This window comes from Aythya ferina (assembly GCF_964211825.1).
Source record: "Aythya ferina genome assembly, chromosome: 15".
In the NCBI taxonomy this organism is placed as follows: Eukaryota; Metazoa; Chordata; class Aves; order Anseriformes; family Anatidae; genus Aythya; species Aythya ferina.
In genome coordinates, this window is record NC_140314.1 from 17,127,418 (window position 1) to 17,194,230 (window position 66,813).

A 66,813-nucleotide genomic window follows, 5' to 3' on the forward strand; every position below is an offset into this window, starting at 1 on the left:
ATAAATTTTAAGAACTGGCATAGAGATTCCATTTTCGCTCAGAAATCTCTTTCAGGCCATTTCTGAGTGACTGAGCTAGAGCTGAGGTTCATTATGAGCGACTGAGGGAGGGAAGCTCAGCTGCTTTTCTCTGTAAAACAAAAGCATTCTGGAATGGTGGAACTGAAACTTGCTTTAGAATTCAAACATGCAATAGTGAGAAATTTTTTACCACTATTTGCTTTGCTTTGTGGTATGCTCCATGCAGCGAGTAGCTTCAAGGGCTGCTTCATACAAGGCACTGTTCAGATGCAGTAGGACCACGCCTTGCCCTTGACTGCATTTAACCTATTTAAATAAAACAAAGTTTTATTTACCTCCCCTCCACTGAGAAGAGATTTGAAGTGCTTTGACTGTAAGGCAAATCAGAGCCAAAAAATGCAGCTCAGATCCTCTAACTCCCAGCCTGGCTCGAAGCACTGCTTTCTTCTGCCATCACTGTGGCTCTCAGGAGTGGAGCAGGGCATGGCCATACAGCAGCACAGTGCTGCAGGTGTTTCTCAGGTGAGATGGAGGTTGGCTGCTGGTTGCCACAGACATGCCAGGAAAGCTGTTACACTCTCACCTCATTTTTAATTTGTAGAATCACAAGGGAAAGCAGCTCCTCTGGGTGCACATGCTGTCTGGCTGCCATGGACTGAGTAGCTGATTTAATGTTTGCTGTCATCTGTACATGAATCACAGTGAGAGTGGTCTGGGATGCTCCATAAAATTGTCCTAGAAAGGCTTGCCCAGGAGAAGCAGGGCTTAGTTGTGACATGTGAAGGACTTTTACAGGGGGTGAAGATTTTGTGGTAGGAAGAGTTTGGGCCTTAGACTTGAGGGTCTCACACGTTGAGTTTTATTGGGATATCTTGATTTTCCCTCACACATTTCCTTTTGCAAGGCCCTGGCCTCAGCCTTCTATTTACTTCCTTACCCCCTCTCCCTCTACCTAAAATCCCCATTATCTGGGCCTGCCAAAGACAACCATTCCAGCAGGTTTGGATAAAAAGATGTTACTTTTAGACAAAAAGAGTTTACTCTACCCAGTAGGGGGCAGTGCATAAATTTGGAGCTGAGGGAGAGCTGCTGAGCAGAGCCCACATGGAAAGAAGGTCTCCTGAAATGACTGAAGTTTGAAGCACTGCTGCCAACTCAGGTGTTTCTGATCTCTGCTCAATGAGCTCAGCTTAATGAGGGTTCGTTGCATATTGCAAGGTGAGTTAGGCACTCTTTAGAGTGTCTCTGGTAAGTAGAGCCTTCCCTGGAAACTCTTTCAGACCTTCTGTTGGTTTCTTGTTTGTTTGGATTTTTTATTTTTTTCCACAAAGCGCTATTTCACATGGAGAAAAAAAATCCTGCTCCCATTCTTCCCTGCTGATGGTCTCAGAAAATAAAGGCAAAGTCTGGGGTGAAAGAAAAAGGATTCCCTTGTTTCTTCGGGCAGGAATGTAAACACTTTGGATGTGAAGGATTGTATTGGTAAAGCTCCTAAGGTTTGGATAAAGAACAAACTCAATTTTTTTTTAGTATAAGAGTCCTGACTCCTAGTTCACAAACATTGGCTTGGAAAATGAGAGGAAAAAAAAAATCAGAGGAAACTCCAGTTGTTTCTACAGCAGGAGCATGGTTTACTCACGGGCCAGAAATGCACTGGATATAGGGGGAGGTCTGCCAGGAGGCAGCAAGGGAAAAAGCACAGATCTGAGGATGGTGTTGAAGGTGGGAGAGCACTGTGTCTCTTGGGGTTAATACGTGATGTTTTCTGAAAAAAGAATCTAGAAAAACAGGGAAACGTACCATGAGCCATGCTAGCAGCAGTGTAAGGTAGGCAGAGCTTCCTTTATGACTCCTCCAAGCCTTTCTTCACCCTGTGAAACCACCAAGGGGTAGGAGGCTCTGATACCATGTATGGTATTCCCCAGAATAAAATCCCTCTTGGGGCACTCCACACCCTACTGAATTCATCCACCCTTCAGGGACAGTCCTTGGGAAGAAAAAAAAATGCAAATAACTTAAAACAATTAGAAAATCAGCAGGCACTCCCCATTTCAGCTGCATTCTTTATTCTTGAGACGAGATGCAGATGCTGATTTTCATAGGAAGCCGAATTAATTGGTAGGCCAACGTGTCTGTGGAATGGTGTTTTGGTTAGAGTTTGGTATAGGAAGTGGATGATCAGTGTAGGAATTAATATATTAATGTTAAATCAGCTATTTTTTTTTGTTTTGTTTTTATTAAGACAGTTGGCAATGAATAATTAAAATATTTTTCCCAGGCTTAATAAATTGTTGTTTTCTTGTACGAATGATTCAAGTAAGTAGGGTCACATATGTTATTACTAGTGTTTTGAGGTTACAGCCTCCCCTGTCCTGCTGTTGGAGATGGTATCCCTTGGATGAAAGAACTCATTGTATAAACTGCCCAAACCAGCAGCATGATTTGTAGAGCAGAGGAACTGAAGCACTAAGAAGTTCAGTGATTTGCTTTAAGTCAGAGAGTGAGACAGCCTGCAGAAGGGCTAGGACTGGAACATAATTCAGGTCTTCAGAGCACCATACTAGAAACTTAACCACAATACCATCCTTCCTGTTTTAGTGGGTTTTGTTTTCTTCTCCAGAATCTGAATTTTCATTTAAATGAAACCCCTGAAATCGGAATTCTTTGATTTTGCAAGTAAAATAGACACCACATTGTTTCTGAGCTTGCTTTCAGATGCACTGAAACCAGCAGCACTGAGAGAAGTGTGAACCTCTGTCACCCACTTTAACTTGGTGTTAAGGGCAGAGCTTGATGTATTTAAATGGGACATGCCCAAAAGATCTAACTACCCTGATTAGACATTTCCTTATATATCTCCATTTCCATACTATCCATACTGTTGTATTGTAGGTTAAGAGGTAATAAAGTGAGCCTGCTCAGTACAGCTTATTCTCTTAACCTTTTAGGCATTTGCCTTTAGGCAAAATGGCTATAAAGATGACTCATTTTATAATGATAGTAATGCCTGTGTTATGTGTCACTCAAGGATGCTGGGTGTATTAGTTTCTCCATGGCAGCATAGATAAGTCATTATGCCAAGAACAAAATAGAGTTTGAGATGTCTTCAGATTGTTTTCATCTCTATACCTAGGTTAGGGGTGGCCAGTCAGTACACAAGCAGTATTCTGAGCTGAATTTCAAGCTGTTCTGCAGATAATGTACAATTTAGATTCCATCCAGCTAGGATGGATGATAGAAAATTTTAATTTTTGTCTTCTAACACGGATTGCTGTCAGTATTAGCCATGAGGATGTGCATATGTCTACTGGCTAGGATGAAAAGCTGTGTTTTTGGGAAGTTAAAGTAATTAAGCTTAAGAGCATACTAAAATTGAGTAAGAGTGGAGCCTCTCCCTCTCATGAGTTGCTCTGAATATTCCAGACAAATTCTTTGAAATATATCTCTGTAAGAGAAATAAACTTTTATACTTTAAAGAAGTCCTAATTTCTCTAAAGCAATTTTTTTTTTTCCTTTCCTCCCTAAGCTGGCTACTTTGGAATTGTTTATTTAAAATGTTGTTAGTTTCTTCTTCTGGAGCAGTTAATGTTGGTTTACTTGGACTCTGCCTGCTCTTCAGTGGAAGCTCCTTTGTTGATATTAATCAAGTCAAATAAAGATCTGCGTTAGTTTTATGAATTCAAATGCTAAGCAGTTAACTATACAAAAATGTGGTTTGGATTGACTACATTTCAGTATAGACATCCTTCTTGGTAATTAGCTGAGTAAAAAGAGAAAAAAGGAAGGACTGAAGTTGTTGGTAGAAGCATTGTGAAAGGGCAGCATGCTTTCTGGTGGTGTTTGTTTTTTTTTAATTTCTTTATACAAATGAGAGATTTGCATAGCGTGGGTGTGGGCCTGTTTGTATGCGCAAACTCCACAATTGGCAGAGGAATCTTAGGTCCCCAACAATAATGCTGGTGATAATTGCAGAGGTAGTAGGCTGCCTTTCAGATAGGAGAACTACCACAGTAAAAACTGAACTGGATATTTTAAAGGAGAACCATATGATGGTAGCTTGGCTTCCACTTACTGGATTGCAGAGGTTTCAGTGGTGGCTGGAGGAACATGTACCTTGAATTTCACAGCCAGTTGCTAATTTTACTTTCATCTGGTTCCCGTGATACCTGACAGATCCTTTCAGAAGTAAGCCAGAACAGACTGCATTCCTCTACCCCCTCTCCATTGCCTCCATTACCACCCCAGCAGCTCTCTCCTTTGCTCTTGAAGCTACGTTCTCCGTTTCTCCATTTCCCCATTCTTGTTATTTTCAGATCCCAGGCTGACAAATGGAGAGTGGTAAAATGGCACAGGAAAATCAGCTGTAGCACTGAACTCTGCTGTAGTTTTTGGAGCTGAAGTTAGTGCTCACACACGCAGTTGGAGTCCTTCATGTAATGTCAGAAGGGGATGCTGGAGAGGTCATAAGTTTTGGGGGATATTTATTTGTGAAATGGGGGTGTTGAGGGTAGCAAACAAAACATCCATTCATAATCCAAAAAGGCCTGCAGTGTCTTTGTCACTATTTTAATGCTATTACTATCCTCTGCTCTTACAGTTTTCAGTTCTTAACAGTCATTTTCTGTCACTTCCATGTGCTTTCAATGACTAGTTAGTCTGTGTCCTGCATGGTTTACAAGATTACAGATTTGCATTTACTGCTGCAGATTAACAGAGTTGATGCCCTTTCTGGTGCTCTCATGATTCCATCTATTAAAACCACACACAAATAACTTCTGCTAAAGTAATTCAAAGGCTGCGGCATCACTGTCTGATATATTTCATTCACAGGCACAACCAACATGAGGAGATTTTTATGGTTGGGGTGAGGTGGAGCAAATGACTCAAATGTTCCCCCACGTTTGGTTTTCAGTCCACAGAAACAGATGAAAATTCATTCTTAATATTGTCAGATGGACCCAAATCTCATTTTTATTTCTTTGGACTGTTGAGTCTATCTACGTTCAAATTAAATTGAAAAAAAAAAAAAGTGGGCTGGCTTTTTAAATGAGTGAAGGCAGATACAGTGCTGTTAGAGAATCCAGAAGTAGCACACAGGAAGCTGAAAAATCAAAAGGTGATTGCATTGTAAATCAGCTTCTCATCCAGATCTACGTGGACAATCCTATTTATTTCACAATGCACTGAGACGTTTTCAGATAACTTGGTTGGATTGTTAATCCTTGAAATCATCAAGCCTCAATCTGAATAAATCAGCATTAAAACTCAGCTACAAAAAGTTATTTTTGTGGGTTTTCCTACTGCTATGATATGTAGGCCTCTATATTCCTACTGTGATTGCTATTTTAATAACTGATCTTTTTACAGTCACAATCTAACCTCAAGATCATAAACTACCCAACCTCTTATGGTGAAAAAATATTAAGGACCCTGGGTTCTGCAGTAGCAAATAATTCATATATACAACAAATAGGAACTAGTGAATGCACATCTCATTCTGCTACACAGATAGATCCTGTATGGATTTTAATGCTGTCTTTTGGCCTTGGATAATTATAGAACTTATGTCTGCAAAAATGTAGGCAACAATTAGGTAATATTAATTTTATTTTCTCAATTTTCAATGTATTTACTGAGAAATTGGCTAGATTTCTGTTCTTCTCTCTTCACTTCCTGAAAAATAATAGGTCTTGATAAGTGGCTCAACAGTCTACTTCAGAACAGAAATATTAATTCCACATTTGCCAAGAAACAGAAAAAAATAAAAGCCAAAACCACTGCCATAATTAACAGTGTTTTGTTTTATTTTATTTCAGACATCATCCTTCTCCAGAATTATTGCAAACCCTGGCCAATTTTACTTGTGAAGTCGACAAGCTGTGCACAGAATAAATTAGCTTCATCATATTCCAAACACTGCAGAATTTCTAGGAATCTGGAAAATAAGTTGGCTATTTCTGACACAAGATAAAAGTACTTTACATGTAGAACTCTTGGCATCTGTAACTAAAGTGATAAATCAGAAACTTAATCCAAAGATATTAATGATGCCTTCTCTAAGTTTAGAAATATTTATATTAGGTAGATACAGACCTCACCACAAATGCTTGTGGATTAATTAAGAAGAAATATTATGTTAGGTAAAATTAGCGTATCATAGCATGCAGTCCTTGATGTCCCCTCTCAGTAAATTAGGCAATTGAGAATACGAAAGTGGGAAGAGTGCTCATCTTAGAGGATTTCCTCCAGGAGCACTATAGACATCTCGCTGAATTGCTGTTGGGAGGTTTGACGTCTGTGGTGACTCACTTTGTAAGGGCAACTTAATCCTCCAATTCTGTGAGGACTCCTGTTATCAGCTGTCTTAAACAGGAAAGAAATTCTGTGCTGTATTTCAATTGCAAATCCATTTCAGTTCATAATAACATCAAAATACTGGCAAATTTTCGGATAATGAGTCTAGATGAAGCATTAGGATTAGTCACATAAATTGAATTGAGCTTGCCAAGACAACCTTCAAAAACTTGACCATATTAGTAGTGACATGTGATGATCTCAAACTCCAAGTCATTCTAATACAACTGTACTCACAGAAAACCCTTCTGGTAAGGTAGCTGGAGCTATTCTTATCCACAAACAGTTTAGATTTGTTCCTCTGTTTAGTTTTTTACTCTAGCTGTCCTGTTCTGACTGTCTCATACCTCGACTCTGAGCATGGCCTGAGTAACCTCTCAGTTTCTGCAATGGTACCAAAATTATGGTCCATGATGTTCTGGTTTTACTTCTAAACAGAATTATCTGTATGCTCCTGATATTACAGCCCCACTCAACGTAAATTACTGCAGCCTTCAAGTGACTGCTCTTTCAGGAAATACCTATGCTGAAGTTCTGTAATTGGATTTCTCTAATCACCACTTTCAAAATGCAGATTAGCTGTTGGGTGATAATTTCTAATTTAAAAAAAATGAAAAGGCAAATATAATTCTTCAAACATCAAGTAATGGGGCTTTTTCCCTTGAGATTTTTTATGGGCAAACAGATGCAATTAAGCACCTAGTGACAATAATACAAAGAAATCCCAATAAACTGATGAATGTGAATTTAAATCCCATGCTCTTTCAAATGATTTCCCATATAAGTTGGTGAACATCCTCTCTCCCTGAGTCTATGGGGAAAGGTTAGAATACTAACAGGGAATATGGATTTTCCATTCAGTCAGTGAAAGCTTTGTCCCTTTCTGGTGCTCATACCATGCCACGACTTCAACACAACAGAGGTGGAGGACTTACAGGTAAGATCCTACACACCCTAACAGCTTTTCCTGTCTTTGGAGGCCTGCCAGAGACCCAGAATGTCTGGCTACATTAAAAATGCTTATGTATCCTCCCAGTGGGTACTTGCTTTGCTCAGGAGGAAATATTGAATTAGGTTAGATTTCTTTGCTATAGGCTTGTCAGGAGCTTCATCAGAGCCCTTCAGAGGATTACGAGTTATAGTAGTATGTGACAATGTAGTATGTATGTAGCCCAGTAACAATAGTACAAAGTCTGTGATCTTAGATTGTTTCTCTTTTTTTTTTTTTTTTTTCCTTCATCCAAAAAGATTAAGACCTTGTTCTGTAGTGTGTGCTGGTTCTTTAATAGGAATGGGATGCAAGTGCCATGGCTTCACATTAGCCTTTACTTTAGCATCCAAAGTGCTGCTGGTGGCACTGTGGCAATCACTGTTGCTAGCAAAATGGAAAGTAGACTTGCACCTAGAACAGACCACTGGGGTCCAAACCACCTTCCTGCTAAAAATAGATTATTTTTTTAAGAGACAGAAACATAGACATGTGATGCTCACGTCTGGATACATTTGTGTTACACGTTTTGAATTAGCTGAAAGGGTACCACTTAGCTCCCTTCATTTTCCTGTCTTCACCCTGACTTTTTATTCCTCTCACATTTTCTCCTTACTTTCTTACTGTCCCATTTTCCCATGCACAACCATTGAACTGTTGCGCTGCATTGCTGAGAAGCCCAAGATCAAGGTTGTGCATGTGCCAGGGATGTGATGCTATGGGATAATGGCATGGAAGGATCCCAGGTGACACCACTGGATAAAGCATCTCACCTGGTTTAAGCTTCTTGCTTGCTCATGGATCATACTAAAAATAGCTCACCCCTGATCAGTCTGCAATAAATAGCTTGTATCCCAGCAGTGTGTTACATAGTGTTCTGCACTTTTCCTTCTCTGTTTCTGTATGAAACTCAAAAAAAAAAAAAAAAAAAAAAAAAAAGTTAATTTAGTACACACACACAAAATAATGCATTTACTATTTACTTTCAGTGGCTGTGTTTACCATCAAAGTTGATAGTGTTTCCTGAAATTGGTTTCTGATCCCCCTGAAAGGCTGTGGGTTTTGTTTTGTTTTGTTTTTCTCCTCTCTTTCTCTTTTCTTAAAGGTTAATTTCAGGGAAACTGAACAATACACATGAAACTCTAAAATATCAACTTTGCAGATAAACTGTGGTACCAAGAGTGTAACTTGTGACCTGTCTCCAGTTCCCTGAATTCCAGTGAATTCCCAGTTTCCACTAATGGGTGGCAGGCAGATCAAAGTGTGGTTATTTTCTGCTAATCTTGTGCCAACATGTGGTTGTGGTGGTGGTAGACAGGTAGGAAGACAGTGATTTGGAGGGGACAGAAATAATAACACTGCCTTAAGACCAGGGAGATAACCCCATTGATTTCTACAGCACTACACTCGTTCAGCTGGGTCAGATCACAATGAATCCTCTTCATGTGACAGACCTGCTGCCTAAAATACCAAGAATTGTAAATCCTGCACATTTTTGGCCAGTAGATAGTCTCCTGTGATTCATTGAGCATCTTTCCTCTGCTCTGCATGAGCTCTCAAGTGTGTACTTGAAAGGGAGGGCTAGAGCTGACTGTTTTTAAAAAATGAGCCACAAGAAGAACGTTGTGCAGCACATACACACAAAAAAAATGCTGGGGTGTAAAAAAATAAAAACACGAGCATAAAAAAGCTACCAGCATGGATGGCTAATGTAGTTACTTCTTTGTAGCAACAACCCCCACGCTGCTGTACTGAACTGGATGCTTCTGCTGGCTGTTGGGAACCAGCCTGATGAGACTTCCCTCTCTGAACTTCACTCCCTCCCTAACCAAGAGTGTAGCTGGCAGCTTCCCAGCAGTCCTGTGGCTGGTTTTAATTTGCATAAACTTTTCTGTAGACTAGTATAAACAGAGAGAAGCAGATCCAACTGACATGTTTTCTTGTCTTTGTATCACCTCCCAGCCCCCTTTTTCAGGGCTTAGACTTGTGCAGGAAGCAGCAGGTTTGGGAGATGCAGGTCATAGGGTTTGGGCTCTGGTGTTGTCCTTGTCTGGGCGTGCTCTGCCAAGAAGCCCTCCATGAACACAGATGAGTCCTTCACACTGGGATTCAGCAGCCATTCACTTCTGAAACTGGGATTTTGGTGCAGTCATGAGGCTCAGGAATATCACTGTTCCTGAGAGTAATTAATTAGCAGTTTGTACTTGCACACCACAGCCAGCCTCCTGTTCTATACCAGGCACACATGCTGCACTGATGCTATGTGGTTTACAAAGCCTAGAACCGAAAAATTGGGCAATATCAGATTTACATGCACACGCAACCTGAAAACTGCCCACTCATGCATCTGTATGCCGAGTGACGCAGGGGTGCTGGTGGAATGTGTGATCTTAACTCTTTCACAAAACTAGGACAGAATTTGCAGGAAAAGACAGGGAAGGCCCTTTCTAACTTTCGAGGGCTAAAATTTGCAAATAATTACCATTTTAAAAAATACATATATATATATTTTCTATAGAGGTCTATACTTTACAAAGAAGACATTAATAAAAAGAAGCTTTGCTAGAGTTCCAGCATAGCTTTTTTTGATATGAACTTGTTGTTTTAATTACTTTAACTGTCAGAAAAAGACAGTGTGTTGTGTGGTAGAGCAGCATACTCTGTCTCCAGGTGCTGGACGTGCCACTGTAGGTACCAATGCTGGTAAGGCATACTATGGTAGCATGCTGGTTTCTAGGAGTCCAGCAATGCAAAATACTCATACGGGCTAGGTATGAGAAAGAAATCAGAGTGGTTGGAAAAAAGTACTACCTTGTACTGGGGTGTAGAAGGACAGAAGGGGCAGTATTTCCCATCCAAAGTGAAAACATAGAAGGCTCACATAAATTCAATGCTGCACATGTGTGACCTTCTGGAAAGTGTCTCTGCAAATGCATCCCCAACATCTACTGTGATAAAAATCATCTACTGAGCTGAGTCGAATGGCATAGTTGAAGTGGAGCTGTAAATAAAGTGGTAGGCGGTTTCCTGCTAAAACTCCCCTACATGTCCAAGAACCCACTGTGACTCAGCCGCTGTAGTCACTGGGAACTTGGTGCAGACACCCTTTCTAGTTGCGTATTTTTACTTCTCCTTTTGCACCATATCAAGAGGGGCTCCATTCATCCCTGGAGGAACTGAATTGACAATATGACCCAATATTTGTTAATGTCTTAAGGTAATGATCTTACAGGAGAACAACTAGACTGCTTGGACTTCTTATGAAACTGTTTCACTGTCAGTGACCCATGCCTGTAAAACAGTCTAAGTGCTCGGATCTTTGTTAGATTTTTCACATGAAAGTTTTCAGGACTTACATTAATGTACGTTAACTGGACTCTTACCTGCATCTGTCGTTGGCCTGAAGATGGAATTTTCTTTGTTTTCATTTCATGTGCAAGGAGACTGAAGAATGGTTGGTTTTTATTTTAAAATGTGTGTGTGTGAATATGCTGGATGGATAGGAGATGATTAAGGGCTTGGTTATGATATGTTTTCTAATGTACCTACTGTTCCTTCAAGGAATTAGCCTCTTTGGAAATATTAGCTGAGCTGGAAGAAGCTATGCCCTTGGCAAAATAACAGTAGTAGCAATGTCTGGTAGTTTTTAGGTCAGCAGCATCTAGAGTCTCACTTGCCCTAGAACATTTGTTTGAAGCTGTGCCAGATATCATCTCCTTACTCCTCCGGGTTCATAGTTTCGGTACCTGCTCTGTTATTTAAGCTAACACTTTCCCATATCCATTTTGAACCTGCACAGATAGTTGCCTCTCTATGCAAAAAGTTCTGTACCCATAAGGCTTTAAACTTGGCATTGGCAATTAATAAAGCAGATTTGGGAGATTTTCAGTTCCTATGAACTGAGCTAGAATGGGCTGTTCTGCTCTTTGCCCCTCCTCATCCCATGCAGTATTTGTTCCGTCTCTTCTTTCATCTCTCATTTCTAGCCTGTCTCCTTGTCCTCCAGTTCACATTTTTTCTCATAATTCTTTTATTTATTTATTTATTTATTATTATTATTACTTCCTATATGTTAGTGTCAGCTAATTCTTTGTTGGCTTGTTCCATGATACTCCTGGAACTTTGTCGCCATCTGACCTTTCCCTGTGTGAACAAATCCTAGTGTCCCGGGTTTCAAATTTACTCTGCTCTGCTTTTCTCTGCCTGCTGCTTTTTAGTTGCTTCCTGTAATTCTGTTTAATACCTCTTTTACTTTCAAGCTGCTCTCTGTCTTTTGCTTTCTCTGTCTTCAATAAAGTATACTTCAGACAGTTGTTTTTTTTTGTTTGTTTGTTTTTGTTTGTTTTTGTTTTTTTTTTCTTCTGAGAATTAAGTCTACCTTCTCCTCCAGTTTTCAGTTTAGCTTCTGAAGCTTATCTGTGGTTCCCTCTTAGTGAACTTCCTTTCTGGGAAGTTCAGCCTCCTTATATTTTGACTCAGGTCATTAACATCAAAGTGGATTCTTTCTTTCTTGCAAATTCCCATAAATACCCACCTTTCTCCTCTTTTCTCTTCCTCAGTCCTCTCCACCAGTGCACACAGCAGTGCTATGCAGTTCATTCTGTTTTATGAAAGCTACCACAGAGTTGCTGTTCCCCTTACAAATCCTCTTTCTGCTGCTCTTGCAGCTGTGACCAGTGGAGGGTTTGCTCTGTTCTGAAATGCTCCTGTGTGAAAAGCAGGAGTCAGGGGTCTCACACAGTGCGCATGAGGAGGGGATACCCAAGGAGCTGGTGCCAGGAAAGGGCAGAGGCCAAAGGGAACAGGGCAGTGTGGGGAGGGATGAAGCAGGGGGACCTGGTGGTGGGGTGCTAGCCACAAGGCAGGGATGGTGCTGGGAGCACCTGAAGGTTTGGAGAAGGCAACTTTGTGAAGTGAGGGTGAGGCTCTCCTGACAGGCAGAAAGGGCAGGTCAGGGAGGGGATGCCCTGGTGTGGAAGGCACTTTGTTGCTGTGAGGAGAAAGGCAGCTCTACAGAGAAGGTAAAGTCTTTGAGATGGGTTTGGAGAAGTGGGGTGAAGGATACAGAAGACACTGGGTCCAAGGAATGGTGGAACTGAGAGCAGTGGGTGGAAGTGCTGCAGATGTGGTATGGGTGAGGGAGCTTAAAGGCAGGGGGCCCAGGATCACCATCTCACAGAGCTGGTGCTCTTAGCCAGGGCTTAGTTTTTGGGCCTGAGGACGCACAATGTCCTGCTGCATCCCCTTCCTCCCAGTGAACTTGCAGAACTCTCATAGCCCAACATTTTCTTCTGTCAGAAATACGGTGGTATATACTGCCAGTCCTCTTTAATATCTTCATCGATGATCTGGACGAGGGCATTGAGTGCACCCTCAGTAAGTTCGCAGATGACACCAAGTTAGGTGCGTGTGTCGATCTGCTTGAGGGTAGGAAAGCTCTGCAGGAGGATCTGGATAGGCTGGACCGATGGGCTGAGGTCAACTGCATGAAGTTTAACAAGGCCAAGTGCCGGGTCCTGCACCTGGGGCGCAATAACCCCAAGCAGAGCTACAGGCTGGGAGAGGAATGGTTGGAAAGCTGCCAGGCAGAGAAGGACCTGGGAGTGATGGTGGACAGTCGGCTGAATATGAGCCAGCAGTGTGCTCAGGTGGCCAAGAAGGCCAACGGCATCCTGGCTTGTATTAGGAACAGCGTGACCAGCAGGGCTAGGGAGGTGATCGTCCCCCTGTACTCAGCTCTGGTGAGGCCGCACCTCGAGTACTGTGTTCAGTTTTGGGCCCCTCGCTACAAGAAGGACATCGAGGTGCTTGAGCGGGTGCAGAGAAGGGCGACGAAGCTGGTGAGGGGCCTGGAGAACAAGTCCTACGAGGAGCGGCTGAGGGAGCTGGGCTTGTTCAGCCTGGAGAAGAGGAGGCTCAGGGGTGACCTTATTGCTCTTTACAGATACCTTAAAGGAGGCTGTAGAGAGGTGGGGGTTGGCCTGTTCTCCCACGTGCCTGGTGACAGGACGAGGGGGAATGGGCTTAAGTTGAGCCAGGGGAGTTTTAGGTTAGATGTTAGGAAGAACTTCTTTACAGAAAGGGTTGTGAGGCATTGGAACAGGCTGCCCAGGGAAGTGGTGGAGTCACCATCCCTGGAAGTCTTCAAAAGACGCTTAGATGTACAGCTTAGGGATATGGTTTAGTGGAGGGCTGTTAGCGTTAGGTTGGAGGTTGGACTCGATGACCTTGAGGTCTCTTCCAACCTAGAAAATTCTGTGATTCTGTGATTCTGTGATACATATCGTACATTCACTTCCGAACAGAAATTTTAGCAGACAACCCGATATCCACACTACACTAAAAGAAAACTTCATTTCACCAAGTGACTAGAATTCTCCTCCTCTTCTTCCCCCACACACTACTTTTTTAAGTATACTAATACTTGAGGAAAATTTCTGGGCCACGTGGGTGGCAGCCCACGTGGGTGCTGGCCCACGTGGGTGCCAGCCCCGGTACCCTGCCAATGCTGCTGAGATCCTGCCTTCTGAGAAGAGCTCACCAGAGCAAGTGGCGGGGTGAGTAGGCAGAGCCTGGGCTGCTCAGAGCACCGCACCCATCAGCGTCCCTGCAAGGTGCCTGCTGCCGCACCAGTACAGGACAGCCCGTGTTCACATCAGGCAGGGACATCACTGCACCCTTGTTGGCCATGGTGAGTCATCTGAGCCTCCTGCTAAATCTGGCGTGAATTTCACTTTAAGTTACTAGTGCATCATTATTGTCAATATTTCCTTCACCAGAAGCTGGAGCCACAAAGTTGACAATAATTACGTTTGCCAGAGTCTGTCATTAAAATTGGAGATGGTTCTCAGTGGAGAAAATCAGATTTTGAGCACTACTGAGCACTGTTATCCAAGTGCTCATGCACAGTTATCGCTCTATTCATCGGAAATAATAAAGTGAATAAGATTCCCAGGTATTCAAGCATGCACCTCCCTGCACTTTTCTTCTGGGTATATGGAAATCAAACTAGCAAACAGGTTTGAGGGCAATTAATCATGAAAAAGAGGAATTACATCAGAAGACTAGCCAGCCCATTTTAATTTTTTTGTTTGTTTGTTTGTCTTGTTTGGTATATGTATTGAAGTAGTTTGCAGGGACAGGTTTAACTTGGACTCATATTTTCAAAGGAATTAGGAGAAAACCCTTTTTCTCTTGTGCACTATGCGTGTCAGGTATAACTGAAAGGGCTTTCTGGTGAAATAGAAAAGCCACACTGAGAAGAAAGGGAAACAAAGATAGCAAGAAAGACACTCAATTTGAATTGTGTCTGTTTATATTTGTGTCTCTTGTTCATAGGAAGTTCTGTTTTTATCTTTAATACTATGCAAGTTCCTATAACAGCCAGTTTAATTATAGTATTGCTCAATTTCCAAAGAAATCACTTGTGTTTGTATTTAAAAAACTTGCTGCCAAGCCCCCTCTGCTGGATGGAAAAATCATATCTCCATCCCTGCATGCAGAAGACATCTAGTAAAAGCATTACAGATTATGACTGAAAAAGATTACAGACGCTAAGTTCATAAGATCATTAATATCTTTCTGTAATCTATCATTATATGATGAGTTAATCTGATTCAGAGAACAATTGGGATGACCACTGCAAATGTGTTCAAATCCCTCCATCTGTATGAGCATTCGGTCAGTCTGTTGAAAATTCATCCTGTCACCTTATTATCTTATTTAAGATATTTTTGTCAATTTTGTCAGTGATCTCACTGCATGCAATTAGAGTGTACTTGCATAGTGTGTCTATACAGGAAATAATCAAAATCTGACTCCAAGAAGCACACATGCTTTTCCTGGGCAATTCAACATTTGAAGCCCAGCATTGCTTGTCTGTAAAGTGTAACAAGGGAAGTTTGCTAAGTGATAAACAGTACCAAGTGCTGTTTAAATCATGCTTTTCATTCACGTATGACAAAACCTTTTGCAGGGACCAGCTTCACATTTATAGATTGGGAAGCAAGCCTAGCAAGGGAAGACACATTTAGTTGCTTGGACACTAAATGAGAATTAAAAAAACACAGATTTAAACACAGCTCTGAAACAGACTGCCTGGTAACCTTTCACTAATTAACCAGGCTAAAAGCCAAGAAAGGAGCATGCCATAACACTGAGCATAAAATTGTGAAGCTCCTGAGATAATGTGTTGGAGCAGTATTGTGGACTGCTGCACTGAACGGTGAGAGTTGAACTCCTCTACCAGCAGGTCCAAAGCAGCCAGCATGCTGTGCAAGCAGTCAGTAAGGTATTATTGCCCACAAAGGTATGCCTGAAACTTTTTCAGTTTATGCACGTTAATCATAGTTTTCGAGAGTTAAGTTCTTCAAAATGAAGTCTTTGAAGAATGGCAGTCTTTGAAAAAATCAAGCAAGTTGAGAGAATGTTGCTGGGGCAGATTATTACTACTTAGACCTCTTTAGTATATGGAAAACTGAGATTTCTGTCCTTGCTTAGCATAATGGCAGGCAAAATGTCAGTTTTCTGGAAAGTGTCTTAACTTTCAAAGCAGAGTTCGCATCAAAAGGGAAGAAGGAATATTTGTTAGCCAAGAGAAACTTGGAGCTTAACAGGTAGACTGCTCACCTATGAGTGGGAAACACTGGATATTGGTGTCTCTTCTGAGTGCTGTTACATATTGTACATTAAGCAGTTATTAGGTAAAGTACATAAGTGGTATTTGAAACTGAGCCAGGAGTCAGTGCCTCACCTCTCTCAAATCAATGCCCCAACCTGCAGGCTTGAAGGAAAGTCCCATTCTTTCCCTGTGTAGCTCAAGGACTTTCAAATGCCTTTTTTTGGGCCCTAATGCAAGTTCACAGGATAACCAGATTATGTTTCCTTCTATAGGCTTATGGCAAGGTCCAGATTTTTTTTTTCAAAGCACCATATTTCATTCAGTTTGCAAAAATAGTGACAATTGTCCCATAAAGATCAAACTGTAGCAAAACTACGGGAAAGAAAAACATACTGAATTAATATCTTATGTTGAAAATGCTTTATAGGTAATTGTATTTAAGGTGAAAATGTGAACTACAGTTTCCTGGAATATAGTGCAAGTACAGATTGTATCCTGGTGAGGTTAAATGAGTATTCAGTCTTTGCTATAACAGCCAATAAATGCTAAAATTGACAACAGGTCAGAGCAAGAAAGAAGTCTATCTCTAAGCTCTAGGGAAGTTAGCAAATCAAGCCTGTGTTTAGGATTTATGTCTGATCTCTTCACAGAACCAAGGCAGAGGCTTAAATAGAAGCAGTCCCAGTTTTTGTGTTTGCAACGTTGTGCAACCATGCAACATTTCCTGTCTGTTGAAATATGCAGCTGCCTTGCCTCCCAGGTTTAAGTCATCTGTCACTTGATAATTGCAGCAGAGGGAAAAGAGTTCCTTTTCCTTCTTAATGAGACCGCTTTATCGCAGGGTCTGTGAGCTCTGAGGGAAGAAAAGAGAAAGAAAAAAAAAAGGGGGGGGGGGGGGGGGGGGGGGAAGCAGGAAGTACTTCAGTCCCAAGCAGTGCATGATCAGCGTCTGCTCTGCAATCAGGGGAGCTCTCCTTCCTCCTGAGGCATCTGGCCAAGCTTAGACAAAGCTCAGAGCTTTCTAGGTCTGCATTTGCAATCCAGATGCCTCATCCCACCTTCACCTTGTGCTTTTATGATCAGAGCTAACCTGCTTCCACAGAAGCCAAACTGGCAATTCAAGCTGTAGCACTTGGTAAAAGCTGGGAACAGGGGGCAGCAGCTTTCTCCTGCCTGAGCTAGGTGGACAACCGGGCTGCTCCAGGATGTGACCTGCCACCTGCCACAGGACTGTTTTGCAGAGCCTGATCATTTCTCACCTTCTGCAATGCACAGTCTGCTTAATTAGAGCTGCAACAAGAAGGTATGACTTCCAAGATATTAGGTTGAAGTGCTGTATAATCGAGACATTTATAGATAATACAACAGTGTGAATGCAATCCAGCAAATGGAAGCTATGATGGAAACTGATCCTTCAGTTTTCCCTGCAAGAGAGAGGGCTACTAGGAAAGATTAAAGCAGCTCTGCTAAAGCCTGTCTGTTACTTTATACTGATTAAGCAACAAAGCAACAATGCACCCTTTCCTTTTCATGTACCAGGAATTTCACATGGTTTAATGCAAGATTACAGGCCATAAAATGCACAATTACATACCATAAACTCTATAGTTCAAGATAAGTTAAACTGCAGCTTGCAAAACATGCAAACCCCTTTGAATTCAAAAACAGAATCTTAAACTTCCACCACAGTTTAGGAGTAAGAACTATGCAACACTGCCTCTTTCATGACTTTGCAAGCGGTCTTTACAAATGTTATCAGCTGGTAATGCTCCACAGCTGTGTGATGAAGACCACTCCACACAGGTGGAGTGAGCACAGTTGTTTTAAAGCTGAGAAATGCAGCCTTCAGAAGGAAACACATCAATCTATTTCACAGATTTCAGGATGAATGAAGAAGATTCTCTAATTGCTTTCAGTTCTGTTTCCTTTGGTGGAATTTCTGTTTTCCCCAGATAATGTGTCCAGATGGAATCCAGGGTAGTACAATGACCTTTATAAGAAACAGAAGGGAAAGTAGCCAAATGTGCTGCTACTTGAATGCTCACTCCTCTGACTTTAGGGACTTTCTTAATAACAAGTGTCCCTACCAGACTTGATTTTGCAAGTCACTTGCAACTCTCAGTCAGGCTGATACCACAGATGGGTTAAAGTATGTAGCATCTCTCGGCACTGCTTAGCTGTCAGAACAGGTCCCAAGGCAGAAGAATCAATCAGTAGATTGATACCAAGCAATGCTGGTTCTGCAGGTAACATTTACTGTAATTAACTGGGCTAGCCAAAGTGTTTTTTTGTTATTGTTGTTTGTTTTGTTTGGTTTGTTTTTTTTCTTCTATCCATAAATTACTATATATGTTGAATCTAACCTGTATGACTGAATGCTTAATTTTACCAGGAAAGGTGCAGCAGTGGAACTTGGGAGTGATTGGAGCCAGCCTACTGGCATTTATGTCTGCCCTGAACTATGAATTCCTTTATCGGTAAGGTTAACCATAGTTAACCATTCTGGCTGGAGGGAAAAGAAAAAAAAAAAAAAGATGATTATTTTTGCCATTGCCCAGATGTTCACCTAGTTATTTGCTTCGGACAAGGAAAGTGTAAGAGGGATTGGCTCAAATGGCAGGGAGCATGAAGGCCATTCTGACTGCACTCCCTCTTCCTTACTCCCACTGGTGACTGCTGGGGCCCAGCTGGGGCCCTCATGGCTTGGTGTGGACCAAAACCCCTGAGTTCCCAGCCAAGTAAGAATCAGAGGTCTCCAAATGCAAATAAACCAGTGGTCTCTGTCAAACAATAGGTTCAACTAGAAGATCACAATTCTCCCTCTGCCTTAAAATCTGTGTAAACAATGAAAATGAAAATATCTAACCCACATCTGTTAAGATTGTTTGCTAGTAATCGCTGTACTGTGTTTTAAAAGAATTTAGGTAAAGCATAGTCGAAGTACAGAGATCTGTGGGTAAGAGAAAGAAACTGCTTTGCACCTTTCACTTTCACCCTGTGCATTTCTTGTAAATGAGGCTGTAACCGGCAATGAGGCCTGAGTACTCTGATGAGCTTCACCTTGCAAATCCAAGGTCACGTGCTCTCCTTTTCCATTCTAAAGTGTCTATTGTCTGAAATTCATACTGGCTGAAATTGTAGCAGAGCCACAGAGCTTCAGATGTTCCTGGACAATATTTGTAATTATTTGAATATAAGTGTTTGATGCTTGGAACATCAAAACTCCAAAGGTGCAAGCAAAAACATGCACACATTTTCATGCCTGCTCTGCACAGTCACTTTATTCTATGTGACATTTCCATGGAACTTAGACATCATCTATGCCAAGCTGATATCTCCTAGTTGGCTCTTAAAGTACTGCCAATTTCTGTTTTGAATTAATGAGCACTGCTGGCTTTTGCAATGGAGTTCTCTACTGCAAGTCTGGTTTTATGGCCTCTTCAGGTTGTGAAAATAAGGCATGCTGGTTTTGTCTTTATCATCTATTGCTGCTTTTCATGACAGGCTTGCTTAGTTATTGGTTTCAATATATTTGAATCCCTGAAGAATTACTTTCTGTTTTTTGATTATCTTTGAATTTCAAGTCCCAGTTTTGTTATTTAGTTTGCTATATGAAGAGGTGCCTTTAGAAACAACCACTGTGTTACAATACTGCGTACATTTTAACCACCTGGCAAAACCATCAAACATTTTTGAATACCATTCATTATTAATTTTTGACATTTATTGAGATAAATCAACGTTTATATTGTTGCCTCATTGCAGTCTTCATCACAACCAGCAGAAAGGTCAGCTCGCCTGTGCATAAGTGATTTTATCATTTTCCCTTGAAGTGGGTCCTCTTAATTTCTGTTTATGTTCCTCTGGTTCATTTTGTTTTCCTACTTAGTTCATAACATGGGTTATAGAGTCTCACTGGCATGAGCTGATGAAAATCTTCTAAAACCAGCAAATATATCTACCTTAAGTGAAACTGAGTGCCATCCCCCAAATTCCTGTCTCTGAATAATGTATGAGATGAGGTATTTATGGATAAGTTGTCAGCAATGGTTGTGCAAGATTTCAAATGCCAACAATAAAAGTCTGACCTTCATTCCCTCAAACTCATATCTGAACCTGTATATTCTGGACCTAGTGGAAAAAGATGGGTCTTAATTAGAGAGTTTCAGTATAGTGTTTAATGTCAGGTGCTGTGCAGAATACAAACTTGAAACTTTGAACAAAAATGACTTAAATCAGGAGGTGGAGGCAGTTTGTGACATTTTAATGTCAAATTATATTTTAAAATGTGACATTTTCACATGAGTTGCAGAGGTTTTCTAAGCTGAACTAATGGGATGTCTCCCAGTTGGCTTACGAGATCTCATGTGTTTTGATTTTTCAATAAATTAAAGAAGCCTTAGAATGTGAAAACATATTTCAGCAACTACACACTGTATGTTATCATTTAGAAAGAAATCTGTGAGTTTATTTACCATTTTGTATCTTCTCTCAGACATATTAAGAGATAAATAGGCTTTGTATAGCCTGTACCTAGCACATTTCTTCCCATACGAGGCCATTTCTGCTATTCCTGCCAGTATCACTGCCAGCGCCAGGGGAGTCAGGAGAGCAGTCCCTCATGAACAGTTTCCAAAGAGGACTCCAGAGCTGCTCATACCAGTATCCAGGGCAGGGTCCTTTTTGTCTGGCATCCCCGAGCAATCACACAGGCAAAGCTTTAGTCACAGCTCCATAGAAAATCAGTGCAGACATTCTACATGGAGATGCTCTGACCTCAGAACAAAATGTGGTTAGCTAAGGACAGTCACCCCATTTTGTGACTTAGATGTTTCTCCATGATCTATGGGTCACTTAAAAAATTAGTTTCACTCACTACTTCAAGATGGGAATACAAGTACAAAACACTGGCTAAAGCACAGAGACTAGTGAGTATTAACTTTTTTCTACAACTTTTCAGTGACGAGGAACCAGATAATACACCAGCTGACTGGTCTGCTTGGCAGGTACCGAACCTGGTGTCTGCTTTATGTGTCTCCTGAAGACTCTGCAAAAATCTTCCCTGATGCAGCAACAGACACGTGTGCTTCCTCTGTTCAGGCTTCTTATTCAGGCTCTATGGAGGCTCGCTTCAAACTTTCCTCTTCAAAGAGCTTGACATTCATCTTAAACTTCCAAAACATTTTTTCCTGAATTAATGCAGGTATGTGCTGAATGTGAGATGGTTTTAAAGTCCCTGAGTCATTATAATAAGACTCTGACCTGCTTTTAATCTCGTTCTAACATTGTAACAATTTAAATTAGCCTGAGTGGTGATGTAGCTGAAAAGTTTTATGTTTAAGCAAAGTAAGGCTTGTAGCAGTAGAGATTGTCTTTGATTGGACCTGAGAAAGCCCTGGCCTGCTTGAAAATTCAACAATTTTTCAAGGTCTTACTTTTCCCTAGAGGCTCAAGGAAGTTATTTCATGACCTTTTGAACAAACCTTGAATCTTGTAGAACCATGCCAAGGTGTGCTCCATGTTGAATGTAACTTCTCATCCTCACTGGCCTTTATGTATTTTTCTAGTATCTGACATAGCAGATTTTAAGATTTTGAAAATAAAATGTCATTCTTCTTGTTGTTTTTCTTTAGGAAAATGATTCTGTTCTCACTCTTAGTGGATAAGCTGGATGCTGGTGATGCTCATGGGAGAATATTTATAGCATGCCAGCAGCAGCTGTCCAGGGAGGATGCTGCAATCTGTATTCCCCTGCACTGCTGACAGGGGCTCTCCAGTCTTGTTAAACTGCTCCTAAACATCCAGCTCTTTTATGAAGCAAAGTGAAGTCAAAAAAGTGGAACCTCTAAAGTCTCCTAGCTACTGGCTTCACTTCAGTCAGTACTGAGATCTAATGCTTTGGATGCCATTCATATTTCCTGTTTTAAAGATTTATTTTTATTTTTTATTATTTTTTTATGTTGATGCAGAAGTTTGTGTAAGCCCATCTGGAAGCCAGCTTCACAGACCATTTCCAGGGCAGCAAGCAGTACTTGTAAATACAGTGATTTATTCCTTTTTTTCTTCTTTCACCATGTCATAGTACGTGGATTTATTTCAGTTACTCACCAGGCATATTTGTAGCATAGAAAGGAATAAACAGGTGACACCCACTTCTGCAGAACACAACTGGAGCTCTCTAAGCATTTCCTCTAAGTATTCTTTGTAAATGAAATGAGTCAGCTAAGCTGGAGAGCATTGCGCTGCTTTCATCGCCCATAGACTACCAGTGGTAGGGATGCGTGCTGAGTGACAGGAACTGGGTAAGTTTGCGTGGCACTGAGAGCAAAGGAATCATTTCTCGTGTTAAGGCTGGCTGCACAAGCTGAGGTTTTCACCCTCCCTGCGGAGGTGCCTGAGACAAATGCTGTTTTTCCCTCTGCCATACATAGGGTGCAGCTGTCAGCTCCTTCACAGCTGTGGTATTCTGACCAAAACCCTCTACTGACTCTGCTAAGCATACACCCACATGCAGTGCATAGCACCTGTGCTAGGATCTCTCAGAAAAAAAAGAACACAAAGGGTGCCTTACTAAGGCTTTACTTGACAGCATTCACCAGATAAGTTAGTTCATTTTTACCTTGGGGTGACTGCCATGCAGTTTTGGCAGGACATCACCACAGGATAGCCCAGACCCTCGTTGCTATCAGCAGTGTTTTGATGACATCTGTTGCTCATGATGTCTCGGTTCAAGTCACCTCTAAAGCGTCACTTACATGTATCCACAGCAACCTGCTAAATTTGCTGGGCCCCAGCTGTAGTTTTCCTGTTTCAGCATTGTCTGGTTCCCAGCCCTGTGAAACTGCTGGTGAAACAACTCAGCATCCACCTGCCAGACAGGTCAGTACCAAAGCGTGCAGCAGAACTTTGAGCTAGGGATGCAAATATGTCTGATTTTCAACCCATTACTTCCAACCCATTAGCCTGCTAATTTAAAATCATTAATTATGTCAGCATGTCCACATTGCACCTTTTATATGGTACAAAACAAAGAACAGGAAACTACTGAATTTTATATAGTCTCGTGATTGCCTTTTGTAGTTCTGTGTGCAATATAAGAAAACAAGCATAAACTATGGTGGATCTCTCAAAGGTGAAACTTGACAGTTCCTTGTGTGTGCTGAAAGCAGCGTTAAAGTTTGTCTGAAGTTTCTTTAGGGATTTCTCAGTACTACGAAAGAGAAACTGAAGAAACTTTTCTCTAGACAGTCATTGGACTGGGACAGAGCTTTTCTTTAAAATTCTTTTGGGTAGGGTGAAGGACTGTAAAATAGCAGATTTATTTATTTATTTATTTATTTTGCAAAGAAGAATTTCCTTATTGTGTAATAGCAGCCTTTCACTAAAATTAGAGGCAGAAAGCAGAGGATTGCTTCCATTTAAGTCACAGTGTCAGTGAGAGAGTGACAACGTACGAACTGGACATAACATTTTGAGTTGCTGCTTCTTAGGAAATCTCTTCAGGCGACACTCGGGTCAAATTCTTTTCCAAGTTTCCTGAGACTAAACAAACCAGTGCCAGCCTAACAGAGGGAGACCTGGCTCCATTACGGGCTATCTTATCAGTGTACTGTCTGACCTTTTCTTACCCACGCTGTAACTGCACCTCTCACATGCATGTCAGCGTGAGGAGTAACGTCCTTGAAAGGAGTAATGTCCTGCTCTAAAGAAAAGCACTTGTTGCAGCTGCAGACAGAAGACTGACTCAATTTTATTCCCCACAAACCAAAACTGGCTCATTCAGCAGCATACTCTCAGCATGTGCACTCAAACTTAATCCAGTGTAATTTACAGCCTGCCAGCCACCAGCTCACTGCCTTTCCCATCCTAAGACTGTGCTGAGCTTCCTCTGCTGCCACGAACCTGGGTGCAACAGCTGTGGGACCACCTCCAAACACCACTGTCTGCTGAGGCATCAGACGTGCTTCCTGCAGCCCAGATTGTGTCTCCGTGCTGAGCCAGCTCTTTGATAAGAACTTTGCAGATAGTTCAGAATAGCTTTGCTTTTTGCTGAAAGGAAAGGATTTTCTGGTTTTGGAAAACAAACCATTACTTGGTGGAGATCACCAGTACTCCATCCCTCTTCTCATAAGTTTCTCCAAGGAAAGTCTTTTAAAAGTGACCTTTTAGTCTCTCCTGCAGATTACTTTCTTGTAGGGGTCTTGCCTTCATCTGTAGATTTAATGGTTTAATAAGTATTAGACCCTCCTACTATACAGTAACAAATAGGAATACAATACTTTTATCAATATTTGGCACAATTTATTTATTTTTTAATGTGAAACTAAATATTGATGCTGTCAAGAGATTGTAGCTTAGGGACATACATGTAAATTACAAATATTCTTCAGTGAGCCTAGCTCAAATTTTGCATTCATATACAGTAACCATCTAATGTCTTTCTATTCCTGTAACCCATATGATTTGGTTGCCAGATTACATGATTCTGTACTGAAATGGGTGTACTTGGATGTCAGTGTTTTTATTTTTATTACCAATATTATCTTTTATTCTTACTGTAAATGGTAACAAAACATTAACTGCTTCCTTACTCTAAAAAAAAGGAATAAAGTCCCATTTACAGAATGTCTCTAAACGGAAAATGTCTCCGGAGAAAAGATATTCTGAATAAGCAATTCATGGATGAGTAGGCAAAAAAATGTCTTTCAATGTATTTTGCTACTTGAAACTGGATTTTTTAAAATAGAGTACTGGCTCTTTTAATGGAGAACAAAACGTGCTTTGGAGAGTGATTGGAGAGAAGTCAGTTCTCTATGTATTTTTACACATTTTGCATTTTTGTAGGTAACAGAAAGCTTGTGAACCTGAGGAAACAGTCCCCACAATTTTCCTGATTCTTTTACTTTTGTTTGTCCCATTCTCCTGTTTTTCCATTGGCCTATTTCTTGGTATATTTTCCAAATAAAGTGCCAACCTACCCACCTGAAACAGACCACAGCATTTCAGGGATTTCAAAGTGAAGTGAAGCAAATTAGCCTATCTGGAATATAAACAGACTGAAAAGTAATGCTGAAAGGCTCCCAGCTTACGGCTGCATGTGCTTTCTGTGCATAGAGCTTGAGATTTCCACAGGTGTGTGTGTGTATACACACATATCTGTATGTATACATATATGTATATGTGTGTATATATGTGTTACCCTGAGAGCCTTCCTGAGCAAACCAGCGTGTTTTTCTCACGAAGCAGAGGACGCTGACTGCACAGTTACCATTAACCTTCTCTTTTCCGGCTCAGTGGTTACCAAACACCCCGGGGACCGGCACCCGGGCCGGCTCCAGGCTGCCCACAACAGCCGGGCTGGGGCCAGGACGAATCCACCCGGTGCGGCTTCATCCCGCGGAGGGTGCCGCCCCCGGGGATGCACTTTGTGCTCCGGTCAAAGCACGGGCTGGGGTCTTACACTCTGTCTTTACACCACAGGGGAGCAGGTGAGGGAGCTAGTGAACTGAGGCGGAGCGAGAACCGGCTCCTACTGACCGGCGGCCACCAGCGGGGCGAGCCGGGCCGGCTGCTATAGGGAACGCCTTCCCCGCACACAACTCCACAGCCCCGCTCCGCGGCAGGCGGAGCGTGGCCGGGCACCGCCTTTTTCCCCCCCTCGGCTTGACCCAGGGCTGCCAGCGCGGCCCCGGCCGCCGAGCGGCGCCAGGCGGCAGAGGCGGGGCTGCGGCGCCGCTTCGTTTCCCGCCCTCTCCCCCTCGCTCCGTCCCTCAGCGGCTGCGCGGCGGGCTCCGGGCCATGTCCATGTCCATGTCCGGGGAGGCAGCGGGGCCGCCGGTGAAGGTGCTGGCGGCCCAGCTGCGGGGCGCCGTGCGGGGCGCCGACGGGACGTGGGCGCTGGGCCTGGCGGAGGCGGGCCGGGGACCGCTGCGCCTGCGGGCGGCGTGGATGCAGGGCACCGTGCTGGAGGTGGCTCGGGGCGGTGCCGCCGGCGGCTCGGCCCGGCTGAGGGACGCGAGCGGCGCCTTCACCGTGCTGGGGGTGGAGGCCGTGCCCCAGGGGCGGCCGTGCCTTAGCGCAGGTACCGCGGAGCCCGGGGCCGGGCGGCGCTCGGCGGCCCCCTGAGGCCTCGGGGAGGCGGGTGCAGAGCGGGGCCGGAGTCCCGAAATGTACCTAGGGCTCGTTGCGTGGTCTTAACGGCTTCGCTGCCCGCCTTAGAAATGAAATGAAGACATAAAGGTCAAGGGGGCCTCAGACTGGCTGCTTTTGTTGTATTTTCTCTCAGGGAAGTACGTGATGGTGATGGGCGTGGTGCGGTCCTGCAGCCCCGAGCCTGTGCTGCGAGCAATAAAGATGACGGATCTTTCTGAAAATCCGGTGCATGAGAATATGTGGAGCCTCGAAGTGGAGGATTTACACAGAGTCATCCCCTAGATATTTCTTGCACCTAAAGACGTGGAAATATAAGTACATGTATTGGTGCGCTGCGCTGGGCCATTCTGGCTATTTGTGATTTCAAACAACACCCTTGGAGTATAACAAGACTTGGGCTTTTTTTGGCAGGGGCTTGGATTTTGTTGGGCTCAGATTTAAGTTGAGGGAAATGTGCATATGTGATAGTAATCACGGTGCTTGTTTCTTTCACAGTTGTACCAACAGAGTAAACTACATTTATCTGAGAAACACTTGATGCTCTTGGAAGTGTTGTTATGAATGCAACATGTTTCTGCTTGTGTTAGCCGTTGTTTCTAGGAGCACGTGCCTAGGCAGGCATTCCCAGTGATGCGTTTGCGGCAGCAAGATCTGCATACAACTCATGTTACCAGGGTGAGCTTGATACGTGGAATGAAAGCAGAAGCTGTTTTAGACCATTTAGATGTGTCTGGAAATAGCACCTTGGTCTGTGTTTTCTCTTTCAGTAATAACCATGCCAGTAAACTTTACTTGTAAGAAAGATGTCTCTTTCTAACTAAGCATAATCTTGTACTTAAATACCTCTCTGGTTTCTGTGTTTCTGAAATAGTGAAAGTGGTACAGTAATAACCCATGTGTTCCAGTGAAGTGAAATTAACTCAAAAGATGTGATGCAGAATTCCTTGGAATAGGTTCTCCAGGTTCAAAATGTAAATACTTTCACCACCTCGTGAAAACTTGTTCTTAAGCGCATTTGTCTGTTTGAAGGTTTCCTTTCTTGTTCAAGTGTATGCTATTTTTAGGTATCTTTCTAGTTACGTTTATCTATCATTCCTCCTGAAAAAAATGCTAAATCAAATCAAAAACCCTTAAAAAGCACTCTCTGAAAAATATTACTATTTCCCATCTTGTCTAAAGAGAATTGGAGTCCTAAAGAAAGCATTGCGTTATCCATATGGTGTAGGTTTGTGGTTTGGGACTGTATTGTCCAGCAATCGAGTTATGTTAATTAACATTTCCTCTGCATATACGAAAGAAAGATGTTCTCTACAAGACGAGAGTCATCCCCTAGATACTTCTTGTGCCTAAATTACTGGAAATATAAGTACATGTATTGGTGCACCGTGTTCAAGACGAGAACACGGTGGTTGGTAATAAATACATTTTAAAGCTGCAAACACAATTCCACAGTGTATGGAAATTAAATACTATCTATTAAGTAGATATTGATGTGAGATCTTTGCAGGTTAAGAGATGAATTTCAGAGGTATGCAATTCTGTCCTTCAGTTCAGTATTTCAAATGAGGCAACATCAGTGGCAGCGGTGTAATGGAGGTCCTGTGCTCGGAGAGCTTGCTGATGAAATGCCAGAGCAAACAGGGTTTTGACAGCCCGGGTATGTTTTCTGTTTTCAGTGCTGGGAAAAATCCACTGAGGAATTCAGAAATGATCCATGTGGTGACACGTTGGTTGGCAGCCTTCTTCATCCAGTGATAGATACTCTTTCATCTGAATGCTTTACATGCCAGAAACCTGAAGCTCATTCCAATTAAGTTCATCTTATGCTTTCTAACTAGGCAATAAAACCCTGGAAATACGAGCTAAAAGCCCTGCTGCATCCTTGCCTGTGCCAATAAATCAGCAGTTAAATATGGCTTGTAGACCCTGTCATAACGAGTACACAATACAGCAAATAGGAGGAGAGGATTAACCTACTGTTGAGCCATCTGGCAGTGAGACAGTGATGTGTATTTGCTGAACATGTCCGAATAGTTGCATTTACCTAGGGTTGATTTAAATATTGCTGGATTTGATTTGTAAAGGTTTTCTTTGCATCTTTTACCACCCTGCCCTATCCAGAGGTTCATGAGTGAATTAAGTACCTGTGTTTTCTTTGCTTGCTTTCTAACAGTCAATTGCTTGCTGCTACTTAAACCTAGATCTCTTCATTACTTGAGTTAGGGTGTTTCAGTATCTATTTGGCTCCGTAGCATATACCTAAACACACTAAAAACCCAGGCATAAACTCTGGTTCCAGCCTTCTGGAAAGTTTTGCATATTTGATCAGTCTAAAGCTATAAATGTCACTTGGCAGTTGATTAGAGATCTGCTGCTTAGCTGAAGCAGTGCTTCAGAAAAGATTACACTTACATTAGTAAAAACAGTAACTTCTAAGGATTTAAAAGCCAAGACTGGATGCTTTTATGACGATTAACCTTAAAAAGTGCTTTCCTAGGAACTCAAAGCAGAAGCTCAGCAAAGCTGAATGTTGAACCTGCAAACAAATGACTTCCAGTGACAGCTGTGACTTGGTGTTTAGCTGTGCTGTGTCTCACATGGTTGATGGTACTTCAGGCTCCCTAGGTTCCAGACTTTGCTCAAAATGCCTGTCTCTGGCTTTCCTGTCCGGTGGAGGGATGGGCTCGCTCCTGTGGCAGCTCTGCAAGGAGGCTGTTAGGCGCTGTAGGGCTCTGCTGGGGCCTGCAGATCCTGCCTTTTCCACAGCTCAACTCATGTCTCAAGTTCAGTGGGCTTGTGGCTGTTGCACAGCAGAGTACATAACCAAAGGAGTTGTAGGGCTTCTCCATCCCTGCCTTGCGGAGGGGGAGCTCAGAGCTGGAATCTTGTTCTGAGTGCTTGGCTGTTTGGGCCTTGACAGGGACAGATGGCTGGAAGGCTTCTGTGCATATCATGTTAGCAGCCATAACGAACACATCTGGGTTTATCTGAGCACTGAACTCAGCCAGCAGAAACGTGAGACCAGTGTGTTTCCAGCTTTCTCAGCCTTTGATAGATGCTCAAAACCTCAATTCTGCTACTAAGTTTTGGGGCATAAGGGTTCTTGTGGTACACATAAACATCTGGGAACTTGTAGAGCTGGAGTTAAGTATAGGTCTCCGTATAAGACCTATATAAAGGTGCGTGGTAGGCACTAGAAATACTTGTGCTTGGAAGAACGACTTAGTCTCTCTATTCTCTTCCAAGGACAGTTGGTGTGTGTGTTTGTGTGCTCTGATCTGCAGGAGTTACATATGCAGAAGCTCCTGGTCTCCAGTGAGCCAGAAGGCAAGGTCAGTCATTTATATTGTCTGATATGTAGAGCAATGAGCTATTTCTTAAATGGATTGTACACGTTTTCTGTAGGAAAACAGTTTGTGTATTGCCTTGCCTTCAAATGAGTGAGTGAAGCAAGAGCTTTTGCAGCAAAAGCTGCAAGAGTTGCAAAAGCACACGTGTTTGCAAGGAGCATCTAGGAATTCCCTGTGCCAACAGGACCTTGCTGCAGCAGTTTCTTCCCCTATCTGAAAAACACTGCAAGATGGTGAGTTATTCTGTGGAGTGTTTTTTTTTCTTAGGCTGTGAATTAACTCTTTATCAATCTTAGTGAATGCACCTGCGCCTTCTGGATTTCAGTACCCTTTGCAACATCTTGTATGTAACCCCAGCTGATAACATTATTAAAGCACCCATCTAAGTGGCTGGACTAGTTGTACTCAAAAGGAACTGTTGCTCCTAGTAAGCAATGGAAGATTCTGCGCATGCTATGCATGTGAAAACAACTTTGAGAGGCCTAATTTGAGAAAGAGTAAAGGACTTCGTGTTTTAAAGGCTTATTAGTGCTTTTATCACTAATTATCACATCTTTGTCAGTTACCTTCAGCCAGCTATGTAATTGCTGTGTGCACATCTAGGTGCATTCCAGATTGCAGCTTTGAAACTGGCTGATGGTGATACTAAACAATTTACTGCATTCCAAACCCAAGGTAAGTGTAGCCAGCTGCTGTTTTTGTCTCTATGAACCATTTAAACTCAGCCAGTTCTAACTGTTCAATGTTATTCCTATGAATAATCAATAAAAATTGGGGAAGCATAAAAATGAAGAAGTCAACTACTTATCAACATTTCATAGTTAAGAACACTGTTATTTTGTTGTTAGTATATTCTTAAGCAAAGACAGCTGAAGGATTTTGTAATGTTACCTTTCACAAAATAATCACATTCCTGGTAGGCATTTTTTAATTAATAGACTTGCAATATAGAAAATAATTCAATAGATGAGACACTTTTACACAACAGGATCTATAACACTTTAAGACTACTTTATGAATACCAGAGCTATCAGTGACCTTTTCCCAATGTCTAAACTAACTTCCAAGAAGGGACTTCTAAAGACACAAAGGGAGAATGTGAAACTGGTGCGCAGATACCAAGAAGGCTTCTTCTCTTTTAACAATGAGTACATTGATAAGGGAAAAATCAGCCAGCATGAAAATGATTAAGTGCTTTCCTTTGCACCTTTTTAGCCATCTTATTTTTGTCTTAGACCTCGTGTGTGTTGGGGCACTTCTCTGGAAAAAAGTTAATTTCTCCAGAATGTATTGAACAGATGATTTTCAGTTCTGGAAAAAAAGTTGTAAGCGTCTCTGCACAGGTTCAAAGCTCATACACTGCTGTCACAAAGTAGCCTATTTGTACTAATATGAACTGGAAAAGATCTTTTGTCATCTTTTAAATGTATTCATGCTATGGTTCAAGGCTTCTGATGAAATAATGCTGTTACTGGCTGAAACATTTTTTTATTATTATTTTTAAGTAACTGATATTCTCATATACAATACCTTCTGCTTGATTATAATTTCTTCCATTGTACTGAAGTGATTACTCTGGACTCAGGTGTTTCTGGATGAAAGGCTTTCCTTTTATACTATATGCCCTATTATGCTTTATATTTTATTTGTGCTTTATTATATTCATCATCATAACACTATCTCATTAACACCCCTTGTTTTCCCTAGTATTGCTATCCAAATAGCTATTTTATTTTGGATGCTGAAGGGGTTCTTCCATCTTCAGGGCTGGTATCTACCACTCAAAAAAGGCTCAAGCTGAAAAAAAGAAGAGATGAAATCCAATTAAGTTTTTGGTAGGTACTTAAAGGATAGAAATTAACAAATGATACATAATGCAAGTTGTTATGCTGAAGTACAAGAAATTTATGAAGGGAGAAATAGAACCATATATATTTATGATGTTTTCAAGAAGTTGTGGAAAAATATTCTAGTGTTTTAGTTACAGCTTTGTCTAGATACACCAAACTGAAATAAAAATGTAAGGTTCTTTCTTCATATTTGATGATACATTCACAGTTAGGGGGAAAAGAAAAGCATTATTACTCAGGTTTAAGGGGTCTGAATAAGGACTGTTAAGACTATTTCATCTATCTAATGGAATACCCTTGACAAGAAAGATTTTTTTTTCTAAAAGAAAGAGTGCAGATACGGCTATTACTGGCTGAGATCATCTCTTCTGTTCTCATGACCTTAGATGGCTGGCTGTTACGATGCATGACTAGCCTGGCCCTTAAATCTCTTTCACAGTATCCAACCTAATTCTTCCTTACTGCAGTTTGGTCTGTTACACTTCCTTCTCTTTAGCCTGTTTACATATTTAAAGACTTAACTCATGTCTTCCCTCAGCTCTTCATTCTTTTTTCCTCACAGAGAGACCGCTGGTCTTTTCTCAGTTGGTCTACAACTTAACTCAAAAACAAATGTATAAAATAAGCTGTATAGTAATTATTTCTTATCTTAAATGTGTTTCTTCATACATGCATCCCAGTATATTCTACTTGTTTTAGTAGCATACTTTTGTTGTTAACTGAGCCTGTGATCCACGGTAATTCTAATCCTTTTCTTAGAAATGGGATGATGTAAACCAGTAGCACTGACTGACTTCAGTCTTTTCACTACCAAGCCATTCTAAAACTCTGTTTGACACAACATCAGCTGAATGTTCAGGCTCACAGTTTTAACAAAGTTTCACAGAATCACAGGATTGTAGAGGTTGGAAGAGACCTCCAAGATTAGCTAGTCCAACCTCTGACCCAATACTAACCAGTCCTCCACTAAACCATATCGCTAAGTTCAACATCTAAACGTCTTTTAAAGACCTCCAGGGATGGTGACTCCACCACTTTCCTGGGCAGCCCGTTCCAATGCATAACAACCCTCTCAGTAAAGAAGTTCTTCCTAAGATCCAACCTAAAACACCCTGGCACAACTTTAGCCCATTCCCCATCATCCTGTCACCAGGCACGTGGGAGAACAGACCAACCCCCACCTCGCTACAGCCTCCTTTAATGTACTTATAAAGAGCAATAAGGTTGCCCCTGAGCCTCCTTTTCTCCAGGCTGAAGAATCCCTGCTTCCTCAGCCGCTCCTCATAATACTTGTTCTCCAGACCCCTCACCAGCTTCGTCACCCTTCTGGACCCGCTCGAGAACCTCCATGTCCTTCTTGTAGCGAGGGGCTCAAAACTGAACACAGTACTTGAGGTGCGGCCTCACCAGAGCCAAGTACAGGGGGACAGTCACTTCCCTAGCCCTGCTGGCCACATTGCTTCTTATACAAGCCAGGATGGTGTTGGCCTTCTTGGCCACCTGAGCACACTGCTGGCTCATATTCAGCCAACTATCCACCAGTACTCCCAGGTCCTTCTCTGCCTGGCAGCTTTCTAACCACTCATATCCCAGCTTGTAGCTCTGCTTGGGGTTGTTGCGCCCCAGGTGCAGGACCCGGCACTTGGCCTTATTGAACTTCATACAGTTGGCCTCAGCCCATCGGTCCAGCCTATCCAGATCCTCCTGCAGAGCCTTCCTGCCCTTGTGCAGATCGACACACACCCCTAACTTGGTGTCATCTGCAAACTTACTGAGGTTGCACTTGATCCCCTCATCCAGATCATCGATGAAGATATTAAAGAGAACTGGCCCCAGTACCGAGCCCTGGGGGTCGCCACTAGTGACCGGCCTCCAACTGGCTTTGACTCCATTCACCACAACTCTTTGGGCCCGGCTATCCAGCCAGTTTTTAACCCAGCAAAGTGTATGGCAGTCCAAGCCACAAGCAGCCAGTTTCTTGAGGAGAATGTTGTGGGAAATGGTGTCAAAGGCCTTACTGATGTCAAGGTAGACCACATCCACAGCCTTTCCCTCATCCACCAAGCACGTCACTTTGTCATAGAAGGAGATCAGGTTCGTGAAGCATGACCTGCCTTTCATAAACCCATGCTGACTGGGCCTGATTGCCTGGTTGCCCTGCAAGTGCCGCATGATGACACACAAGATAATCTGCTCCATGAGCTTCCCTGGCACTGAGGTCAAACTGACAGGCCTATATTTCCCCGGGTCTACCCTCTGTCCCTTCTTGTAGAAGGGTGTCATGTTTGCTAGCTGCCAATTGACTGAGACCTCCCCTGATAGCCAGGACTGCCAATAAATGATGGAAAGTGGCTTGGCCATCTCCTCTGCCAGTTCTCTCAGTACCCTTGGTTGGGTCCCATCCAGCCCCATCGCCTTGTGTACACCCAAGTTCTGTGTCAGGTCACCAACCATTTCCTGGTGGATTGTGAGGGCCACATTCTGCTCCCTGTCCCCTTTCCACCAGCTCAGGGTACTGGGTATCCAGAGAACAACCGGTATTGCCACTAAAGACTGAGGCAAAGAAGGCATTAAGCACCTCAGCCTTTTCCTCATCTCTTGTAACTAAGTTCCCCCCCCCCCGCATCCAGTAAAGGATGGAGATTCTCCTTAGTCCTCCGTTTTGCATTGATGTATTTGTAAAAACATTTTTTGTTGTCTTCAAAGGCAGTAGGCAGATTGAGCTCCAGGTGAGCTTTGCCCTTTAAAATTTTGTCACTGCACTGCCTCGCAACATCCTTATAGTCCTCCTGAGTGGCCCGCCCTTTTTTCCAAAGATTGTAAACCCTCTTTTTTCTCCTAAGCTCAAGCCACAATTCTCTGTTCAGCCAGGCTGGTTCTTCTTCCTCACCAGCTCATCTTTGGACACGTGGGGACAGACCGCTCCTGTACCATTAAGATTTCCTTCCTGAAGAGTACCCAGCCTTCCTGGACTCCTCTGCCCTTCAGAAACACCTCCCAAGGGACTCTGCCAATCAGTTTCCTGAATAGTTCAAAGTCAGCCCTCCAGAAGTCCAACACAGCAGTTTTACTGGTCCCCTTCCTGGCTTCTCCAAGAATGGAGAACTCTACCATTTCACAGTCAGTCTGCCCAAGACAGTTTCCAATCACCACATCTCCCACCAGTCTGTCTCTGTGAAGAGAAGGTCTGGTGGTGCACCACCCCTGGTAGGCTCACTAACTAGCTGTGTCAGGAAGCTATCTTCCATGCTCTCCAGAAACTTCCTAGACTGCTTTCTCTGGGCTGTGTTGTGTTTCCAGGATATATCTGGGAAATTGAAGTCCCCCACAAGAACAAGCACTGACAATTTTGCAACTTTTTTTGCAACTCCGAGTCCAGAGAAGGGTGATGAAGCTGGTGAGGGGTCTGGAGAACAAGTCCTACGAGGAGCGGCTGAGGGAGCTGGGCTTGTTCAGCCTGGAGAAAAGGAGGCTCAGGGTCGACCTTATTGCTCTCCTTAAAGGAGGCTGTAGTGAGGTGGGGGTTGGTCTGTTCTCCCACGTGCCTGGTGACAGGACGAGGGGGAATGGGCTAAAGTTGCGCCAGGGGAGTTTTAGGTTGGATCTTAGGAAGAACTTCTTTACCGAAAGGGTTGTTAGGCATTGGAACGGGCTGCCCAGGAAAGTGGTGGAGTCACCATCCCGGAGGTCTTTAAAAGATGTTTAGATGTAGAGCTTAGTGATATGGTTTAGTGGAGGACTGGTTAGTGTTAGGTCAGAGGTTGGACTCGATGATCTTGAGGTCTCTTCCAACCTAGAAATTCTGTGATTCTGTGATTTTGTCAGCTGCCTGTAGAACTCCTCATCAATCTCCTCATCCTGGTTTGTCTCTATGTTGTATTCATATGTTGGTGAGTTGTTTATATAAACTGTTAGAGCTAAAACCACTTACTGCTTACAAGATACTACCTAAATTGAAATTTCATGGCCATCTACTGTTTATACACAGGGTAGACTTAGTAAATAAGGCCATGTGGCATTATTACTGCATATGAGAGTGTATATATGTAATGCACTTCTATGTATACTGAATGTGTGATTTCTAGGCTTATATTTTATGGCTTACACAATTATCTACAAACATTTGGTAGTCATTCCCTTTGATAGTGAGTAAAGATCCAGCAAGCACTTGTAAATAGTTTTTAGTATACTACAAATATGCTTGTAGTCACCAAATCACTCTCTTGAAGTGGTGGTCTGTTTACAAATGCAAAGGAATAACATTGCATTGTGTATATCAAAACAACGAAGTTAGAAATGAAACACTCGAATTTAAGCTTTTATCAAGAATGTAATTGGCTCATCTGCATGGTTCCGTCACTTGCAGTAAGTGTTCTCATTGCAGTCTTGTAAAAATATGTCTTAAATTATTACTTGGGCAAATGTGGCAGTAATTAATATGACAATAATGTGTGTGTTTCTTTCAACGTTCTCATTCAGTGCAAAGATAAAAGCATATAACAAATTTCATAGAAGGCTTTGTCCTTTCATTTTGTTTTGTCTAAACTAAGGAATAATGTTGCATGGGTGAATAAAAGAGCAAGTTTTGATCATAATGTTCACGACCATAAGTTTAGTTTATGGTAATTTCTATTAAGACAGTAGTATTGTTGACTAATCACATATTGCTCAAGGAGTACAAACTATCACTGTCAATATACCATACTATCACAATTAGTAGTCAAGAAATAGCAGAATTCAACAAAGATGGTCCTATGGAGAGAGAGGTTAAAAAAATGTGGGAATGATGTATGGTACAAATTAGTGAATATACATAATACAGATAATGCCTAAATGTATAGGTGCTGTAATCCTTGTATGGTAAAGTGTTTCTGATTACTGCAGTTCTCTGGCATAGACTGCTGTTTGTTCTTTGGATATGTATATTGCAAAATAGTTAGGTTGAACTGGAATAGGATAATACTGAAATGGTAACTGTATGGTTGTATGGTGTAGTAACTACTGTAATGCAGTAACTCTGAAGAAAGTGAACAGGAAGGGACTAAACTTTCTTACTAACAATATTTTTGGATTGTGGGCTTACACGGGTTTTTCTTTACTTAACAAGAATTCTGTGCTTATCAATAATTACCAAATAATACAGGTACAGTTAGCAAAACACAACTGCAGTCACTTTTAGAGTACTAATTGTCCTAAATCTAGATGCTGCAGCAATGCACAAAGAAACATGCAATGACTGCAATGCCAAAATTTTCAAACTAAAATTACTGTTCTTTCAAGCTTTTCAGCTTGCTAACTTCAGATTCCCTGAAGATAGGTAACATCTGCATTAAAATACCTAGTATAATCTTGAAATTCTAGGGTAAGTTTAAAGACAATAGGTCGTTCTACATTGTTTCATAAGAGAATGAAAAGTACAAAATTATGTCACTGAGTACATTTAGTATGTTTATATAATTGTAGTGGGTTTGCGTGGCAAGGTTTTGGTAGCAGGGGGCCATAGGGGTGGTTTCTGTGAGAAGGATCTAGAAGCTGCCTCATGTTTGGTAAGGGCCCCATTGTTTTCCAGAGCTGAGCCAATAAGCGATGTTGTTTTGCGCCTCTGTGAGAGCATATTTAAGACAGGGAAAAAAACGCTGCGACACACAGCAGCCGGGAGAGTGAGAGGAGTGAGAAAACAGCCTTGCAGGCGCCAAGGTCAGTGAAGAAGGAGGGGGAGAGGTGCTCCAGGCGCCGGAGCAGAAGTCCCCTGCAGCCTGTGGTGAGCACCATGGTGAAGCAGGATGTCCCCCCTGCAGCCCATGGAGTACCACGGTGGAGCAGGGTTCCATGCTGCAGCCCGTGGAGGAGACCACGGTGGAGCAGGTGGCCCTGCACCGACGGAGGCTGCCGCCTGTGGAAGACCCCTGCCGGAGCAGATTCTGGGCCGGACCTGTAGCCCGTGGAGAGGAGACCATGCAGGAGCAGGTGACCTGGCAGGAGCTGCTGCCCATAGGGGAGCCAGGTTGGAGCAGTTTTCTCCTGAGGGATGGACCCCGTGGTACGGACCCATATCTGGAGCAGTTCTGGAAGAGCTGCTGCCTGTGGGAAGCCCACGCCGGATCAGTTCATCAAGGACTGCATCCCGTGGGTGGGACCCCACAGCACAGGGGATGAGAGTGACCGAGAAGGAGCGGCAGAGAAGAAGTGCTGTAGACTGACCATAACCCCCATTCCCCCGTTCCCCAGCGCCGCTCGGGGGGAGGAGGTGGAAGAGGGTGGATGGGGGAGGAAGGTGCTTTTGGTTTCTTTCCTTTGTTTCTCACTTCTCTAGCTTGTTAGCAATGAGCAATAAATCTTACTATCTCCTTATGCTGAGTCTGTTTTGCCCGTTACAATAATTATTGCGTGATTTTCTCGTCCTTATCTCAACCCTTGAGCCCTTTTCACATATTTTCTCCCCATTCCTCTTTGAGGAGGGGGAGTGAGAGAGCGGCTGTGGTGGAGCTCGGCTGCCCACTTGAGCAGAACCACGACAATAATACTGTTACTATGAATCCACATGCATTATTTAGACCAAAAAAAGGTTGAAACAAAATTAGTATCTGCGAATTGGAACTCCTCATGAAATTCCTTTATATACTACAAGTATCCCCTCTGCTTTATTCTACAAAGCAATTTAGGAGGAAATAAGAAAGCCATTAGAGTATGAATCAGATAGGTTATGCTGTGCTTCTGAGTAAGCAGCAGAAAGGATAGATAAGATGGAAAAGGAGCAAGGAGAATTAATTCTGGAATAGGACTGTTTTTACTCACGCCATAGTCAGATTCATTAGTTTCATTTTCTTGTGTGATCTTGAATATCAGATATGAAAGTATTGGAACAATGCAGTCAGAATATTCAGAATGAAGACATTTACCACTGAGGAGGAATTTCCACAGGAACAAAATTTCAGTTGCACAAATGAACAAAAGCTGCTGCTAAACTGCATGCAGCCTTCATCTTCTTTGAGGCACACATGTCATATATACACATGATGTAGAATGGCTTGGGGTCCACCTTTAACAGAAAGGGAGTTTGTTTACTTGTTTGGTGTAAGGGGTACAAGCATAAATCTTTTCTAGAGAGAGCAATCTAGCAATACACCTGGAAGAGAATTGAAAAGGAGATTTGGAATTTTGTCCCCTCCCCCCAGCTCTACCCTGTAAAGACTGTTCACAAATCTTTATTCTCATCCTGAATTTAAGGCTTTGAGGCTTAAGTTATCTGCAATTAAACTTTTATATCCTTGCAATAATTCTGTGCACTGTTCTGAAGTATGACATTTGAGTACTTGGGTAGTCCTTGGTTGACACAGTTATACTTACAACTTTGAAGCAGTTCCCGAGACAAGAATGTGCTTCTTCAAAAAACTCCTTACAGACTTTTTCCTTATCTGTAATTGGACATGGCTTCACATTCTTCTGTGTGAGACTGCACTTGCTCACCTAGGAAATCTATACTGATGTGTGTATATATATATTAGTGTGAATTCTTCAGATTTACAGTGTGAAGTGGTTTGAAGGAAGATTTGGGCAGCTCACTACACTGCCCTGAATAACATCCATTTTTCATTAATATTGTGAAGCACCTTGTACTCTTCATAAATTAAAGTATTTGTCTTATAAATATTACAGATTATAGACATTGTTTCCTTTTTCTATTGATTTTGTTATTCACTAAAGGATTCTAGTGGGTGGCTGCTGACACAGTAAATAGTTGGCTTGTCTTAACTTTATTATATATGACAGATTTGAGTTGTGCTTTTACTAGATTGGGGGGGTAGAGAGGGGAGAATCTTAATCTCCTCACTGGATTACTCATACGTAATAAACAGCAAGAAGGCTTAAAACAGAAGAAATTAAAAAAAAAAAAAAAAAAAGAGAGAAAAAAACAACACACCTGAAGTTCCTTACAAGAATGAGCATTTTTGAACAACAAAATGCGAATGCATTTTTGTTATACATGGTTTAAATATGGTCCCAGTCAAAAACTGATGACACTAAATATTAACAGAACTGCTAATGAACAGCATTTACTAACATTTCTTATGATTTGTTTTGACCAAACACTTTTTAGGACTTGTAATCAAATCAGCAACTTACACATTTTTTTAATCAGTAATTTCCAGAGATGGCACATCTCTGAGTTAAGAAGTTCTTTAGGCAACAAACTCAATTGAAAAAAAAAAAAAAAATTAAACTGCAAGTTTAATCTCTCTTCCTGCAGGAGTCACACATTTGTAAAGTTGATTTACTAATCCCCTCATTTTGGACAGCCACTGGTCTTGTAACACAAGAGCTTCATTGACTATCTGCAACGTGGTGTTTTGAGGTAGCTGTAGCAAAGCTCCTGGTAGTAAGTTTCCAGACTGAGTTTGTAGTGCAATGTGAGGTGACTCCAGGAATTCAGGGTGACTGACTGCTTTTGCTTCAGGCTTTTCTACCTGGTCAGATTTAACCTGATTCTTTTGCTTGCTTTCTGTATCACGTACAGCTGTGCCAGAACTTCTGGTCAGGAAGGATTTTCTGCAAGCTCCATATTATCAGCACATCTGCAAAAGCTGGCTATTTTAACTGGTTATTTCCACCATATCATCTCTTTTTACCTCCTTATAAAAGTGTCTAAGACTTTGTATGAATTCCTGACTTGGCACATTTGTATTTCCAGCCATTCCTTTAATGATGTATGACGCTAGTACATTATCGGCAAGTCAGTCCTTTTATTACATTTTTACTGAATGGGATATGACTGCAAACAGCACAGAGTTCAGCTGGAGTCATCTATAAATTTTTCTTGGCAGTATACAGCACTTCAGATGTGCCATGGCCTATAAATAAAATGTACTAATCAATAGCATAAGCACAGCCATTATGCCATCAGCCACTTAAAGAAGGTCATCCATGACTCCCCAGCTTGTTTATGACAGTAAGTTTCATTAGGTATTGTTTTTAATTGGTTATTATTTCTAGTTCAACTTCTCCAGGTACTTTTGCATTAGATAGTTGCATTTTTATGAATATGTTAGAAGTTAATCTTTGTAGCAGTTAAGAAAATTACATCAACTGTCAGTCATGTCATGGCCCCACAAGTACAGGCTGCAAACTTATTAGATATAACTAGCCAGTAGCAGGGAAAAGTACAAGAGACTTGAAGCAATCCTTGTTTTTAACATAAAGTACTGAAATAAAGATGAGAATAGTAGTATTTCTGTGTCCAGAACTGGGACACTTTCTGGTGTTCTTTCTCTTGAAAGTAAACAGAATCAGAAAATCTTAATAGCAATATGATGTTTTCTTTGTTTCTAGTAGATTCTCAAATTATGCATGAAGGGAGTTAGAAGAACTATCAACACGGCTTAAGAGCGTGTTAAGGCTAGGATTTTATTTTGGTCATTTGCATTCACATGTATACATGGGCTTTTTCATATTTAGATTATTTTTATCTGATGATACATTACATGAATTAAGGTTAAGTCTCCTTGACACAAAGAGGTATAAAACTACTGGTAAAAGAGTAAAACTTATTTACTTAATGTTATAATTTCTTAAATAGAAAAAGTTCCTTCATGTAAGTTAATAACTGAAGTAGCTGCTAAGCCGCTGGAAAAAAAATTAGCACTTAATGGCACATGGGCAGAGAACAACTTTACCAGTTACTGTTTTCTAAAGTTTTGTTTCTTGATAAATGAGAATCAGGAACACCAAAAAATGATTAAGAGTCTCAGCATTGCCAGCGACAACATCCAGCTCTGGAGAAAACTTCAGACCCATCATATAAGAGGGCGCCTGGTACAAACCACAGCCTTGTGGTACTTGCAGCAAACTTAGTACCACCTGGCTGTGTACTCTACAAAGGTGTTGTAAACAGGAAAACATCAAATATACTTGGTTAAAACATCAGTTTCTTCTTCTAACAGCAGAAGCAACCTCCATATTTTACCTTACCATTTAGGCCAGAAATGCTCAATACCTATGCACAGGTTATTCTTGGATGGCTTTTAGCAAATATGTGCAACTTCTGCCTTAGTTCAACATAGAAAAATGAAGTATCTAGGGTATGCTGCTGTTTTCTCTGTCTAGCTTCAGTTCATCTAGGTAAGATATGTAAAGCATGTAAAATGTTGTCCTTTGTGCTCCAATACCATAGGTAATCTGCATGAAAAAAAAAAAAAAAAAAAAAAAATCAGCTCCTTACCTGCCAGCTCTGTGTGAACTCTTGCACATTATCAGTGAAAGAATTATTAGGAAGTATCCATTCATTTCCAGCTTCATTATCATTGGTACCAAAAAGTCCAGCTGAAATACCTGGAATTAAATTGAAAAGGTGTAAAATGTAGTTGTCACGTGTAGACACAGGAAACTTTCAGAAGCTCTCTCTGGGCTCTGATTATTCCACACAGCAGAGCTCAGCTGCAATACTGAAGAGGATAACTATGCCTAAGTATCCATTATAGATTTTTCCTCAAACTGCAACGGCATTTAATTTGTTAGCTGTTCAGTTGCTTCTCCTGACCAGATAAATACATCATGTTAATTCTCTGCTAATCTCAGCGGAGTGAGTTTTAGAATAGAGTGAAGCATGTGGATAGGAATGTATTCCAACCCAACCCTGAGAATGTTAGGCCTCCCTCTTTTGTGCTCTTACAGGTATGACAAGACAAGCCTGCTATAGAACAGTGAGTCTCAGGAAAGTTTGAGGTTGAAGTTGGGCTGACTGCATTACATCTAACCCCTATTGCTTGCTGCTCTGTTGAGCTGAAAAAGTGTAACCTGGGTAAATACTTGCTGTCCTTACTGGAGGGACATATCACAGAATCACAGAATTGAAGGGGTTGGAAGGGACCTCGAAAGATCAACAGGTCCAACCCCCCTGCCAAAGCAGGTTCCTTAGAGCAGGCTGCCCAGGTAGGTGTCCAGACAGGCTTTAAATATCTCCGGAGAAGGAGACTCCACAACCTCCCTGGGCAGCCTGTCCCAGTGCTCCGTCACCCTCACCGTGAAGAAATTCTTCCGCATGTTGGTGCAGAACTTCCTGTGCTCCATCTTGTGGCCATTACTCCTTGTCCTGTCCCCGCAAACCACTGAAAAGAGGTTGGCCAAATCCCTCTGTCTCCCACACCTCAGGTATTTATACACACTGAGGAGATCCCCTCTCAGTATTTTGTCCAGGCTGAACAGACCCAGGTCTCTCAGCCTTTCCTCATAAGGAAGATGCTCCAGGCCCTGTATCATCTTTGTGGCCTTATGGCCCTCCGCTGGACTCTTTCCAGGAGAATTTTATTTTATTTTATTTTTGTACGGGGGAGCCCAGAACTGGACACAGTACTCCAGGTGAGGCTTGACCAGGGCAGAGTAGAGGAGGATCACCTCCCTTGACTTGCTGGCCACGCTCCTTTTAATGCACGCCAAGATTCCATTGGCCCTCTTGGCCACGAGGGCACACTGCTGGCTCATGGTCAACCTGTTGTCCACCGGGACCCCCAGGTCCTTCTCCTCAGAGCTCCTCTCCAGCAGGTCATCCCCCAGCCTGTACTGATACATGTGGTTGTTCCTTCCCAGGCCCTCTTCCTTTTGATCTTATCGATGATCTCCTTGCTCATCCACGCAGGTTTCCTGCCCCTCTTTCCAGATTTCCTACTCTTAGGGATGCACTGATCCTGAGCTTGGAAGAAATGCTGTTTAAATGTAGCCCAGCTCTCACATGCACCCTTGCCCTCTAGCAGCCTAGCCCATGAGATACTCCCAAGGAGGTCCCAGAAGTGGTCGAAGTTGGGTCTCCAAAAGTCCAGGGTTGCAATCCTGCTTTTAGCCTTACTTCTTCCACCAAGTTCCATCTTGAACTCTAAAAGTATAGTATAGCAGAACTCCAAAAAGTAGATATATATAATAATACATTATTAATTATTAATATAATTATATATATATAATATGTATATATTATATTATAATATAAAATATATAGTATTTTATTTGGTAATAACTGGGAATGCTGAATGCCATTTCCTGGGCTTATATAAATGAATGGGGAGAAGCAAAGGAAAGACAACCCCCATACAGGTGAGGACACTCCAGAGGTACAGAAAAATACAGCTGACAAGCTGACTATACTCACCATGGTGCCATCCAGCCAGAGTGACAGTACAGAGATCATACTGAAAGTCACAAGAGACAGAAACTCCTTTGTGATCAGATATTTCTATTTTGTTGGTTTTCTTCCTTGAATCACTGGTACTCTTTTCAAGGGATTGATCCAGTCCTTGGCAGTTCTCTACCACAGATACGTTAGACATCTGTTTTAAAGTGAAAATGCAATTTCAAATATGCCACAATGGAAGTCCAAGGAAAGGCATGCTCAGAGTGTGTTTGCAGGTTAGGTGGTGTCAATTTTGCTTAGCTCAGAGTGAGGGAATAAGAATTGGGTTGTGTTAATCTTCTGAGAGAGCAGGAAAGCATACAGCCTCCCATGTATACTGAGGATGTGGGCCCAGTTTGTCCATCAGACCCTTTAACTGCTACTCTCTTAGACCAGGTAAGAGAAAAGCTGAAAAGTTCACCAAGCCTCTCTCCTTCTAAGTACCAAGAGAGAAAAGAGGCAGCCCCTGATTTAAAAGTGATTTTGGTTTGGGGAGTTATTTCCTGATTAATGATAAGTGCACTTCCTGGTACTTACGTCCAAGAAATGTTTTGATCTATGTTTGGAGCTTTAATACTTTGAAGACTTTTTGAGGGCAGGGGTGGAAGATAATATCTGGTCTAGAAAGGAACAATGTTTGACTGTGCCCTCATACCTTCAGTCTTGGATAGATATTGATCGCGCTCTGGTTCATCTCCACATACAGCGATCGTGGATCACTGATTTCCTCATTTAGTATAATAGTGAAAGTATTGTGAAGAAAATCCTTGGCAAGAAGGACGCTGCATTTTGTTGCCAAATCATAAATTTTTCCATCAAAAGTCATAATATGCCTGTTACCCATTAACATAGCATGATCTAGATAAAGATATTTCAGAAGAAATATCAGTGAATTGTCCACAGAGCAGCAAGTGCTGCTGCTTGCATATTGCAACATGACCGGCTTCTCACAAGTTTACTCATAAAAGAATTTTCCAAGCTATTATTACATTTTAATTAGCCAAAAGTTGCTCTGCAACAAAAATTTCTCCAGGAAAGAAAATGATCTAATGATTTATTTTTCATTATAAAGCCAAGTGAGTGCCCTAAAGTTTAGACAAATATGAGTTAGGATTCAAAGCTCACCTTGATTTACAGTCATGCTACTTGATAATCATAGTGCCTCATTCCCCTCCCCCACATACACATTCCTATACAGGAAAGAACAAGAATATTAACTGTATCAAAAAATACCCTGACAAAACAGAGTATCAAACACAGTTGCAGTCCAGAAGAAATCCTGATATATTACTTAGACTCTTTGGTCACTAAGACCCACTCTTAGTCCCCTCCATTGTGTCTGCTTACTGGAAGGGAGCCATTGAAAATGTCTTTCTGGAAGATCCAGTATCTACAAGGGACAGTTGGGACTGTTAATGCAGTCTTTTAGTATTTAGCAGTGCTTTTCAGGCAATACTGCTGCTCAAGATTTGGTAGAGCTGTTTTTTCATCCTAGATTCAGCAGAAGTGATGTTGCCCAATTCAGAGTACAAATAAAGCCTCCACGAGAAGGCCCAGGGTCAAAAGGTATGACTGCATTCAGCTCTGGGGCCGCTGGCACAAGAAGGATATGGTGATACTAGAACAAGCCCAGAAGAGGGCCATGAAGACCACTGAGGGGCTGGAGCACCTCTCCTGTGCAGACAGCTGAGAGAGCTGGGGTTGTTCAGCCTGGAGAAGGCTCTGGGGAGACCTTATAGTAGCCTTCCAATACTTAAAGGAGGCTACAGGAAATCTGGGGAGGGACTCTTTGTCAGGGGGTGCAGTGAGGGGACAAAGGGTAATGGTTTTAAACTAAAAAAGGGTAGATATAGATTGAATTGATATTGATTTCTTCCTAGATATAAGGAAGAAATTCTTTACTGTGAGGGTGGTGAGGCACAGGTTGCCCAGAGAAGCTGTAGATGTCCCATCCCTGGAATTGTTCAAGACCAGGCAGGATGGGGCTTTGGGCAACCTCATCTAGTGGGAAGTGTCCCTGCCCATGGCAGGGGAGTTGGAATTAGATTATCTTCCAACCCAAACCATTCTATGACTCTATGACTAGCATTGAACTGGAGAATCCAATCACAAGAGCATATAGATAAGACTGTATCAGGGAGTGTAGTGAAAGGGATAATGGCTTTAAACTAAAAGAAGGTACATTTAAATTAGGTATCAAGGAGAACTTTACTATTAGGGTGGTGAGGCACTGGAACAGGTTACCCAGAGAAGTTGGTGTCCCATCCCTGGAGGCGTTCCATGCCAGGCTGGATAGGACTTTGGGCAACCTGGTCTGGTGAGAGGGGTCCCTGCAGACATATTGGAATTAGATGATCTTTAAGGTCTCTTCCAACCCAAACCAGTCTATGATTCTAAATGCCACCTGTTGATTTATAGTCTCAACAGTAGGAAATGTGAAGAGTTGCAAAATTTGCATGACTGTTAAGTAGAGGAGCATTTCTTGCATGACAGTTTTAGCCACGATGTGAGTATCATACATACAATCACTGTTTTAGAAGAAATAGTGTATACAAAGAAGTTTAAAGGAAAAGTATAAATTAGTGACCATCTCTATGTAAACCACTATTCCAGATAGGATTTGCAGACTAGAATGAATTGGAAATTGACCCAGCTAAAAACAAAAGCATCACTTTGAAAGGGCTTACGTTCAAAGGGACTCTCCATCATCCTTTGTTTGAATCTATAATACTCTGCAACCACGTTGATGTTGTAGAGATCTTTGAGAGGCCTCATTAGCTTTTCTTCAATGAGATAATTAGTAATATTTGCCAGATCCAGAGAGCAGTATGCTTTAGGAAGTACTGGCAGTTTCACTGCCACTGAACAGTTCCTGCAGAATACAAGCAAAACAACATGTGCTCCTTAACTGCTAAACTGATGAAATGCAGTTGCTATATTAGAAATGTGGAAGTGAAATATTCATAAGAACTGTAGTCTGGTTAGAATAGCAAAACAAAGATGTACAATTGCTAAGACTGACAAAAAAAAAAACATGCCATATAAGGCCAAGTTATCATAGCTATTGCTATTTTGTTTGCTGCTGGGTAGTTTCCTTTGAAATGCAGGCTATCCTAGTAGACAACAAACATAAACATCATGATATGATGTGCCCACAGAAGAGAATGGCCAGGTTGCTATCTTCAGCCTGAAGCATATAAGCTAATATGAAGATTAACATATAATGTAAGATTAACACATATATCCATTTAGAATGGTACCCAGCAGCAGAAGTCCTCCAAAGAAAAACAATTACCTGGCTGAAAAACTGTAAAGGTTGAGTAAGGGCTTCCAGATCTTGCTCACAGCTCTACAAACCATGGCCTCTGCCCACCTGAGCACCTGCTGTGTGGTCTATTGGAGAGCCAGAAAAGGAGATTACAAAACTTTTCTGTACAGCTTTGGTGTGGGGTCAGTACTTGATAATGAGTTTTAAAGCAACAATCAGTGAAATTGCACTTTAACCTCTCTTGCATTTATCACTCGCCTGACAGCACCTTGTCATTTAGTGGTTAGTATCCAGAAGACAGACTTTAGTTGTTCCAGCAAAAAAAAAAAAGTGGATAGAAATATATATCTTTCCTAAAAGAACATTACTTATTGTACACCAATACTTCACTGAGTTAATGTGCTACAGGGGCTTACAAAGGGATTGATATCTTTCTTAATATAAATTTGTGTCATGATATGTCCTTTATCATTTCAACTACAGGAGTCCAAAACTGTTTGTACACTGTTCATTGGAATCGCAATCCCTCCTCTCTGTACAGAAAATGCAAAAGCTACATGGATGGCAGCAGTTCACTGCTGTTGATTTGAACCAAACCAGTAAAGCAAATCCTTCTCCTGTTGTCCTACTGAAGCACTACTGTCAAAGCAAGTTAGATATTTCAGGAACAGTACACTAGCTGTGCATAAGCTTCTTATGTAGAAAGATAACCACAGAATTTCCATAAATATTAGTATTTTTGTGTATCCACAGTTCAAAGCTAAGACTTAAATTTGTAGGCCTTTTCCTTCAAAATATTAAAAATTAATAAATTATTTATACCAACCATATCCAAGCCTGTTTTAACAGTCCTTAATGTCATCTGGATTGGCTCCATTAGCCAAACATCTTTTATAATTCTGGGCAAAAATGCCTGGACTTTTTTCATGTACTCTTCTGTCTTCTCCTGCCAAACTTCATCCAGTGGCTTCAAGGTTACATCATAGTAGGCATCTTTCAAAGTTGCTAATGGGTCTGAAGCAAACATTACATGAAACAATCCTTAAATAATATGTTACAAAGTGATAACCAAGAGTGATTTGGTTTTTAATTTTAAATCCTTGCAGCTTCCAACATAAGTGAAGGAGGGACACAGAAAACAGGAAAAGGCAGCTTTATCTTCAAGGCAGTTAGGCATATTTCACATCTGTGTGTGTGTGTGGACACCGTGTCATGAAAAATTGAGGCAGGCATTTAGCTGTAACCCTGTTCCACTTATATTAGGTATATCAACTAAATCTGATTTTTGAGTGTAAAGAGTCTAGTGTCAGATGTTTCAAAATGAGATGTTACTCTTATTTTGAGAACTGAAGGATCTCACAGATAATTATGGCTGACCATCTTTCTCAATGGTTTCAATATGGGCCATAATCCAGAAATATTGGCTACTAGATAGACTTGAAAACAACAGGTCAAGTGAAATCTGATTAGTACAAGCATTCAAAACTCAAGGATGGATATGAACAGCCCTTTGGGAGGGAATGCTTGCCAGGGAACCATAACTGCTTCAGCTTAAGGAATTAGGTCTCTGTTCTCATCTGACTGAACCCAGACTCTTGTGACCACGAGAATGCTTCTTCAGTGATTTCATTAGAAGGATGGCCACGCTGGGGTTACTTAGAGCTGACTGCATCAAGGCTCCTTCTCTGTAATATGTAAGAGCAAAGGTCACTACTTTTGCTAGATCAAAATAGAAATATCTGCAGTTCACCAACTTTTATACTCCTTCCCTCCCACCCCCCTGCACTGTCATTGACCTGTGCAGTTTTTCTCCTTGCTTTGCATGGTTTTACTTACTTTGCAATTCATTCTGCATTTGCTGGACAGCGTCTTGAATTTTTTTCAGGTAAAGTGGGAGCTTGCTTCTTAGTATCTGCTTGATTTCACTTTGCTTCCACACTTGGGTAAAAGCTCTACCCACACCGTGGAGGAATCCTGCTATCTTTTGTGAGGCTATTGAAGGCCAGCCAGCTGCTTCAGACAGAAAATAGATTTGCTGCACCTGGAGTGGTTCCCAAAAAAGAAGAACTATCAAAATACACAGTGATCACAAGCAAAACTTTAACTCCATTCCAAGGCAATTCTGAACTTCTCAATGTTAGGTGCAGAGATATAAGGTCTTGACCAAGAAACGTTCTTTTTGCCAATGTATGAATTCCAGTTTAGCACCAGATTAGGCATTTAAATGTTTGAGCAAACCAAAACAACTGTATACAACCTAATGATTCTTTATTAACACTGAATGAACATTTCATGATACTGTCACAAATGCTGTGCAGGTGCTTACTGATCTCCTGAGTCTCCAGATATATCCATCAAGCTTCTTTATCTTCTCAATCAGTCTGGCTTTGAGAATGCTCCCAATTTCATTAATTTTGTCCTATGAGAAGATGAACAAATACTTTGAATTTATGATTTAGAATTGCTTGTACTGGGTCTAAATCACTTAAATTTTGTAATAGTTTCAACAACAGCAAAAATCCACAGTGACCTCCCATTTCTTAGGGGAAATGACTTTTGCATTATTCAATGGTTAGAAATGGAATCAGAAGAGTCTAAGGATGAAAAATTGTAAAGCCTCCTCCAAGCAGTAGGTATGTGAAACCCTATTAGAATTCTAATCCCAGTTTTGTAACCAATGTGCTGAGCAGTCCTGGCAAATTAGTGTTGTTCTCACTTTACTTACCCTCTTCACAGAATAGACCTTTTAAGAGAGGGTACTATATTTTCTATGCTTTCTAGGTGTAGCTGAACTATTTAATTCTCAACATGATATCTTTTCACACCAAATTGTAAAATAATATTATTATGAATTAAAAATTTAAACCAACATTCCCCTGGTTACTCACCAAAACTCACAACTGAAGCCTGCCTAGAAGATGCTACAACTGAAAGATTAAACACTATTCTGGAAAAGCCACACCACAATTAACTGCCACTGAACTGCCTTAAGAACTGTATCCCCACATCCATGAACCAGAAAATTTAAGCTTTCATTAACAGCTGTTAGAGTAATTTGTCCCACATTTTCTTGCCTTTCACCATTAATGTTGAGATAGCTATTAATGGCAGCCATCTGTTGCCCATCAGTACAAGCACTGACTTCCATTCCTTCTTCCAGATCCCCTTGGAGAATTAAAAGAGAGCATTTCATTTACAGGAACAACACAGACAGACATTGTTTCAAAGACAGTTTTTTAATTACTTAGCTGATAAATCAGTATCTGAGTGTTAGATATTCATGGGAGAAAAAAAAAAAAAAAAAAGAGATAAACATGAAAAAATTAGATCAACATCAATGTTTGATTTTCTCCTCTTTGTGGCTTGTGAATGGTTTAGAAGTACAGAGTTGCTAATGCAAAGAAAGCAATTAATTACTATAAAGCAAAATAATCCTCTCAGACAGTGATTCACAGGCTTTTTTTTTTTTTTTTAACCTTTAATCTTCCACTATTCTTTGTTGCTGAAGTTTAAAAGTGATAAATTAAAAATTATCAGTCAACTACCCGTCACACATGTAAGTTGTTTCTGCCCAAGTACTAATAAGCAGAAACAGATGGAGAGATGTGCACAGAATCTGGGTATAGAGACTTGAGCTGAATTACTTCTACAAACTTGTGACCTCAACAATCCATAAAATAATGGTCTTCATCACAAATGGATCACAGCACCTACAAGTGAGGACATGATCATGAGAGAAATTTACATTGCAGAAACATGTGAACAGAAGCGTGTGCAGGCAAATCTGTAACAGAAACTAGGACTGGGATAGTCACCAAAATGAGTTTGAGGCAACTATCACACCACCAAATCTGCCTGGTTTGCACATAAATAAATCTAATACAGTCCAAAAGCTGGATAAGTCACAACAGGAAGCACTTGCAGCAGGTCTCGTTTCACCTAACTTCAGTCATCCAAAAGCCAAGCACAGTCTGAGATAACAGCCCTGTTTCCTCTCTCTGGTCAGTCAGAACTAATGATGTCTGATTGGAAGACCTGCAGAGGGTGATTTCATACATCTGTTTCAGCATGGGGGTTGAGCCAACCTCTTAAAAGTGCCTCTCTCTTTCCATTCACTGAAATTGGAATATAATGACTATCTTAAATGAGGCACACAATTTTAAGATGGCTAAATCAAAGTGAAACGAATCCTACCTTCAGTCACTGTTATAATCCTTCCCTGGGCAGTACTCATACAAAAGTCTCCACCAAAGTGACCTCTGTGTAACAAGTACTAAACTTCAGCTTTTCATCATGTGAAAGACCATAGCTTTGGATTGCCATGAAACTGAAGCTAGCTTGGCCCTAGAAACTAAGACGCAACCTTTCCTCCTGCCTCTTCATACCATTGGTAGCTCTGAAGGTATATACCTTTCAAATACCCCATGTAGTACTGCAAACACTCCTTTCCTTTAGAAGCAGCTACTTTTACTTTCTCTTTTTGATCAATAATCCCCTCCAACAGGATTTGGCTCTGAACAGCTGAGGAAGTAGCAGTTCCTGTCAGGCCTAGCCAAGTGTCTTCAGAGCCTTTTAACTGCAGCCATAAAGGGAAAACACATTTGTTCAAAGCCACCACACAGAATTAATGAAGCCATGTTCAGAGATGATGCCCAACTATCAGTGCTTTCCACAGAGGGGTAAGTAGTGGGGAAAATGTTTCCCAATGCTTATCCGCTTACATAGGAGTTACTGAGAGAGGCACAAGCATGAGGATGATTGGCTCAAGAGCTGAATGACCAGGCTTGTGGACAATCCTTTAATGGTAGCAATGAAGGAAACATACTCTGACAGTCAATTCCCTGTAAGGCTGCTAATTTGTTCCATTTATTCCAAAACAAGGAATAGAGAAAGGCTAAGCAGAGCAAGTTTATAGAGAGTGAAAAATTATGTAGCATTTGTCTTAGCCTGTTACTTATTAAATCATGATAATTTTTTAAAGGATGGCCTATTCTCTCATTTAATTATGACTAACTACCCACATTCTTCCTAATGAAGAGTTTGGACAGTGCTGACCACATCACTCCTCTGTCCCACTCTTTTGCTACCATAAGTTTGTTTATGTTATTCATATCACAGAAAATTAAGAGTAAAGACAGAGCAGAACAGAGAAAGAGGAAGAGATTTGCCTCAAGATGAGCATCGTATTAGTTGTTCTGTGCTTTTTTTTTTTTTAAGAAGGCCAATTCTTTTCTTTTTTTTTTTTTTTTTCTTTTTTTTTTTTTTCTTCCTAGCAAATGATGCTTTGAATCTTAGTTCTTTTTGTTTGGTTGGTTTATTTTTTTGTTTTTGCTATGGTGATTTTACATGCCTTACCAAACAGCCCAATCATGCTGAAGAAGGTGAGCTACAACAACACTCAGCTTCTGAAAAAATTATATACTCCAGTTGATATACACTTATTACATTTGTCACTGAGCTCTGCAGATAACTAATGTTGTTTCCTTCCTTTCTGTCTTGATAATACTGCTTGTACATTGCATAACTGCTCCTTTAAAATTAGAACTGAAGAAATCAGGAATGCTGTATATTGTCTGTACTTTCCTGCTGTTTTACAAGCCACTGGCTGCACCTGAGCACTTTGGAAGATAGATGGCAGTAGGTCTTTAGGAAACAAAACCCCCGCAAATCCACTACCAATAAAATAAGATAAAAACTCACTTCAATTTCCAGAGAATAGTTTTTCACATCAGCTGTGGTCCAATTTTTTAAGGATAATGCAATCAATCCCTCATCTGTCCCATGATCAGAAAAGTGGAATCTGCTCTCTAATTGCAAAATGATGTCTTCTTTGTTGAGCTGGTGATTTCCAGAGAAAACAATTACCTAAGTATAACCAAAGAAGGAGTTAAAACTTAATTCCGTCAAAGAAATGGGCTCTTCATATAGTAATAAGAGGCTGTACATGGGTGTTGGCATTCTCATGAAATTACACAATGTAGTTATTAACAAAACTTGCAATTTCAGAAATCAACACAGCCTCCTCCTCACAGTGCTTACTTCATTACATCTTCAGTTTTTGTGGTACAATAATGCATATTCACTTATTACAATCTCAGACGATGAACAGCTGTACTGTAACTGAATTCTGTTAAAACCATATTAAAAACAAATTTATGTTTGCCTTTTTGCTTCTCAGCTACCCTATGTAGGTATTTTGAAGAAAAGGATCCAAAAAATAAAGAGACACATGATTTTAAAGTGATGCATATATACATTTTCCCCACAATAAACAAGCAGTAACACATCTTGATCTTGGAAAAAGTTTTTCACTGGCATCAGAATTTGTCAGCTGTTTCTCATTCCTGAATGGGTGTGACATGCTCGGACAGTAAATGAGGAAACTGAGATGTGTTTTAGCCACTGGCAACTGGAAAGAAGGACCACATGTCTTGCAAGTTCAAATATTTTTATTGTTGTGACTACCTATGGGCAATTTGGGGTAAGAACTTGCACCTAAGCAAGGTCATGGAAGCGTTCTCTATTTGTCTGAGTAATATAAAAATAAATGACAACTATAAGGTTCAAAAGTCCGCCACTACCAGCAAAGCAGGCATTAAAAAAAAAAAAAAAAAAAAAAGTAAACGACTACAGGGTAAGGCCTAGTTTCATTTTTGATCACTCATGAGCCTGTTTTAGTGTTCTGCAGAAACATGAAATTTTTTAAAAGACCTTTGAGAGAGGAATAGAAAAGAAAGAACATAGAGGACGGGAATGTTTACAACCATAATAGGGCCTACAGAAAAAGAATCATAGAATCACAGAATTGTAGGGGTTGGAAGGGACCTCAAAAGATCATTGGGTCCAACCACCCAAGAAGTAACACTAAGAAGAAGTAACACTACAGTGGCAAACATAACCTTTCTCTGCGGTCCATCAAAATGCGTTGTTTATTTATGATTTTTTAAATTACATAAGTAAGGCAATTCTTGTGAAAAACTTCAGCTGAGGAAAATTCAGTCTCCAAACCAGAAATTAAGTTTAAAGTGAAGTAGGTTCATTATGCTTATGTGAGACTTACATTTGGAATGTTGCAGAAATCAAAGCTCATGTAATAATCCAGGTAAAATGAATAGTTTGTTTCTATTTTACCCAGAATATTCTGTTTGGTGCATGAAGTCAGGAAAATGTTTTCCATAACAGCTTCTAACTGAAATTTATCAGGATATAAGAATCTATTTTTCTGCAATTAAACAAGAAAACAGAGTTAAAATATGACAACAGAACTTTAGACACTCCTCAGTGACCCTTTTGCCTGAGCTCTCAACTTCAGATTCAGTGTTTTTACATAACATTTCCACCTGGCAATGTTTTGGTGTATCAGCACAGTTGTTAGGCCCCATCCTACTGAATTAACTCAACAGCTTTGCAAATTTAGGGTACAAGTGAGGTGTATGGCTTATAAGAACTCAATTTTTCTTACTTATGCTACATTCATTTTTCTTCCTATGGAGAGAAAAATATAAAAGATAAAATGAAATAGTGGTATTTCATAGAACATGGTGCTTTACATAAGCTTTATTAAAAGCCATTCAAAATTTCCATCCTTTAAGAACAACTTCCATGAAAAAATGTGGTGAGTTAGCAGATACACCAGCCTTCTTTTACCTCATAAGTTAAATTGTGTTTGAACTTTTTGTCATCCCAGTTCAGATCTAGATATTCCTTAAATGATGCTGATGTTTGTTCTAGAGACCCACATGCATGAAGGTGTTCTATACTTAATATTTCTTGAAGCTGGAGGAGGGGGAAAAAAAAAGACATTAGTAATTAAAAAAAAAAAAAGTGTTCAGTATTATTGGCCTTTCTAGAGGACTATGCTTTCTGGGCAAAATACATCCTTGTGAGAAGCCTTGAACAGTTTATATCTATAAAATACTCTTTTAGTCTCTAAGAGGTTGATGATTCTGTCCTGGGGAAAAACTACATCCCAAGTACAAAAACACCTGGCAACATGAAACAGAATTCTTCAGAGCTTTTATTTTTCTTCTGAGGCAGTGGCAGGAAAAAAAAAAAAAAAAAAAAAAAAAAAAAAAAAAAACAAAAAAAAAACTTAAAAGGTTTTCGTATAATAACAGGTGGAGAAAAAAATCATTCTGAAACAGAAAAATAGTATCAGTTACATCCTGCCCTTCTTTGACTCAAAGATTCATACCTGTCTTGAAGAGCCTGACACACACCCATTCCAGGCAGTGATGTTGTCCTTGATTTATCCTCCAGGGTCAGTTGGATGTCAGTAGGCTGCCCACCATTGCACGTTAGCTGCAGCTGAAACCAGAAGACAAGGATTTGTCTAGTGAAGCAGGACTAGAACTAGCAGAAGAGCCTTCATGGCAATGTAGCAGAATGATCTCCATCCAGTGGAGAAAAAAAGCAACACAATTAAAACTGCTAGTGTTAAGTCTCCATTGAACTGTATGCGGTCTGGAAGCTGAAGGCCTTAGCAAAATGCACAGAGAAACTGCTCTTTTACAACTGAAACAACAGAAGCTTTTCTGTTATTTTCTCAGAAAGCTGCATTTGGTCCATCATGCATAGCAATTAATGGTAACAGTAATTAATGGTAACAGTAAATGACATTACAAAAGAATTTATTACACTGAAAATGACATTTGAGACATACTGACTTACTGAGAGCTCTCAGTGGCATGACTATGACAACCAAAATATTTCACATGAACAAACAGAACATTGCACAGTGTGCAGCTTGTTACTGAGCAGAAAGTCTTCAGCCTCAGCAACTGAAGTGTCCAGGCCCATGCCATACAGGTGCTGCATTATGCATACAATATTCAGATAAAAAAGCATTCTGTCATCTTTGAACTTGAAGGATGATTTGAGGAGTTCTTCATCTTTTTGCCCCCTTCATGCTTTGCAAGCATAAATAACAATCTTAGTTTAAAGCCTTTCTGGTCTCACACATTTTCACATTCGTGTTGCAATTTCCTACATGGTACTGAAATTTAGGTTATCAGAAAAAAATAAAAAAAAAAGAAAAAGAAAAAGAAAAAGAAAAAAAACACCAACCAACAAACAAAAAACCTTATCAAATGGTTTCTGGCTTATTTTCTGGCTTATTTATTTGTTTGTAAGAATGGGAGTTTGTTCATCAAAATTTGCCTTACTTCGTTGCTAGGTTGGCTCTTGTGTGTTTCTGGCTTCTTACCATCCAAAGTGGGTCAATGCTAAGGCAAGACAGATACTGTCAGCTAGCAACAGTTATGCTTACAAATGGAAATAACACTCATGTTTTGAACACAAGTAGATGATACCACTTGGTGCTTTTTCAGTTTTTTGAGATGATATCTGGTTCTGCAATTCTTTGAGATGAAAAGAACACTAACAGTCAATATAGTATTTCAGCTTTGTATTTTGTAGCCCTTACACATTATCTCACCTGGTGGTTGTACTTTCTGGCTCTTCTTTCTGACAGGGAATGAACCTCCAGTAGTCTTAAAGTGTAATTAAATGGGTGGGCAACAGTGGCTTTGTAATTCACATGATCTCTTCCAAACTTCAGAGAAGATAACACTGATACCTTATCAATATAAACAGATGTAAAAGAAGCTTGTGAAATAAAATACCTCTCATATATTGACCTCAAACATACATCCAGCAAGATATTTCTGTACCTTTTCCTGAGATGTCTGCTTAAGAAAGTCATTTTTAAAGTAGCTAGCCAAATTGATGTTTAAATAAGGACATTCTTGCTACCTGAATTTCTTACATGACACATCTGAAAGTAATACTGTTCTATGCCTGTTATGAAGATGGTGAACCATGCTTAAGTTTGTTGAGGCCTAAGTTTGATCTCATCTTTAGATGATTTTTTTCATCACTGGGCTCCACTGCCTCAGAATGATTAGTCAGATCTTGCAAATTCAAGCACAAACAAAAATATTTGCAGAGTCAGGAACTAAATTCTGTAATATTGCTGGAAGGTATCATTTTTTTGGTAATTTGAATAGTAGCACAAAAATACATTCTATACAAATTCTAAAGTAAAATTTGGGATTTTAGCACTTTGTAAATGGATACTGTTAAAGGAATTCTGATTCTTTTTGCAGGCACATTTATGTTAACACATTGATGGTAACACATTTTACACATTGTCTTTTTTCTTTCCATTATTCAGAAAAAAAAAAAAAAAGTAATAGTCAAGATGCTGTATTTCAGACATGCATGTAAGTTGGCATAGTTAGTTAAAATATATGTTTTATTACCTTTGGTTATGCAGCAGCCTATGGGGTTAATGCAGACAAAATACTATGGCCTGAAAATACTCCCAACAAGTATATGGCTTGCTCACATTCCATAGTCACAACATTTTATGCATCTGAGAAGTATAGTTTAATTCCTACTTGAATTCTTTGACTTGTTTAATACTGCCTTAAAAATAAAAATAAAAAAATCCACAAACTTAATAGTTCCTGTAATTTCCCCCACACATATCTTCTGTGGGCTGCTGTACCTTGTCCTTTTCCTTCCAAATGACGGTCAGGTCATCCCAATGACTGCATGTTGAATGCTTCATATACAACTTCACCCTCACATACCACAGGAAGGTAATGGAAAAAGGATGGAAAAGCTCCACTGCAAGGGAAAAACAAAAACAAAAACAAAAACAAAAACAAAAACAAAAAAAAAAAAAAAAAAAAACAACAATAAAAACACAAGTAAGTTCTCCTCACCATGAATCATTACTGTTTACTTCCTGATAAAGAAGAAGGTACAGGATATGCTCTCCCACAGGGAATGGGGCAACAATTGGTTCAGAGAAAAAACATGGTCTTGGTTCACACACATGTATGCACCCCTATCCAACAGCCATAGTGACTTCAGTGTGCTGATTTCTACAGAATACGAAAAAATTAAGGGAAATGAAGAGTCTTCTAGTTGCTAGCAAATCAGTAATTATCCCTAATAATCAGAAGATTGATATTTACACCCAAAGCAACTTCCCACAATAACAGCCAGGAAAGTCATCTTTATGGAGCTGAGATGACTTTACCATTATGTAACAGTTTACAATTCTCAAACAAGTAAGTGCAGTTATTTTCTCTATTTTCAGTTAACACAGCCTCAGCATACAGATTTAGCACCTCAAGGTAGTGGCCTGTATCACCGGTGCTTCCTGCAGCAATCCAGTGCACTAGGGTAACAGAATTCACTACAGTTTCTGACAAAAGACCCAGAAGCATGTGACAATAAACCAACAAAAATTAGAATTGAAAAATTAGAAGAGAGCAAGAGCCCCACATCTAAACAGGGATTTCTAGTTCAAATCTACTACTCTGAATGAGACAGAATGCAGATGCAAACCTCAGTCAGCCATCTCCAAGCTATGTATCCTAGTGCCCTGGCTAGAAAGAAAGTAGCTGCAATATTTTAATGCTCTTCTCTGTTTACAAATGGTATCTAAGTCTGTTTATGTCTCCAGTACTAGTTCCTATCTTTTTGTTCTTCATTAAATATTTAAAATATTCAAAAGCAAACATAAAAATAAGATTAAATGTTTCATTTAATTCAGAGAACTTCTGAAATTTATTGTAAAATAGTAATAGACGTTTGTATTTGTTGATGACTTTTCAGTCTGGCTAAGCTTTTTCCTGGCACTACTAAAGGTTATTGAAGTTTCACATGCTTTACAAAGCAGAAATATGTCTCTGAAGTGGACGTTTCTAACAGCCAAACTTCTCAAGAATTTGAAGCAAATAAGATCTTGTAAGGCCTGGACTGAGACAATTTGAATATGGATTTTAGAATCAGGTTTATATGACTTAGTTTATTGTATAGTATGCTATCAACAAAAGAATTTAGAAACCTACCCTGAATGTCATAACCTCCATGCAACTTTGGAAAGAGTCCTGTGTAAGTTCCTGTTATCTTTACCTCTTTGCCATCCCACAGAGCAATTTGCCTCAGCATACGTGTTCTGTTGCCTTTTTGGTAAACTGTCATGAACACAAGCTGCACTGGAAGATTTTTAAACTAAAAATAAAAGAGGACAAACATTAAATCCCAAGTTCTCTGAAAAGTTAAAAACCTATTGGAGTTTATAGTTTATACCCAAAATTACCTGTTTAGAATCTAGCTTTAGAAATGTGTTTGTAAAAAGTCTAGCACAATGACACCCTAATGCCTGATCACTCCTTTTATTACCTGTATAATAAATAAATAAATAAATATCAATAGTTCAGTTTTTAATATATGATTTTTCTTATTTCCTAGGTATCTGTGTATTAACATACCCTGTCTGTAGGAGCACACAAATATCAAACCAAATGACAATTTATATCATTTGTCATTCAGGCAAGCTAATCCAGCCATTCAAATTTTTGTTTGCTCATGCTACTGAAGAAATCAAGGGCAAAGCACCTCGTAGCAACTGGAGCTGTACTTGCTCTTCATGGTTTGGCAGCCAGCATCCTGACTGCCATGCTCTAGAAATAAGATAGTCACAGCTTGCCTTTTGCCATTTGAGTTGATGGTACCAACCTGGGACATTGTCTGTATTATTTCAATGACATTGGTGTAGCTGGTTCCAGTGAAAGTTAGCTTAGCTGTAGCATTAAAATCCCTTTTTTCTATGCTGAGGTAGAGTTTGCCTTTTACTTCACTCATGTCAGAGTTTACCTTTTAAAGTTCCCAAAGAGAGAGAGAGAGAGAGATGAATGTAGTGCTCATATTCTTGTCACAGTATATTATGTTATGGTCCTCAAGACCTTAGACAGATCTAACTTGTCAATTTCCCTTATGTTCACATTGTAGAAGACAGGTACAAAATAGTATATACTGAGTAATACGCATAAGAAATTTGTTTGTTTGTATGTGACCAGTTATTTCAGGAGTAACAGTGTTCTGCATTTGACTTCACTGCCACAGGTTGCCCGGAGAGTTGTGAAGCCTCCCTCCTTGGAGATCTTCAAAAGCTGCCTCGGCAACTTGCTCTACTTGGCCTTGTAGAGCAGGGAGGTTGGACCAGCTGACCTCCAGTGGTGCCTTCCAACCTCTGTGATTCTCTGACTAACAAATAACCCCATTCATCTGCCTTGACTCTTGTATACTTTTGCTCTGCAAACAGCCAATATCCAAAATTGTTTTCTGCCCAGTCTCTCTTTTCTTAGTAGCCAGAATAATTAAAAAAATATTCCAGGGAGATTCTGTCAGAAGTCGTCATTTATGCAGATGCACAGAAGTGAGTCAAATGGAACAAAGCTTTTCTATTAGGACTGCTGGCATCTTTGAAAACATCAATGTCCTCAACAACAAGAAGGCCAGGGATAGTAGCACTAGAAATAACACAGTTTGACTCCAAAAATACTAGTTAAGTCTAGTTTGTGGTGATGTGTGATAGATAACTTGCACATAGTTACCTTAGTAGACAGTTCTGTTGCACTGTAGAAAGAAGGGGAGATTCTGGAGTGCTTTTATATTCAACTCTTCACTAAAGGGAAGAAACAGACTTTTGTTCAACAATATATAAGAAAGTCCACTCTCACTGACAACACAAGTTCAGCTGCGTAGTCTCTGAGTCTACCACAGCTATTAGAGTTAAAAATTGCAGTACCTTCCACTGAAAGTTTACCCAGCTCACATTTTTTGATGTATTCATACAAAGGGAAGGGAAACTAAAGAACAGTGCCATCTCTGACCTCAGTGAAAAACCCATGTATGTATCTGAGGGACAGAGTGTGGCCTGCTGGATCAAAAATTACTTTGGCTGTCATAGTAAATGCATCAGCTCTTTTAAATTATATATATATATACGAATCTCACTTTGCAAGCATTGCCATGGTTTCCAGCTTTAGAATTTACCATTATTAGACATTTTAACAGAATTTACAAGACTTTTCAGCACAAAGGTCTTTTGCTACAAACTTAATCTAGAAATACCAGAAATACTGTAAAGCTCAAAACATTACACCTCTTAAACATCCTCAAAGTTGTGTTTATATATATACATGTGTATATATATATATACCCTATACCAAATTTTTCTGTTTAGGCATTGATCATCAGACACTTTGCAGCATATTCTATTCATTCTTCATTTCTTAAAATAACTTTTATTTTTAAAAGAAAAAAATAGGGAAATAAAGCAATGCGGATAAACCCTACGGATAAAAATTTGCAAAACTGAGAGTCTCCATTATTTTATATGGTTCAATTATGCTAGAATGACTTAAGATTTGAAGAGCAACATCAAGTTAAGGTATACTTCTAAGTTCTTGTCTTGCTCAGCTTGAGTTTCCTGCATTATTTCACTGTCTGCTGCACTTTGATGCTGTGGGGGCAGGCAAAAAGACAAGCATGCCCCAAACTGCAGGGCTAGGCATCTCCAACTCTTCGTAAACTTACCAGAGAATAGGTGCTCCAGTACTTCCCTGAAAGAGTACTTAAATAATTATTTCTTTAAGTATTACATTCCCATTAACAAAATCAGGAGCAATATTCCAATTCACAATGCAATGTGCTGATGCCATACTGCCGTTGATGTGCAATATTCATAAAACACATTGTACTAACACTGATCAGAATGGAATAACCTGGTCCAGAAATTAGTTAATAATAAATTTTCTATTTCAGTAGCCCAGATTTTAGCCATCCATATTATTAAATATCAGAAAGTCTCATCTTACAAAATTGTAATTCTCATTTTAGCCATGGTCTATACTTTACAATAAAGGACAATAATTTTATTTATTTATATATTTATTTGAAACTACCTGTATAGATGTTGGGATTCTGGCTTGTATCAACCATGGCCAAGTATGCTTGAAATTTCCTGTTACATTGGTACTTGTTTCAGACTCCTGGATAGTTCAACTATCAGTTCAAGTTCTGAACTTCTTGAAGAAGTTCAGACTTCTTCAAGAACTGTCAAGTGAGCACCATAACGCACTTTAATACTCAAGCTCTTGATCACTTTCAGGTTCAAAATAGCCTGCAAGCAACAATGGTAATTTGTGAAAACACAGCTTTGTAAAATGCAAAGTTCATGTTTGTCAGGTTTCTATTTTTGGTTTAGGTAGCATCATCTCAAAGACGTGTAAATAAAAATTCATATCATTTTGCAACACAGACTAGTTAGAAATATTGAAGAAAGCTACCTGTTATTTTTAAATTTAAGATTTTAACAAGTATTCTCCAACATGGCCATGCCTTAACCCTATTCAAGCAGTTATGTGATTAATAAAGCTTTAGTGTTGTGCTGTAGGCTCGTGTATCTCAAATATAAAAATATGTCAGATAATCAGTGGCTGGAAGGAAAATACCATTTGGAATGTAAACCCTGAAGTTGTAATTAGTACGCAACTCTGTCTAGTCTATACATGGCACACTGCAGCTCTATCAGACAGATAAGGCATATGCTAAAATTCACTGCCCTCCTCAGGTAGGGAGTGCTGCAAGCTCACCTGTGGCTTGGGTTGTTCATAGATTGGTAACAAGCCTCCAAGCTCTTATTCCTATTAAAAGTTCGGGTCCAACAATCTGTTCTTCCAGCCCCTCAAGAACAAAGTGAGCTTCTGGACTCCCCTGCTATTTGACTTCCACAGCTACTGCTTCTATGTTTTGACCTGATTCCAGGCTAGGTGCGTGTCTCCTCTGTCAGTGTCTGATAACTCACCTGCAACTCAGTCCTCTCTTCTACCTGCAAAGCCTTCAGTGCCTCTATGTTATGAGTAAGTTTGTAGTTCAGAGACACTACACCCAACTTCTGGACCAGGCTCAGTTCTTCTCTAATCTGTTATGCACAAAAAACGTACAACAAAAGTTAACTGTGGTGCACCTTTGATATTGACACTGCCCTGATTATTTCTAATTATTCTACTAATTACACATTAGAGTAAAATTACAAAAATGTAAGGTGATAAATTGTCTAATTTTTTTTATGTCACTTCATTGTACTGCAATAGGGAGTATGAGGCACCTAGTGCTGATGCATGAAAATAAAGGTTTGACATGGTGCTGTGGTTTAAGTTGGCAGGCAGCTAAGCACCACACAGCTGTTTGGTCACTTCCCCCCAGTGGGATGGGGGTAGAATTGAACAAGGTGAAAGCACAAGAACTTGCGGATTGACATAAGAACAGTTTAATAAGACTGAATATATATCTATATCTATATCTATATCTATATATATATATATTAAAAATTAAGTGATGCACAATGCAATTGCTCACCACCAGACAAACAATGCCCAGCCTGTCTGCGAGCAGTGGCAATCCCCTGGCCAAGTCCCCCCGTGTTACTGCTGAGCATGAGGCCACATGGTGTGAGACATCCCTTGGCCAGTTTGGGTCACCTGTCCTGGCTGGGTCCCCTCCCAGCTCGTTGTGGACCCCCAGCCTCCTTGCTGGTAGGGCAGTACAAGAAGCAGAGTGGCTCTGTGTTAGCACTGCTCAGTAACAGCTAAACCAGCCACGTGTTATCAACATTACTTCCATCCAAAATCCAAAACACAGCACCATACCAGCTACTATGAAGAAAATTAACTCTAGCCAAACTGAAAGCAGGACATACAGTTTACAAATGGGAATCATGGATCACTGCTAAAGTCAAATTTATTGCTAAAACAGATGTCACAGGAGTGGTTGAAAGACAGTGGCTTCATGTAAGACCTTTAAAACTGAACCAGCCCCTGGAGAGTATTCCTAGGAGAGTCTCAAGCACAGCTATTTCAAGTGGAAAAGCAATTTCTACCATGCCAACCAGCTCATGCTAACCTCTATTTCACAGCTTCCTAACACGGAGAAGATACTCACTTGTTGTTCACAGAGAAGTAAGTCAGTCCTCTATAGAAGTAACTATTTTTTTCTGATATTATATCAACTAACATCCTCATAGGAATTCCAATGTCAGCAGCTTTTTGAATGTTATGGGTTAGCACAACATCCAGCTCTTGTCTTTCCAGTTAAAATTTCACAACATATATAGAAAAATATGTGTAGATTCCAAAGCTTGCTGCCATATATAGTTCAAAACAGGAATTTAGCATATTTGTCTGTCCTACACTCAGCACTAATTAAAGCTAATTGCACTGAAATTAAGGAATTTACACTGGTTGGGGATGGGGGGGGGGGGGGAGGAGAGAGGGAATAGAAAAAAAAGCCTGACAGACAGTATAAAAAACAGTTTTCAATTACAAGACAAAAAGTGCAAATGCCTCCCTCTCATGTCAAAAACTTCCACTAGCAATTTGTTTCTCTACAGCACAAAATACCCCGGAATTACCAGTTATGGCAAGCAAGAGAATGATCAAAAGGAATTTCATGTACTTCTCTCTGCATGTACTCCTCTCTCCTGCACTGGTGACAAGAGAAGCCAAACAATTGTCAACAAGAAAGCAAGAGATTCACAGCCTTTCTTGTGTTGTCTTACTGAAGAAACAAACAGCAGTGCATCATTTAATCATTGCCTTTTAATTTTGCACTGTGAATCACAGTGATCGCTCTATAAATCACAGCCTTTTTTTTTTTTTTCTTGTGCATTGCTGTGTATTTCCATTATGAATGAGGAATGTTAATACTGGGAGGACCTGTTGTATATCTGGAGTGTGATCAGCACCTGTGTGTTTGCATGTTGTATCATATTTGATGCACAATACAATGAATACCAAATAGTATAATATAAAGAAATATATGCAGACAAAGAACATAATAAGGAAATGTTTCAGAAAGTGTCACAGCCTGTATCATATTATCCTATGTATTTTACTGTATATTACAGGTGTCAAATTTCCGAAGATTTAATTTTTATTCTGGCATTTGTTACTAAAGCTTGTCTATTTGTTCCCAATAAAATAGTTTAGAGCATGTCATCCAGTACTTTGCACATACAATCTAATAGTCTGCAGGACACTTACATCAGTGATGTTTAGTATAAGGAGTACTTGTAATTTACTTTCATCAACAATGATGAAGGTCTGTGAATGAAGGGACAGGCAGCATAGAAGGGGTGGTGGTGTGGCTCTCTATATTAGAGAGTCTTTCGAGGTTGTAGAACTCGAGGTTGGGAATGACAAGGTCGAGTCCCTTTGGGTTAGGATCGGCAGGGACAACAAGGCTAGTGTCCTGGTCGGGGTCTGCTATAGACCGCCGAACCAGGATGAGGAGACGGATGAGGAATTCTACAGGCAGCTGACAGAGGTTGCAAAATCATCAGCTCTTGTACTCGTGGGGGACTTCAACTTCCCTGACATATCCTGGAAGCACAACACAGCCCTGAGAAAGCAGTCTAGGAGGTTTCTGGAGAGCGTGGAAGATAGCTTCCTGACGCAGCTGGTTAGTGAGCCTACCAGGGGAGGTGCCCCGCTAGACCTTCTCTTCACAAACAGAGAAGGACTGGTGGAGGACGTGATCGTCGGGAGCTGTCTAGGGCAGAGTGACCACGCAATGGTGGAGTTCACTATTCTTGGCGAGGCCAGGAAGGGGACCAGTAAAACCGCTGTATTGGACTTTCGGAGGGCTGACTTTGAGCTGCTCAGGACACTGGTTGGTGGAGTCCCTTGGGAGGCGGTTCTGAAGGGCAGAGGGGTCCAGGAAGGCTGGGCGCTCTTCAAGAGGGAAGTCTTAATGGCGCAGGAACGGTCTGTTCCCACGTGCCCAAAGACAAGCTGGCGGGGAAGAAGACCGGCCTGGCTCAACAGAGAATTGTGGCTTGATCTTAGGAGGAAAAAGAGGGTTTATAAGCTTTGGAAAAGTGGGCAGGCCACTAAGGAGGACTTTAAAGAAGTAGCGAGGCTGTGCAGGGACAAAATTAGGAAGGCCAAAGCTCATCTGGAGCTCAATCTGGCTACTGCCGTTAAAGATAACAAAAAACGTTTCTATAAATACATCAACACAAAAAGGAGGACTAAGGAGAATCTCCATCCTTTACTGGATGCGGGGGGAAACTTAGTTACAAGAGATGAGGAAAAGGCGGAGGTGCTCAATGCCTTCTTTGCCTCAGTCTTTAGCGGCAATACCGGATGTTCTCTGGATACCCAGTACCCTGAGCTGGTGGAAGGGGATGGGGAGCAGGATGTGGCCCTCATTATCCATGAAGAACTGGTTGGTGACCTACTACGGCACTTAGATGTGCACAAGTCGATGGGGCCAGATGGGATCCACCCAAGGGTACTGAGGGAACTGGCAGGGGAGCTGGCCAAGCCGCTGTCCATCATTTATCAACAGTCCTGGCTATCGGGGGAGGTCCCAATCGACTGGCGGCTAGCAAACGTGACGCCCATCTACAAGAAGGGCCGGAGGGCAGACCCAGGAAACTACAGGCCTGTCAGTTTGACCTCAGTGCCAGGAAAGCTCATGGAGCAGATCCTCCTGAGAGTCATCATGCATCACTTGAAGGGGAAGCAGGCGATCAGGCCCAGTCAGCATGGCTTTATGAAAGGCAGGTCATGCTTGACGAACCTGATCTCCTTCTATGACAGAGTGACGCGCTGGGTGGATGAGGGAAAGGCTGTGGATGTGGTCTACCTTGACTTCAGCAAGGCTTTTGACACCGTCTCCCACAGCATTCTCCTCAAGAAACTGGCTGCTCTTGGCTTGGACTGGCGCACGCTTCGTTGGGTTAGAAACTGGCTGGATAGCCGGGCCCAAAGAGTCGTGGTGAATGGAGCCAAGTCCAGTTGGAGGCCAGTCACTAGTGGCGTCCCCCAGGGCTCGGTGCTGGGGCCGGTCCTCTTTAATATCTTCATCGATGATCTGGACGAGGGCATCGAGTGCACCCTCAGTAAGTTCGCAGATGACACCAAGTTAGGTGCGTGTGTCGATCTGCTTGAGGGTAGGAAAGCTCTGCAGGAGGATCTGGATAGGCTGGACCGATGGGCTGAGGTCAACTGCATGAAGTTTAACAAGGCCAAGTGCCGGGTCCTGCACCTGGGGCGCAATAACCCCAAGCAGAGCTACAGGCTGGGAGAGGAATGGTTGGAAAGCTGCCAGGCAGAGAAGGACCTGGGAGTGATGGTGGACAGTCGGCTGAATATGAGCCATCAGTGTGCTCAGGTGGCCAAGAAGG

General features: G+C 41.0%; 2 protein-coding genes and 1 long non-coding RNA gene across 4 annotated transcripts; 2 read left to right on the forward strand and 1 right to left on the reverse strand.

The window, feature by feature from the left end:
- Window positions 1-17,813: 17,813 nt before the first annotated feature.
- LOC311445149 lies at window positions 17,814-21,603 on the forward strand. The gene is made up of 3 exons (XR_014698240.1): window positions 17,814-18,229; window positions 18,376-18,460; window positions 20,944-21,603. It is a non-coding gene; the product is annotated as an uncharacterized lncRNA (long non-coding RNA).
- Window positions 21,604-25,727: 4,124 nt separating this feature from the next.
- RMI2 (RecQ mediated genome instability 2) lies at window positions 25,728-26,666 on the forward strand. Its single transcript, XM_084537282.1, has 2 exons — window positions 25,728-26,064; window positions 26,269-26,666. Exons 1-2 carry the CDS (start codon window positions 25,782-25,784, stop codon window positions 26,415-26,417), a joined length of 432 nt encoding a protein of 143 aa, XP_084393408.1. The 5' UTR covers window positions 25,728-25,781; the 3' UTR covers window positions 26,418-26,666.
- Window positions 26,583-54,521, reverse strand: LOC311445304 (apolipophorin-like). 2 transcript variants are annotated; one of them, XM_084537280.1, is made up of 13 exons: window positions 53,818-54,521; window positions 50,472-52,622; window positions 49,646-50,020; window positions 49,084-49,176; window positions 48,594-48,798; window positions 47,584-47,771; window positions 46,785-46,882; window positions 45,734-45,819; window positions 44,145-44,347; window positions 43,469-43,646; window positions 41,552-41,661; window positions 38,131-38,374; window positions 26,583-31,282 (listed from the first exon to the last, which is right to left on the reverse strand). In XM_084537280.1, the coding sequence occupies exons 5-12, from the start codon at window positions 48,610-48,612 to the stop codon at window positions 38,267-38,269; spliced, it is 990 nt and encodes a 329-aa protein (XP_084393406.1). In that variant the 5' UTR covers window positions 48,613-48,798; window positions 49,084-49,176; window positions 49,646-50,020; window positions 50,472-52,622; window positions 53,818-54,521; the 3' UTR covers window positions 26,583-31,282; window positions 38,131-38,266. The 2 variants fall into 2 exon arrangements, with proteins under 2 accessions (XP_084393406.1, XP_084393407.1); XM_084537281.1 differs by lacking the exon at window positions 49,646-50,020 and having other exon boundaries at window positions 51,168-52,622.
- Between the last annotated feature and the right edge of the window lie 12,292 nt (window positions 54,522-66,813).

Coding starts and splice junctions, on each gene's coding strand:
- RMI2 (XM_084537282.1), top strand. CDS start 25,782: ATGTCCATGTCCATGTCCGGGGAGGCAGCGGGGCCGCCGGTGAAGGTG. Junction 26,065..26,268: donor GCGGCCGTGCCTTAGCGCAG/GTACCGCGGAGC, acceptor ATTTTCTCTCAG/GGAAGTACGTGATGGTGATG.
- LOC311445304 (XM_084537281.1), bottom strand. Junction 44,348..45,733: donor TGGGACACCAACTTCTCTGG/GTAACCTGTTCC, acceptor ATCTTTATCTAG/ATCATGCTATGTTAATGGGT. Junction 38,375..41,551: donor AGTTCACACAGAGCTGGCAG/GTAAGGAGCTGA, acceptor TTTCTGTTAAAG/GTGGACCCCAAGCCATTCTA.